Below are 70,944 nucleotides of genomic sequence, written 5' to 3'. Positions count from 1 at the left end.
TCAAGTGTAAACACACCCTTACAAAAACCTTCATTCAGAGGTGCTCAGAATTTGCACAAAAAAAACATTGTAAAGATTTCGGACCTAGACTTTTGAACTCTGAACCTTGTAAAAATAGGTGTTAACTATACATATGTGAGTTTGGCATTCAGAAAGTGTGTGTGATTTCACTACTACATATGTATAATTTCAGAGTGACCTGTCCTTCTGGAAACTAGTGTCTCTACAAAATGCATATTGATGAGTTAGATGTTAACTCACCTGGGACACCTCGGTCAAAGACAATAGCCATTACGTAATGGCCCTGGAATGTCTTTGTGGCCCTAAACCCCACACAGGTTTTCTTGCCAGATCATGACCCAATAGCTATCACTGAATTACCATCAATTATCATATGAATAGCTGTAATTTGCTAATGGGCGGGTTGTTAGGAGCTGAAACCTCACTCAGATACTGAAATGTGCAAGAGATCAGTTCTATTCTCCTTACAAAGTGCTTATTTATATTTTAGTTTTGAACTGAATATATTTGAAAAGTAAAGGGTTCAAGGTCTAGGACGAAACCTTGCGGAGCTTTAAAAGCATATTGACAACAAGAAAACATTCCCCACCGGTGGGAAAAGGTCCTAAGGGTTAAATATAAAACAGGTGACCTAAGAAACTTTTTTATTGTTTGAAGTACACAGAGGGCATTATCATTTGCACCAGAATCCAAGACATTTAACCCAGTTCACTCTGAATACTTTTTATTTGTTCATGTTTTGACTGGAGGTGGCAATGGAGTGCTCAGCTGAAGTAGAATTTAGTGTTCTTTTCATCGTGTACCTTACTTTAATTTTAGATGCCATTATCAACTCCCATTCTTCAGGTCAGGCCAGGAAACACATTGCAACAGACGCATATCTGCCAGTGCCACAACACCACAACTCTCAACTTGCAAACAGCCGGTACCCAGGTTAGTGCCCAAGATGACGATCTGAATGGGAAGTTCATCTTAGTTAAATACGAAGGTCGGCCATTGGTGGGGCAGGTTCTTCAGGTGATAGGTGATGAGATTGAGGTGAGCTGCATGCAACAATTGGGAAGAAAGAATGTGTTCACTTGGCCCCATATAGCTGATATCATTATTTATTATTCAAAGGATGTGCAGACTGGGACTGCTTTAGTTGCCACAACTTTTAGATGCCATTATAAAGTAAGGAAAAAACTGCACGATACAGGGAGCACACTTAAAATGATTCGGCTGCAGGAGGGGCATATTTTGCAAAAAGAAAAGAAAGGTATGATAAACTGCAATGCAAGTCTGTATTTTGTAGTTGATACTTTTATACAGTTTTATACACACCTTTTATACAGGGGTACATTTTGAATTTCAATGGATACAACTCCCATAGAAGTTCCAGCAGAGCTTCAACTTAACCCTCCTTACATTGATAGAGGGAATATTGTCAATTTAGGTTAACCCAGAGCATCCTCAACACCACAGAGAGTAGCAAACAGTAATGTGAAATGGCTAAGAGAGAATGCAAAATTGCCCTGTAAAATGCACAACATGAAAAGGAAATGGAAGTTGCCAAAAAAGAATCTGAAAAATTGAGAAAGCGCATAGAAAGATTAAAGGCAAAAGAATCTTAGAAGAAAAAGGCAAAATGTAATACTGAGGGGAACCGATCAGGGATTGCAAAGAAACTGGCCATCCAGAGAAAAGAGAAAATCGCTGACTTCCTCTGTCGAGATGAGAACAGTAATTTACTGCCAGGGAGAATGGACACAGTCACAAAAAAATAAATCAAACAGCAGCTGCGTGTCTTAATTAAACCCTTAACTAAACTCCATCTGCAGTATAACTCAAGTCACACTGGCTCTCTCACAGACAGTTGGTTCGATATTGTCCTCTATTTGTCACATCGCCAAAAGTGTCAGACAGGAATACTTGTGCATGCTTGGACCATGAGAAGGTCAAACTCCTGACTGACAAACTGCAGCAGAAAGGTCTTCTGAAAACTGTTAGCATTTCTCAGCTGTTGACCTCAATTGTATGCAGTCCAGACAATAAGCCATGAATGTATCCAGTCTGTGCAAAATGCTGCTACAATGAGGTGGAAATGGCCAGACCTCAGACAGAAGAGAATGTCACCTGGAGTCAATGGAAGTGAAAACCTGTGTCAGAGGGGCATAAAACATATATGTGTAGGCACCTCCTGAATTCATGTTTCAAATTGGAGTAAATGCCTTTGTTTTGGGTTGAGATAGCATATTGCTGTTAAAATTATGTTTTCAGTGTGAGAAGAATGCCTTTGAATATGTTCATTTTTGTGTGTGGGTTTCTGCCAATTAGAGAGGTGGCGCTGGCAGCAAATGGGATGATTTTGATTTTGTTTTAAAAAGATGGGTAGAGAAAAAAAAAAAGAGAGACGTTGGAGACCTTTAGGACTGGACGCATGTTGAATTAGCTGTTAAAAGAAAGTTTTAGTATTTGAAGTTAATAGTAGTATTAGACATTTGCATTGGACTGATTCACGTTTCCCAACGGGACTTCATCTTCATGCGCAACACGAACCTCGCAAAAGGCTTCTGTTGCAGAAAAGTTGCTGGGAAGTTGTTAGCAGACTAGGCGCTAATCCTGAGCTAAACTAGCCACTGACTGCATTCGTTCAAGAAGAGGAGGAAGATCGCGGGAGAAGAGGACAACGGATTTCCACTGGACAATACGGGTAGTCGTGAGTGGATTACTTTTGGTTTCACCTCAAAATGTATGGTTATGAGCTCCAACGGAATGTGCACCAACTTTAAATTATACTGGCCAGTAGAACATTTTGGTATTTTGTGCTATGTCTGCGGTGTTTAACTGTTTGCTTGTTAATATGTTGTGTAAATAAATATGTAATTGATTTGTTCTAAACTGCGAACTTAAAACTGTGTGAAATTAGCATCCCACCATCGTAGTTACATGTTCCCTAGACAAAATGAAATGAGCCATATCATTGGTGGGAGGGCTACATATGAATTTAGTTAAAGAAGCCCAAACTGGAAAATGTACTTAAAGTTGGTTATCTAACCTGTTAGTATTGTTTGCCTACTAACGTAATGAAAAAGGGGGACTGTGATTACTGCAATGATAGTGTTTGGATAAAACCGAAATATGTTTGTGGCAGTTTAATTGAAGTTTCAGCGTGATGTGTGACTGAGTAACATCTGTTTATTAACAAAGCAAGTTTGGTTACATGTAAGTTACATGCGCACCTTTACCGCGACTATCACTTAAACAACATTCAAACAGCATATTTAAACTATACTATACTACTGTGTAGATCTGCCCTATTTTTTAACTTGGAACCCGTAGGCCTACTGTCAGTATTTACTTTAAGAACGTCTTCTCTTTGACAGTTCAGAAAGTGGACCCTTGATTCATTAAAAATACTGTGGATGTTGTAAATCTGTTTTCTGTGGTGTTGTGCACTTTAAATGTAGGTCTGTGGGCTGAATTTTCATAATGACAAGCAGATGTCTTTAAAAAAAACAATGAGCAGAGGGCAGGTTTAATTCTTAAAACTTGATTTTCCTCATTTTCTTTTCTAAGGTTACATTGTGCTTTTGAGAGGTGACAGGTGTGCGTGATTAGTACTCGGGTGATTGTGAACGAGATGGAGTTGCGTGAGTTGAAGTTGAAGGGGGCGTGGCAGGAGCAGAGTTCAGCGCTGGCGTGACATATATGCTCATGTGCGCAGATGGCTCTGGTGACGGGGGGGGTCATAGTGACCCCGATCCGTCCCCACCACTCTCCCTACGTAAGGCGACAAGCAGGTGCGGTTTTGGGCACGGGCGAACCGGGCAGCCGCGGTAATGGACCGCGGGGTCCTAAGAGGAGCTGGTTGCTGTGTCTGTGCCTGTAATGGTAACCATAGTGATCATATACAACTGTCTAATAACTGGGCTGGTGATTTTTCTGCAACATGAAGCCAGAGAAGAAAGAAAAATAATCAGAGCGTTTTTTTCAAGAACCAAAAGATGTAAATATCCTATGCCTGTTGACTTTCCCAGATGTGGCAAATATACTGTATATATTTTTTTTATGTTGAGTAGCTAGTCTGACAATAATAAGAAGGCATTTGGACTTATCTGAAGTAGGCTAAATGTAAAATAACAGCATTCTAGGCTGTAGAGGAATATATTTAATTATTATTATTCTATGTATAATGTTATTTTAGTAAGCAGCAACTGTTAACTGAAATTATAAGATTTAAAATGTTTACGTTTTCCTCCTGGCCTGCAGGCAATCCCTGGTGGGGTCATAAGAGGAGCTAGTCTAGCTGGTTTGTGCCTGTAGCAATAATGAAGAAACAAAAAACAATCACAGCATTTTTTTAAATACAGTTTAAGTTTCTGTGCTGAGATTCTTCATCCTGCTGAGATCAGCATGTTTAAATAAAACATTTGCAGAGGGCATGAAGCTTTGGTGCGTGATTGACATACTAACGTTTATTGCAGCTTCAGTATATAATAATAATAATAATAATTCATTTTATTTGTAATGCACTCTTCATTTAGAAGAATCTCAGAGTGCCAACATATTAGAAACTAACTATAATAATACAATAAAATAAAAATGAATTAACACAAGCATAATAGAAAACTTTTTAACATTTTAACATAAGATTTAACACAAGGCCAGAAATGACTTCCTGAATAAAAATGTTTTTAGTCCAGCTTTAAAGGAGTCCAGCGTCTGCGTTGCCCTTAGGTGGTCAGAGAGGCTGTTCCATAAGCCTGGCACTGCCGAGCAAAAGGCCTGGTCGCCCATGGTGCGGAGCTTGGTTTTGGGGACGCAGAGGAGCGAGCTGTTTGAAGACCTGAGGGTGCAGGTGGAGGTTTGGGGAGTAATTCTTTCTTGCAGGTAGGGAGGTGCATGCCCATTTATGCATGTATGGGTGAGTAAAAGGACTTTGTAGTCAATCCGGAAAGAGACAGGGAGCCAGTGTAGTGAGTGCAATATTGGTGTTATGTGCTCATATTCCCGGACCTTCATCAGGATCCTGGCAGCGCTGTTTTGGATGTATTGCAGCTTCTGGATGTTCTTGCCAGTGATCCCATAGAAAAGCGAATTACAATAGTCCAGTCTTGAGGAGATAAAGGCGTGGACAAGCTTCTCTGCATCTGATAGGGTTAAAGTGGGGCGGCGTTTGGAGATGTTTCTTAGATGATAAAAGGAGGTTTTGCACAGGTGTTTTATATGGTCATTAAAGGTCAGGTGAGGGCCAAACCTAACTCCGAGATTAGTGACTGTGGAGGAGAGGGGGATGACCTGGCTGTCGAAGGTGAGATGAGTTAAGGAGGATGACTGAACCTGGTGTGGAGTGCCAACAAGAAGGGCTTCGGTTTTGCTACTGTTTAGCTGGAGAAAGTTGTTGCTCATCCATGCCTATATACATATATATTACACAAAATCACTAATTGAGTTGGAATCATTTGCTGACAGCTTGGTCCCCCCCAGTTAAAAAATCCCATCTGCACCCCAAGGGTTATAATTTTGTCCAGTCCATTTTTTGAGTTTAGCGTGAAATCATGTCAGATTTGGCCTTTTTTCTTTGCTTTTTTGTGTTGTTCCAATGCAAACAATAGAAATAAACATGTGAATACCAAAGCATTTGTAATTGCAACAATTATCTGTGAGAAGTGCAGGGGTGCCAATATTTTTGTCCATCACTGTAAGTAGGATATAACATAAATGATTTCGCTTTGCTTTGCTTTCTAGACAGGCTCCATTCATTTGACAGGATGAGCGTTGTTTTTGATTGGTTCTCTTGTTTGAATTTGCACCGCCTCTCTTCTGTCAATCAAAAAAATGATCAAATTAAATAAGCTACACTAGCCTACTTTGATGAAGTGGGCTAATTGAAATAGTTACATTGCTTATTACATTTTAACAGGGTAAGATACTAGTAGGCTAATCTGTAACCTATTACATTTATTTCAAAAGTAACATTCCTAACCCTGAATATACAGTAGGCCTATCTTAATGTGTAATCTTGGATGAGACACTATTTGAAACAATTTAATTCTACTGTAGAGAGTTAGAGTAATATCACCAAAAGTGCACGCATTACACACTTATCAGGCATAGTGTTAGTTTAGGCAGGTTCCCAGCAGCCTTACATACCCAACATGTGACCATTGTGCTTACTCTGGCATGCTTGGCACACACTCACAGTGTGAGGGGTCACGTTTTAACGATGTACACGTCCATATTTTCAAATCTACTGAACAAAAAACACAAATAAGACACGTCTCATGAACTGAAATAAAAGATCCTTTGATTTCTCCGTTATCACAAGTGCTTATTTCTCACAATTCTGTGCAAAAATTCAAATCTGTTGCCATACTCGTGCAGTATTCATAGATTCATAGATCATATTTTCTATAGGAACTGGGACTGTAACCACAACTGAGTGCTTCACATGTGCTTACGTTTTTGTTCTGTGTAAAAGTTCAGAATTTTTAGGAATGGAAAGCATGGCTTCATCAGTCTCTTCTCAGCTCAGTCTCAGCTTGACCTATGACCTGGATGTCAGGAATGTTGCCCTGCCCCCTGCATAGGGCCCCGTCACACCATGACGTTCTGGTCAACGTTCTATGATGTTAGAGGAAACGTTGGTAATCGTCCATGGTCGCTGGAATTGCGCCAGAAGAGCTTTGTGTGAAAGCTGGTGAACGCTGTAATCGTCAGTAATCGTCGGTGATCGGAGGAGAACGCTGGTCCAAAAAAAAAGTTTTGAACATGCACAAAAGTTCTCATGGAGATCAGCGTTCTTCAACGTTTCATTTAAACGCTGGAGAACTTTCGTGGAACGTTTTATTAACTTTGCACGCGTTTGGCTATCATAGTCAGTCGTTGGGTAGGGTAGACTGAGTACAGTTGATGCACCCGAAATAACTTATGTGCGCAGCAATCCTGAGACGTGATTTTTAGTTTGGACATGCCTACTAACGTCCTCTTTGATCCAGGGAAATTTGAGCACCTAACCCATCTCTCGTAGGAAGATATCGGCGAAAGTTTTTTCACCAAGGGAAGATCCTGATTTTATCATGTCCCTTCTACAATTAATATGTTATTAACCATACGTGATCAACAAACGCAACTTACATCATTGCAAACGTTATTCTGTGCACTATAAATCTACATATTCCATGCTATCATGTCATGCAAGGTCATTGCATAATCTAGCGAAAAGCGGAGTGGAGGGTATATATGCTTGCTTGAGCCCAGCATGAAGTAGATGTACTGAACTTGAACATAGCTGAGCACTGTTATAGCTGGTGCTGTTCCATGGCAGATGGATATGATATGAAGACTCTTGTGACATGGGACAATGTGTGTGGATGTGTTGATGTTTTCTAATAATAAACATTGAGAAACACAAATTCAGTGTCAAATTTAAATCATTTATTTTAATAACATAAAACCCAAGGAATAACGCCCGTTATTGCGTAAATCACAGTAATAATAACAGTAAATCTTCGTCCGAAGACATTGCTAGTGAAAGAGGCTTTGTATTCTTCTTACTTTCAGCAGGATTTATCATCTTCTTACTTGCAGCAGCGCTAGTAGCAGACACGTCAGCACACGTTTGTCGCGCACAAGTGACACGTCACAAGTCGCGGTTACATGCTCCTCATGCGTGAGTCCCACGTTAGTAGTCATGCGTCAGTCCTACGCTATTCTTTCGTTAAGTCACACGCCAGATGTGTCCACATCGCCCTAGAATGCTCGAAATTGAACGATTAGAAAGTTCAGAGAACGTTGACCAGAACGTCATGGTGTGACTATAGGGTTCACCAATCAGCGCCCAGTGGAGAGTGCTTCAGGTGCTGCTCAGGCAGTGATGTTCATTGAAGAGGCATGTTTGTGTGAGTTTGGTGATTGGTGAAAGACTGGTCCAGTCACTCGTCAATTCAGCCCAGTTCATCACGCAGTACTGATGGAAGCACACTCAAGTCAAAATTAATAACGTTAATTAGTGGTGCATGATTCTAATCAAATACACTTCTTGTCAAATTCATCAACTCTCCTCTGTTGTAGGTACTGTTACGTCATTGTAGGATTGTAAGCATATGTTTAGGGGCACTTAACCGGTGGAGCATGGTTGTCACAACACCAAGGTCATCGGTTGATTGATGGAGTGAAATGTGTATCTATATTATTTTCGGTTGCTTTGGACAAAAGCAGCTGCAAAAAAAAAAAAAAAAAAAAACAAGGCAGGCTTTCTTAGGCCAAACGAAGACCATAAATAAGGAACTCTAAGTTGAACACATTACCTACATATGATAGAAAAGAGAAGTTTCAAGTCTAAATGGCCCGGGCCATACTTCCTTATCTAGTTCATCTATCTTATCATTTGTTCCAATTTCCGATGACATGAAGATTTATCTGCGTTGACCAGTTAGTGTTTCAGGTATATCAAGTATTATATTAATTATATTTTTGCTATTGTGAAGTTTTTCGGTTCATCTTAAGTGGTTTAGTGTGGAACTCTGGAAAAGTAATCAAAGTGAGAAGTCTTACTAAATCATTTCTCTTCTCATCTTCTTTCTTTTCATTCTTCATCAATTCTTTTGTGTGATTTAAACTTCACAGATAAAAGTCACAGGTCACCATTGTTCAATGTTTTATTCAGGCAGAGAATACCCACATAGAATAGTCAATGGATAGAACCACAACAAAACATGCAAGGTGGCGTGAATTATGAAAATGTTATATGTAATCTGACATTCATCTTTATTATGTTTTGATTGCATTGTTTTTATACGATTTTTCCACTTTAAAACTTACATCTAAACATGTTTATATACAACATTCTGTACTGTAACAAGTACTGTGAATCTGTAGAAAACATTGAAAATAGAGGCCTGGATAACAGACAGAGACACAGGCACACACACGCTGCTTACGAACTGGTTAACTGATATTCTAACTAATGCTTTTCATTATGAAAATATTCAAACGTATACAGCAGTTTGCGTAAAGAATAATGTACAGAGATATCATTTCATTTAATGAGTTATCATGTCCTGTCATCTCCCTCAGTTCAAGCAAGACACCCCTGGTTGGGTTTGTTCCTTAAAGCCATACATACATCCAATACTGAGAATGTGTAAAAAGAGTATAATGCTACAAACCCTAACAGTAACCATCTTTGTAGACTGTGATGAAAGTAACAGTAAATGTTGAAGAGGGACTGGGAACCTGTGGACATCTGTGGATACATTCTCATCTGATAATTCATAAAAAACTACAATTCAACAAGAACTAGCAGTAATCAGTCTAGACTATGAGTAAAGTAACCGTAAGAGTTGAAGAGGGTATAGGGAATAGGAAACGTGTTGACATTTAGATATCCATCCACGGACAATCTAGGCCAGATTCTCTTCTGTTCCTGAGAAGGTGACCTAAAAGGTTCTTGAAATGGCTATCATGACACCATGTAGCCCTGTAAGAGCTGAAGAGAGAGAATGGAACCTGTGGATGTTTAGATATGAGTGGAAGCCCTCCCGTCCATTGAGCTGTTGCGAGACAAGTAGCGGCTGGTGGTGCGAACATCCTCTCCCATCGCATTCTCAATTTTGGACAGCAGCGAGCTTCTGAACTTCTTCCTGAAGTCGTTGCCCATGAACGCGTACAGCACGGGGTTGAGGCAGCTGTTGGCGAGCGCGAGCAGCGTGCCAAACTGCAGTCCGTGCATCATGGACCTCTTGTCGTAGAAGCCATGGTTCAGCTCCAGGAGGATGAAGACGTGGTAGGGCAGCCAGCAGATGAAGAAGGTGGCGATGAGGGCCGTCATGATCTTCAGAGGCTTGGAGGACCTCTTGATCTGACTGCTCATCAGTCTGAGGGTGATCACAGAGTAGCACACGATGATAATGATGAAAGGGACAATGAAGCCGAAGACAAAGCGACTGACGGCGATGGCGGTGTGGCTATACGGGTCTGATGTGTAGCTGTTGAAGCAGTTAGTTCTGCCCATATGGGTTTGCACGTCTCTGAATACGATGGAGGGGATGCTTAGAACCACAGAGAAGATCCACGCCACAGTGACCACGAAGGACGCGGTTCTGGTGGTCCGGTGGTTCTGAGCCCACACAGGTAACACCACAGCAATGCACCTGTCCACACTGATGAAGACCAGCAGGAAGATGCTGCTGAACATATTCACGAACATCATGAAGGAGGTGAACTTGCACAGGAAGGGGCCAAAGACCCAGTTCTCCATGGCCACAAAGGCTATGTTAAACGGGTGAATCGCACAGACTAGGAAATCCGACACAGCCAGGCTGAGGTACCAGGTGGTGTTGACTGTCTTCTTCATCTTGAAGCCAGCGATCCAAATCACAATTCCATTTCCAAGGACACCCAAGAGGAAAATGACAGTGTTGATCACCACAAGGGTGATGCAGGTGGAGTCTGTGAAACATGTTGATTGGGTTGTTTTGGAAAATTCTTCTTCAGCTGTTGAATTGTCAGTAGAGTAATTGCTGTAGTCATACTCATTCAAATCCATACTGTAATCCATACTGAAATCCGGATCCATTTCAATCTATTTGGGCATAACCTCTAAAGATTATTTTGGGGTACAGTTGGGAAAAAACAACAAACATCATTGCAAATAATTGTGACCATTATTTAATTGTGTCATGCTGTAACACCGCAAGTACCCTATCAGTGGTGGAATGTAACGGAGTATTTGTACTTACGTTACTGTACTTAAGCAAATTTGTACGTATCTGTACTAATAGTGCATAATTTTGACTTTTACTCCGGTACATTTTGGAGCTATTATCTATACTTTTTACTCCGCTACATTTCTACAATATATGTCGTTACCCGTTACATTTTATGAACACAGTTTCGCCAAAATGTTGCCTACACAAAAATATGGATTGCGTTGCTGTTTTGGAAGTTTACACCAATCAGGTGGCTCTATCAGCTCCAATGATAGCAGAGTGCGCGTTTGGCAGCAGCCGTAGACTTGCCATTTGCCTAAACATTCAACAGACAGCTTAACAAACTGGCTAATCATTCAACATGGATCCAGAGTTAGCTTCGACTGAGCCCTCTGATATGAGCTACACTTGGCCCTATTTAAAAGACACGTTTAAGTTCAGAGGCCCCAAGAATGACTCGTGGAGGGTTCAGTGCGTTTCCTGTCAGCCTAAAAAAAAGGAGTTGCTAGCCTTCAAGAATTTGCCTTCAAATTTGAAGAAACAGGTCAAGTTAAGCAGAGTTCTTGCTATGCTAAGTTAATGTCCCTGACTTTTGCATATTATATTTAATTCGGTTACTGACATGATTTTATACTGTTATCTAGCAAAATACATGTTGACATACAGCAAAAGCATCAAAATAACACGATTGTACCTTCATTATTTATTTAACGGTGGTGAGATGAAGCTTTTAGGTTAGCTATGTCAAGCTAGCGTGAAGATCTGCCTTTTTTTATTGACTGGTTAGCCTGGCATGCAAACTTAATGCCTAGTCTTGGGTTACACATTATTATGTTTGTTGCTTTTCTGCAATCAATAGAGCATAAAACTCTGCATTGACCAGTTTTACAATTAATTTCTTTTTTTCATGTTACATGTTTCCATTTTTTACACGTTTACAATTAAATAAAAGATTTAAAGATATAACAGGTTGTCTTTATTGGTTTGGCTTAATGGTATTAACTTCTCAGATACTCCCTGGTAGATAACCGCATAATTGTAAATTCGAGTGTGAACAGTATTAGGGTAAGAACAATAAGTACACCAACCTTTCCAATAAACAAATGTTGTTGCTTATAATTATTACTAGTAGAGACATCTGTAGAGGCATAAGTATTACCAGTAGCTATATCTGCATTCTTTATCAAAATGGCACTGCCTAGACATTCAGAGACATCCCATTGTGTGAGTACTTTTACTTTTAATACTTAAAGTACATTTAAAAGTCAGTACTTTTTACTTTTACTTAAGTAGGATTGTTGATGTAGTACTTCTACTTTTACTTAAGTATATATTTTGCTGGGTAATTGTACTTTTACTCAAGTACTAAACTTCAGTACTTCTTCCACTACTGTACCCTATAAAGATGTAGCACTGTATGAAAAATGGCATTGATATCTCATTTATACTTAGTCGAGATGAATTTCTTCAGATTTGTTTAAATTATTATTATGTTATATGATGTAAATGTAAATAGTGAATCAGTGAATAGAATTACTTGAAAACTGAACCCTTACCTCAGCCTCAGACCTCTTTGGTGTCCAACAGAGTGCAAAGTGTGGTGTGTATATTTGGACATCCTGTTAGTTTATAGCAACCCATGAAATACTTATTAGTTTCACATTCTCACTCTCCATGCCTATACTTCCCCTTCATATGAAGTGCTTTTAACGCTGAACTTTTTTTTCTAAGTTGTTACTTCTTTGCACCAAACACAAAGTTCAGTCAGAGTCTTAGTACAATGAATGATAAAGAAAGTAAAATGTGCTTTTGGAATCTTTTAAAACTCTGAAAGCAAAACCCTTTTCTAAAAATGAAACCATTACTCTTCTAATTCTTCCCCTTTTCTCCCCTGAAAGAATATTTCCTTCCCTGTTTTTTTGCACTGATGCGTATCCTGCCCTTTTCCAAACCTGAAGAATGATCTGATCTCAAGAGGCAGATGATTTCTCAAAGCTCTTTGATCTCACTTGTTGTGTTACATCCTTGTTCCATTTTAAGTATAGCAAGCAATAGTGTAAATTATGCTGTGCAGTGAAGTAGCAACAAGTCAGGTGTCAGTGCTGTCTCCACATTAGACAGAATATCTATGGCAGATACAATCCATAATGAATAGTTAGCAGCTAGCCAGTAACTTTTAAAGCTTCAAAGTCCCCAAAAATTGAAGTGTTGCTGCAGCAATTCACATGAATCACAAAATTGGTGTGTCCAACAGCAGTCACAGACTAGTTTCCAGACAGCCAAAAAATTCAAACGGTAAAAAAAAATGCTTTCCCTGGCTGGAAATATCGACACTATTTTGTCCTCGAAGCTGAAAGTGGGAAGAACATAACAGTGCAGTGCACCTTATGGGTCCCCGCGGTGAAAATACTGTCGTTGTCCAAGGACTCATGAAGCATTTACAGGCAAGACCAACACTGCTAACGTCTACAGACATCCAGTTAGCTAAGGTTAAAGTTGGTTAGCTAACCTGTTAGTATTACTTGCCTACAAATGTAATGAAAAGGGGGGACTGTGATAACTGTCACTGTGTTGAAATAAAACACAAACCCCTGACCGAAATATGTTCGTGGCAGTTTAATTGAAGTTTCTGCGTGATCTTTGACAGTTCAGAAAGTGGACTTGATTCATTAAAAATGCTGTGCTGATGTTATTTTTTATTAGCCTATGCTTTGTAAACTGTGTAGAGGGCAGGTTTAATTCTTAAAACTTGGTTTCCTCATTTTCTTTTCTAAGGTTACATTGTGCTGTTGACTTACAGAATACGCTTAGGTGAAAGCTCAAACTCATTTTCACCCTGGCAACATCAGCAATATGGTTGCCCTCAAAGGGCCGGTTGTAACTGGAAGACCAGAGGTGTCAAACTCATTTTCACACTGGGCCACATCCGCATTATGGTTGCGCTCAAAGGGCCGGTTGTAACTCTATAGCGTCAAAAGCAGAACCAAAGTCTAGAACAGGGGTGTCAAACTCAAATACACAGAGGGCCCATATTTAAAACTGCGTCCAAGTTGAGGGCCGGTCTTATTCAATATTTATTGAAAAAAAAAATAAAGATATATTATATTTTTTCATATGTAAACATGAACTTAGGTTTAACATAGACTTATTGAATCTGGGACAAGCAGCCTAAAGCTTAGGCCTATTAATGTTTGCCTAGAATAAACATCAATGGCATTCATTTCGTTAGCCTCTCTTTTCTGCATATCGCAGGCCCACAAATCCCACAAGTTTCTCTCAAGGCAGCCCCTTTTCATTTACACATTTGGATACCTCTTCAAAGAGATCTTTCCCCGTAGTTGTGCCATGCAACGATTTAAATCCCAAAAGTTCCTCTATAACGCACAGAGTTGAGTCCACTCCACGGATGAAGATTGACAGCTGGGCAGTATCAGATGTGTCAATTTTTAACAGGTAATCAGTAATTGTATCGGAATACATTTTTTAAGTAATCCTTCCCACCCTGCTGACAACATGGTCACACACAAGGAAGAGTAACCATAGCAACTGTACAGTCTATTCAAAGAAACATTAGGGAATCAATTGAAATGAAACTTGAGATAAGAGCCCCCTTGCTTTGCTCTGTGTCACAGCCTGCGTGCTTCATACCTCACTTGTTCTTTTCCACCTGAGGTTTGTGTGGGTTTCCTTGCACCACTGACCACATCCTGTTTGTAACACGTTCAGTGACCACTGAACCAGAGCCCCTGCAAGCTCCTCTGTGTGCACTTGTGCAGTGAAAGCTGCAGTTGTGATGACTTTCATTCGTCATCATGTGCACATGTAGTATTATAACGGCAAATCACAGAATGCTCCAGATGTGTAGCAATGAGGAATGAAAATCTATGTTCGAGTTTATAACATAATTAACATAACGCCTGGGGACATTGTCAGAACATGGGTACTTCACAAGTTTGACAAGCCCAGGGAAACGGAAAAAGTGTGAGAAATGAAAATGTCTCCAGTTTAACATAATCATCACAACCCCGGTAGTGGGTCATAAAATGGGTAGTTCAAAGTTCAAAGAGCTTAGGGCACCAGAAAAATGTCTCTAAACTTCAGCATGGATTGATTCTCATGAATCTAAGAAACGGTGCATGTTAACGATGCATATGGTAGTCCATCTCGCATGTTCTTAAGGTTTAATTTTGATCCAAACATGTAGTGCACTTAGTAATGTCTGATCAACTTTGGATTCTGTATACCTCCCTCTAGTGGCCAAACAGAGTCAAAAGTAGCATTTCTGTGACGGTGCTGTGGTAGAAACATTCAGGCAACACAGGTGTGAGAATGCAGCTTCATTCATGGCACCAGGGAAAGTTACAAGCAACACAAGGTTCAAGTAACAAATCCAAAGCTCTGTGGGGCTAGATCCCTTTTTATTGCAAGATCAAATGGGGGCGACAGTGGTACAGTGGTAGAGAAGTCGTTTAGTAATCAGAAGGTTGCTAGTTCGATTCCCTGTCGAAGCGTCCTTGAGCAAGGCACTGAACCCCTAATTGCTCCTGATGTGCAGTGTGCCATCAGTGTAAATGTAAAAATGTAAAATGTGTATACATTGTAAGTTGCACATATGTAAGTCGCTTTGGATAAAAGCGTCTGCTAAATGACTAAATGTAAATCAAAACACGTATCACATATACAGTCCCATTGTTTCAGTGAAACACACATGGATAACAGACATATGACCAAACTAGTTTTGGCTGATTTCTATCAAGACTAGTAAAAATGTATGACTTGAGTGGGGCTTCAGTACACAATGTCCAATGCACCCTTCAATCTTCCTGTTATTGTCATCTCATGCTCCATCCCATGGTGTCAATTAGGTGTGTCAGCAACCTTTCCTACTGCTGTTAAGGCAATGTATGTCACATTGTGGCACATACCTGCCTAAACGAAGTCCCTATAGTCCTGAGAATATATTCCTTGTCTTACTATTTAGAAAGAATTCATGTCAGCACCAAAAAGGTATGTTGAATGCAGTTGACCTATAATTTTCAAAATTCCTCTACTACAAAACTTTTAACATGTTTCCAAAACTAGACCATGCTGGATAATTTGAATTACTTAGGATTCTATGCTTACCTCTATGATGTAGAATGAAGTCTTTCTCTTTTGGTGAACACATAGCCATGTTAATCATAGTATAGTATGGGCTCAAGGCCACAGGAAAAGATGCATACTCTTCATCACAAACTGTCATGCACACACACATAAGGAATTGCTGTTTCTTCATGCTGTACCAAGATCTGTCCATACCTGAAGGTCTGGTATTGAGCAGATGCTTTGATACCAAAGTGACTTACCAAGGCATCCTGCAGTGGCCGAAAATCAATTCCAGGTCAACCATTTGCAAGGCGGCGGCACTAACCACTGTACCACCATACCTAGCAATGATATGAGCCTGTTGAATATTTTTTGTCTCTGAAATGCTTTGTCAAAAGCTAAATCTGATGACAAACTGATGACCCTGTCAGATTAGATTGCCTCTGCCAACATATGTGACATTTATGTCCTCATGAACATGTACTCCTCTACTTCTGGCACTAGGGGGAGTAGTGGGACGTGCAAAGTTTTAGAATTGACTATTTGTAACTGCACAGAATAGATGTTGCATTTTGCCATTCAACTGAATCTTTTACTAAATCTGCGCCTCCTCTGGGTCTTTGCACATCTCATCATTTGTCCTAATTGTGATTCTTGTGTAAAACATCTTACTGGGCCCAGGGTGTGAACAGTTCAAATGTAAGGAGGAAGAGATATAATTCGAGGTGTAACTATTTAATTAATTTATGTGTATATAGAATATATTATTCATTTTCATTTGCAAGGAAAAACTCCACTATGCATTCGGTAATAACCTCACAGTGTGCTCGGTAATGTTATTATAAAGTTCATATATGTCAAAAGGGTATATGGGAGACTGACTGAACTAATTCAGCTTTTTATGTAAACTTCCTTTCTCTCACATTTCTTCTTCTCTCTCTTTCTCTCTTCAACAGTAATGTACCAATTGTCCACTACTCTAGGTCCTTTTCAGCACATCATTACAGATAGGCATACATAATGCATTGTGATAATTGCATGTAGTCTGACTAGGACCTGTCCACTCTTTTCCATTACTCCAACATCTGCTTCCTGTTACCTCTCTCGCTCTCTCTGTCTATCTATCTTTCTCATTTTCACTCGCTTCTTTCTCTCTGTTTTATTCTAACTCTCACTTATTGTCTCTGTCTGTCACTAACTCTATTCTCTCTTTTTCTCTTTCTTATCTCCTCTCTCTCAGCTTCTCACTCTCTCTTTCACTCTGCCAATCTGCACTCCTCTGTGCTACTCTCTCTTCTTCTGCTGCTCCATCTGTGTCATGAGCTCTGTCTCTTCTCTCTCTCCCTGTCTCTCTGGCAAACACACACACACACACACACACACACACACACACACACACACACACACACACACACACACACACACACACACACACACACACACACACACACACACACACCTTTACATTGGTGCACCTGCAGTAATTGCAGGGAGATGACAACAGACAAAGAAAGGCTCTGCTGCCGCCAGGCCCCTGAAAACTACGTCAGCAGCATGGCACATATGCAGTTTTATGTTCTTGACCTGGGCGTTTTACGGCTGGCACGGGCTGCATGGAACGATGTGTTTGCTGTTGATGACGAACAGGAACCAGGGGTGGAGCAGCGACAGTACAGACATGCGGCATAGCGCCAATGTGTACTGTGGCAGCATGGCCGCTTGGGTGAAGGCAATAGAGTTATTATTCCAAGCTGCTGCGTTTGGAAGATAAGAACTGCATTTCCTGACCCCTTGGGTCAATATGTTGGCTTCAGGGTGCGCCGTTTGGTGTAAATATGTAAATAGTTTTGTTATTTATGTTCAATGTCAAAAAACATGTACAGTTTGATGTTCGATGTTCATTGTTTTTTATTTACATATAAATGAAAATATTTCTTTTTACGACTCTTGAATTATTAGCAAATTATTTACATACACAGCTATGAAAGAATGGAATAGTTTAGAATTCACTTTGGGCACCACCCTCTCCCCGTGAAACCTGAGCCGCGACAAGTTCAGATGTGGATGGAGGCTGCGTTGCGGCAAGCAAACCCAAGCGCCTGGGATCATCAGGCCTTAGACCCTGTATTCTGGGAAGGCCCATTCCACTTCCCAGCCTCTCAGCAAGGATGGCCTTCTGCAGGTCTGGAATGTAATGGTAGCCTTTGCTCTTCATCAACACATATACACTCCAGCGCTTGGACTTATTGTTGAAGTACCGTCTGTACCTAGTAAAGTAAAGTAATTGCACAATTCCACAACTGTTTAGGTAAGAACTAATGAATTATTTTTGGTAGTACACTACTGTTATAGCAAAGCTTACCTTCGGTGTCCATCCTTGCCACGTGCAGGAATGCGGTGGTTGTGATAGTTGTAATCGATTGCTGCAAGCAATGTCTGGGTTTTGTAAACAGGGGGGCTGTAGGCAAACCGCTTTCCTACATACATGAGTATGTGGTTTTGGAAATTCTCCAAATCTGAAGTTGTCCTGAAAAACACATACATAACCCGAAAGGCCCAGTCAGTGACACACTTCTCACCACTAGATGCCACTCCAGGAAAAGTATCAGATGAGGCTTCATTTCAATTCTAATGTGCTTAGCAGTCAGGCCTAAGCAGCTGATTTTGCACACAAAACAAACATGGAAAATCAGCCAGAGTTATACAATTATTGTATTTGTAATGGTTCTACAAGACAGACAAAAAAGTTTATAAGTGCTTGTTTAATTTATGACAAATACTAGCATTTGCACAACTATAGGGGCATACCTGAAACTTTTTGTTGTTCTGGAGTTTCTTGTATGTCCTCACCTGGAGGATTTGGTGTTGCCACATCAAGCACGGCTTCATCCATGCTTATATCCAGGAGTTGGTTGATGTTGGCAGTCATAGCTGGGGCACTGCAAAGCAGCAAGATATGTACATAGAATCAATTTGAAGATCAAAAAGGAACAACTGCATCATGTTCTCCTAAAACGTTGTCTTCTCCTGAAAGACCAAAATATTTGTGATTGTAACCACCCTTCAACATAGCAGTAGTTCAACCTGAAATGCAACTAGAAACTGAAACATACCGTAGATGAAGAAAAGGACTATAGTCTTCATCAGAGCTGTCCCGATCTTCTTCCAAGCCCTTTTGATTAGGATCCTCCCAGCAATCATTCATGTCAATACTGTGAATAAAAATAATTTACAAAATACACACACACCATAAACTTGAAGTACAAAAGAACACGAACTAAGATGGTTTCATGTGCAAGACTTACATGCTATTCCTCATATAATTCGCCTCCTCCTCATCCAGGGAGTCATGCTGCTCCTCTTCAGCAATGCTCAAGGAGTGCATGCTGTGAATATAAAACGAATCTAAATAAATATATTCATCAACAAAACAATGCATTACGGTCGCATTTGTAAGACGAACTCACGTAGATCCTAGCACAGCAACCGCTTCGGTTTCTTTGCCCAACGGTTGAACACCTTGCATAGCGAATTCTTTGTCCCTGATTCAAAAGATAAATAAGTCAGTCACAACTTACAATGTCCTGCATGGCTGGTTTAGAAACACAGTTCTAAGATACATACCCATCTCGGTCGGACTCTTCTGAAATACTAGATACAGGCGGCGGTGGTGGTTGTGCATGTCCCTTGCTGGGAGTAGACGTTACCTGCCGCTTTTGATAGAAAGAACCAATTCAGTATGTTTGCCGCTACATCTTTATATATGTTTTCACAAAACACGGCATTCAAGTCAGGTAACACACAAGTAGCATACTAAGCTAACGAAACATGAACCACAGACCAACTGGCTGTAAGGGAATGCTAACAGACAAAGTCAACTATCGCTAAATTCCTTGGAAATATCTGGAATATCCTGAGACTAGTGGAGCTTGGGTGGCAAGTTAGCCAGATAGCGATCACAATAACATTACAAAGAAGTGTATACGACGTTATTACTAGCTACTCGATTATTACTAGCCTCAATGTCCAAGCGTGTTATAACAAGATGTCTGATATCGCTAACGAGATGTCTTGATAGCAGCTAAGGCAGGGTGACCAGACGTCCTCTTTTACCCGGACACGTCCTCTTTTACCCGGACAAAAAAGAGGACGTAAACCTAGCATTAATGTCCAAGCGTGTTATAATAGGGTTACCAGATTTGAGTTTGTGAAAGAGGACACTTCGTCGCGGGGGAGGAGGCAGGGTAGGCTAGTGTATAGCATGCTGGACCCCGCACCCTCCCCCCGCGATGAAGTGTCCTCTTTTTCACAAACTCAAATCTGGTCACCCTAATTAGCCTAGCAAAACCTATTGAAATGTGCTTTCCTAGAGTATGACAAACTAGCGAGTCAACAACTTTGATAACACAGTCAAACATCAAGCAAGAGACAGTACAAACTACTTACTAATCCAGCAGAAAGATGGCTAGCTGTGAATCGAACTTGTATCCAAATGTGTCTTTCAGCTCTCGCCAACGAGTAAAAGCTGTTCCGATTGTGACCCTAGTCCGATCTCTTGCTCTGTCGGCCTCTCTTTTTCTCTTCTTTGCTTTATCAGACATCGTCTTCTTCTGTTTCTTTGGTGCGTTCTCCATGATGAATACTGATGAGACTTCGGCAATGGCGGAGGCGCAAATCGCCATATTAAAAGTCATTGTAGCGGCACAATTTTTTTCAAGCTGTTATTTTAAGGTACAATTGTTGCATAATGTTACTTTAAGGAAATTATTTTGTGAAATATAGTGGAGAGGTAAGTAAAGAGAATTATGAGGATGGGTAGCCTAATTTCTAATCGGGAAAAAACCCATCAGTAGCCTAATCATCAGTGATTCATGTAAACACCTTGTAAGGGGCCGGACGGTCACCCCACGTTTTTGGATGTGGCGACTGGACTGGGTGGTGTAGTTAGGAAGAAGGGTGCAGGAGATGGTGGCTTTCCATACAAAAATATTACCTTTTATTTACACGGGGACCCTCAGGTATTGACAAAGGTGCCCACAAAATAAACAACCAAATCAAAACACAACCGGTACTCACAAACACTAGGCAAAACTAGGCACGATCTAGGCATATGCTTGACTATTCTAGGCACAGATTCATTAGTCACATAATCAGGCACACAGCAGGTTAGTTCATTGGAGCCAGACCACTGAGTATACAAAAACAGGTTTATTTCAATAAAACAAAAATTGGGGATGAAATAGTAAATGCAAAGCACAGAAAAAAGAAACAGAGTGTGCACCAGCACCAAACGCAGGGTGAGAGTGCAAGGCCACCTTCTGAAGGCCAACAGCTTACTTTTACTTTTCATGACATCACATATGTTACTGTACAGTATATTGCAAATATATGTATCTAATTTGTGTTTTACTATATTTAATTAATGTGTAGCAAAAGCATTTGAGTAATTGTGTATCTGTTTGTCAGACTATCTATACAGCCTACCTAAGAACACAAAACAACAACAATAATAATATTATTATTATTGCTCATTTCAGCTATACCATAATGTTATTGAAATGCATGATGCATTGTCAATCAATATGCATGAATTTGGGGAATTGTTTTATTGAGTTTAATAAAAGTAGACCCGATATAGATCCAGGTATGTTGTGAGCGTAAAACTAATTTCTAACATCATACTAACTTCAGCATGGCCGTCAGTCCATCACACACTTGATATCAAACGAATGGGACATGAAGCAGTGGCAGTGGTTGAGACTGACTGTGCAGAACCTTATACCACCATTAGGAGGCCAGAAGAAGCAGAAATAATTTCCAGGTTTAACATCAAGGTGTAACTTCTGTGCAATTAGAAATGCAGTATCAATAAAGGTTGCAGCATTTGGGAAAAATGCAGTAAATTGCTGATTTTGCGGAGTCATACGAAACTGGAACTGATGTGTGACCTAATGGACAGTGATATCTGAGCTAGATCTGAATCCCTTCCGATGTGTAGTAAATTTATACGGCTATTCCCCGTGATGGATTCTCTGGTGTCTCTTGAGATTACACATTTGAGTAAAAGTCTTTCCACACTGAGAACACTGATGTGGCTTCTCCCCACTATGGATCATCTGGTGTGTCTTGAGAGAACACATCTGACTAAATGTCTTTCTACACTGAGAACACGGATATGGCTTTTCACCTGTATGGATTATCTGGTGTCTCTTGAGAGAACACATCTGACTAAAAGTCTTTCCACACTGAGAACACTGATGTGGCTTCTCCCCACTATGGATCCTCTGGTGTGTCTTGAGATTACTTATTCGAGTAAAGGACTTTCCACACTGAGAACACTGATATGGCTTTTCTCCAGTATGGATCCTCTGATGTTCCTTGAGATTTCCAATTTCAGTAAAGGCCTTTCCACACTGAGAACACTGATGTGGCTTCTCCCCACTATGGACCCTATGGTGTGCCTTGAGAGAACATATCTGACTAAAAGTCTTTCCACACTGAGAACACTGATATGGCTTTTCTCCAGTATGGATCCTCTGATGTGCCTTGAGATTCCCCATCAGACTAAAAGTCTTTCCACACTGAGAACACTGATGTGACTTCTCCCCACTATGGATCCTCTGGTGTGCCTTGAGAGGACCTATTTGGCTAAAGGCCTTTCCACACTGAGAACACTGATGTGGCTTTTCCCCAGTGTGGATCCTCTGGTGTGTCTTCAAATGACACATCTGACTAAAAGTCTTTCCACACTGAGAACACAGATATGGCTTTTCTCCAGTATGGATCCTCTGATGTATCTTGAGGGGTCCAATTTCAGTAAAGGCCTTTCCACACTGAGAACATTCATGGGGCCTTTCTCCTGTGTGTATTTGTTGATGAATTGCAAGAGTAGAAGGTCCAGCAAAGAATTTGAAATACTGGGAGCATTCATGTTGTTTCTTCCTTGTGTCCAAATGTTGAAGTAATTTCTGATATGAAGTCGTCCTGCACTGAGAGTGATTGTGACATCTTTCTTTGTTTATTTTCTCCTCACTGTTACTTCCTCTGTTAGAAAGGATCCTTTGAACATCTCCTGTAATATTAGAAGCAAAACGTTAATTGATTTTAAACAAAGAACTATTACTTCTCCTCTATCTACAATCAAAATCTAACAACACACACTAACAACACACTTTTTTGTTTGCTTGGTTATTTGCTAGAATCCATTGAATGTTTAGTATGATATTGGGGAAATAATTTTTAAACAATATTCTAAAATTAACTGATAAAAATGTTGATTTAAGATGGTGATGAAAAAGAATGTGGAATGAAAAACATAAGTTAAGAGATTTGACAAATGTTCTCTTTCTTCTATTCTGTTAAGTCCTACAACACTGAAGAATTTCTTTTCATGTTTTTTTTATTTGTTGGCTATTTGCTAGAAATATACCTTACATGGAAGTCATTTAGGACCACATTGTCCAATAGGATAAGTGTCTACCTAGAGACTAAATGTAAATGTAAACAGAGTTACAGACACATGAGTTACAGAACTGGAGAAAAACTGATGGCAGACACTTGTTCAAATGTAACAATAATAGTATCCCATGATTAAGGTAGTATGCTATTATGTTTACTCTCTGTACAGATCTCACATTTTATTGAAATAAAGCACAAGTTAAAGCCATTCACTAATATCCAGGTGTTGTAAATATAAAGAACACATTGCAATTAATGGTGTGTATTTTTTTTTGTTTCTCATGATACAAAATGATCTGCAACTTACTTGTAGGAGAAGAGTCATCACGACCATATTCTCTTAAATCAGATTCATCTTCCTCTTTAATTCCCATCAGTGAAGACTTTTCTTCTTTGCAGGCCAAGGTTGGTGATCTTTCTGTTTCAGTCTTACAGTCATGTTCCAGTCCAGGCTTTTCTTCCACTGTCTGATTTGCAAACAGATACTCTTGCAGGAAATCATCAAACTCTTCATCTTCTTTTATCTCCTTCTTTACTGACATCAGCAGTTGTGATGGTTCATTAAATCCTGACATTTTAGTTATGTTTTGCAAAAACAATCCTTTGTCAGGGCCGGCTTTGGGAATCAGCCTTGGCCGATGGTTATCTGGTCCAGTAACTTACTCAATGAGCCAGAGAGGAGGAGGTAGTACCCAAATGCACGATGTGGGCAAATTGTTGTCTCAATTACTTCTCAAAACAGGGAAAATCCAAAAACAAAATAGGAATAATCAAAACGCTCAGAAGATAATCAAAACAGAGAGCCAAAACAGATACATTTATTCTGACAAAACACTAAGCTAAGAAGTACCAGAGACTTCCACCACACACGGACTAAAACTAGACTAGGAAACTGGAACTAGCAAACTTGAGAAACGAAAGCTAGAAAACCAGAGTACTAACCAGAACACAATTGGAGAACACAATACACAATGTCACTGCAAAGAACACATAAAACACCCAGGTATAAATACTCCACTTAATTGGTCATGTGACCACAATTACCAAACAGGTGGAAATAATGAAGAGAAAATGGAGACAGGACGTAAACAAAAGCACATGTACACTACACACACACGCCAAGAGTCTTGTGTGGCGGCATCTAGAGGCCAGGAGGTCCCAAGTCATGACATTCTTGAACTTTCCTTCAATACAAGACTCATACTGTGAACTTGTGAAAACAAAGAACTACAGTATAGTTGTACTGTCTGTGAGTTACACACACAGAGTATACTTCCAGACCATCCCAGTGCCTGCCTTAAAAAGGTGGTTTATCCAATCAGCTGCAGGAACTTTTGGAATGCAAACTACAATGCCGTTTACACGTCTGATAGTCTTCAGTTGGGCATGGTCATAGCTCAGCCTGCAGAATCTCCACACAGGAGGGTGGGTGGGGGTGGGGTGGAGGTGTGTACTGAAAGGTGATTGGGTAGGAGACGGTAGGCCGGTAAACTGTAGAAAGCCTGTGTGTTTGTATTTTAATACTGATATAAGGGTAATATCAGACCTACATACCAGTTTCAAGCTTCACTTAAAATAAAACACACAACTGAGTTAAACAGAAAACAGGTGGCCTAAGAAACGTATCTATTGTTTTATTCATGTTTTGACTGTGGGTGGCAATGGAGTGCTCAGCTGTAGTAGAATTGTAGGGTTTTTTCATTGTGTACCATACTTTAATTTTAGATGCCATTATCAAGTAAGGAAAGACGACCTTAGGGAACTACTGTGTCGTTGTTATGTTGGAGACTTACACTTCTACAGTACGCTTCCAGAGATTTACACACATACTCCTTCAGAGCATCCCAGTGCCAGTTCAATTCTGTTTTGTAAAGGAAATCCAGTCTAACATTCATTCAATGTAAGGATGACATAGTTAAACAAGGAACCACAGTTTATTTGTACTGTTGTTAAATTACACACATACAGCATCCACCCAGAGCATCCCAGTGTCTGAGCATCTTCAGGTGGGCGTGGTCAGGGTTCAACCCGCAGAGACAACACAAAGGAGGGTAGATGGGCCATTCCTGGATGTGTGAACTGAAAGGTGATTGGGTAGGGAAGGGTAGGTGGAGGTGGGTTGGAGGTGTGAACTAAAAGGTGATGGGGTAGATGGGTTGGGCTGGTAAACTGAAGAAACCCTACATTGTTCCTCAAAGCTTTTCATACTGTATGTTAGTGTGTCTATTTATGTAGGCATATGTGTATGTGTGTGTGAATGTTTGAATGTATGTATGTTAACAAATAGAATCTAACTTGATATTAGGATAGAAGATAAATATCATATTACACCTGCATACCAGTGTGAAAACCTTTCTTTAAGAAAACATCACAGTTAAACAAAAATCAAATAATAAAACTTTCTTAGGTTGTGAGAAATTACACAGAGGGTCAGGCACGTGCACAGACATTTTGGGGGGCAGGTGCTCAAACCAAAAAGGGCACCCATCGCCAAAATGATTAATGAAATTAAAAATAATAATAATAAAAAACACAGTAGGATATTCTCAACTTAAATATTTATTTTTGTTAACAAACTAACTCAAATTATCTCCTGAACATAACTCAGTCCCACACTCTGTCTGTCCTTCCTCATCCATGATGGGCTCCTCTGAACCAGGTAGGGTTACTGATTCTCCCTTATTTGTTTTACTAGTTGATGGCCTGATCTAAGATAAAAGAGAGCTGTTACCCTGAGCTGTTGGCTGCAGTTCCCTGTCCTGCTTTTTGAGTCTCTCTTTTCTTGGCATTATGCTGCACATTTTGTAAATGAGATAAATCAATGTTGTGCATAATGATCAAGAGTGACTTACTCTGTAAAGCTGACAACACAGTACACACACATTTTTTTTTTACTGTTTTCTGACTGAGTTGAAGCATAAGCAGTGTTCTGCCCATAATATGTTTTGTGTGTTTTGGTGATTGAAGTTGAATTGTTTGTATAGGACTTTTATTTTGAATAGGACTTTTATTTTGACGCCCACGAGATCGGGAAGCAATGGAAATTTGGAACACACAAACATCGTTCACATAGCAACACTGTCAACTGTCACAGCAAACTCAACTTTAACGTATTTTTAACTTTGAATCTCATAGAAAGCAATGACTGTAAGTTTTACATGATCATAATATGTATGTTATTTAATTACAATGAGTTGTGATAACTTTGATGATAAATAGTATATAATATGATTAAATAGTAAAATAAATCGCTGCAACTGCACGACACTACTGTTGTTTACGTTAGCATGATAGCTAATTAATGTCCGTTATGTTGTATTTTATAATTCAGCACTTTTTCCACTTTCTGTTTTTATTCATAGTTTCACTCCATTCAATGTGGTCAATAAAGGAGCAAGAAGGCTCATTTTCCTGGCTCTTGAAAAAGGAGTTTGCCTCGCTGCTTAATCTGTATTAACGCTGGGAAGCATAAACATATAGACAGAGCAGTACAAGCAGCATTACATTAATAATATACCACACTATACCTCACCAGACTGTCATGTAGCTCAACTTAAGACCTACCTTTCATTTCAATAATTACATGAAACAAAACTAGTGAACCTGTCTAATTTGTAGAACCGTAAAACTGCCTTTAAATTATCTGCCTGCCTGCCTGCCTGTTTGCCTGCCTGCCTGTATCTCTCTCCCTCTCTCTCTTCATTAAACATGACAAACGTCAGTAAACAGCTGGACAAGGCTTTGGAATCAGGGATTTCGTGAGTTTTGTGTTTGTTTATTTTTTTAGGAAACGTCGGACCAGTTGCGACGTAATGTTTTCAGCGGCGCTAATGTTGTGATTAATTTATCACCAAACAACGTCGGGGGATTGCACGAACACCGTTTGTCTGATGCTGCGGGTCAGAGAAAAAGTAGGCTGCAGCCGTTTGGCCGGGCGCTCAGCACTGTGTGGAGGAGGAGGAGGGAGGGGCGCGTGGGGCTTGTGAGCGCCTCGGAGCATGTCGGGGCGAAATTCTCACAAGAACTCAAATAAATGCCCCGTCATATATCAAAACACATTTGGGGGGAATTGATGACAGAGAGAGTAATTTTTATTCTTAAATATTGATGAATGAAGAAAAAATGTGGCTCCAGCAGAAGGGGCACTTTTCTCATCCAGGGCAAAAGGGCAGGTGCCTGAGCACCACTAGGGGTCTATCTGTGCACGTGCCTGTTCAGGGTCCTTGAATTTGCCCGAAATTTTTTTAGCAGCGTTTTCTGAAGAGCCATTTTCAAATTGCTATTACTAGAAAAGTATTTAAGCTAGCTCCTTCAAACTTTCTAGGCTTAAAATATGATACCATTACTTGAATATTATGGACTTCCAAGGGTGTGGCTTGGCTATATCATAGTATTCGGGGTGCTTGAATTTGCGCGGACATTTTACTTTACGCTTTGTTGCAGCATCTTTGAAGGACTGTGGAAAGCTCAATGTTAAAGCTGGAGACTTGATATTATGCACAGATCTAATTTAACTTAGGCAGGGATTCCTGTGCTACTTGAGACTATTTTATTTCTAACTCAAAATAAGTTCACTACATCGGTTGATAGGTGTGAATTTGACAATCTCAAAATCAAAAAAATATATATTTTTGGTTTTTGGGGGGGGGCTCAGGAAACTTTTGGGAGGTGTCCAGCCCTCCCCCCCCCCAAAAAAATAGGGCTAGATACAACACTGGTAGGGAGTGGAACAGGTGTGGGTGATTGTGTGATTGGGAGACGTGAATGCAGTGCAGCTGGAGCGGTGAACGAGACTGATGACATGCAGCTGGAAGTGTGAGCCCTGAATTGCTGAAGGGGGCGTGGCCGGAGCAGAGCTCAGCAGAGACGTGACACTCCGACACCTGTCTCAGAATGGTATAAAAAGCAGACCAAACGCTTTGCTCATCACTGCATTAGTTTACTTTACCTGAACAGGTGTGCCTGATACTCATCTACAACAGGTAAGAATCCTGCTTCTCTCTCGTCATGCACTCTGAAAAACCTTCAATGATCTACTAAGTGTGACCATTTTTTTTTTATCCTTAGATTCCCCAGAGGAAGAAGAATTTACACAAATCAACATGAAGGTTCTCATACTGGCCGCTCTTCTCTGTATGCACTCTGCTGTGACCCATGCTGCGACCCGTGCTGCACCTGGTAAGTATACTCTTTAATCAGACTCTACCTCCCGTCTCTTAAAACAGCAACATTCAGCTTTAGGCATTCTTAACATCTTGCTTTTGCGTCATAGACATGTATCAGTCTCATCTTCTGAATGAACCTATATGTTACCGTCTGGATATTCTCCTTTTTGATGTTTCTAATGTGGCAAAAACCTGTGATTGTCATTGTGGTGTCATTTAGTGTTTTTGTGCTTATCTCTGCAGCAGATGTCGTGAAGACTCTGTTCACAGTTTGACATCTGTTCTAAATGTCTATGTTCAGCATCTCAAAGAAAGAACTCCTGTCATGGGGAAATGTTCCTAATGATAGACTGATGGTTCTGTTTCTTCTTTCTCAGTCTCTAACTCGACAGCCTCCTCTATGGTGGAGGGCCCTCTGCCAGCAGGTATGAAAGTGATCTGCAGAATGATATTAGCTGGTGGTGATGAAAAAGAAAGACAGATGTTTTGCGATATAAATGCAACATGTTTCGTTTTCTCCCAGTTGAGACTGGACTTCCAGTGTATCCCAGTCAGTGTCCTTCTGGCTGGTTCACACAAGGTTCCCGCTGCTTTTTGATGGTGACCTCCATGAAGAACTGGAGAGATGCTGCGGTAAGGCACAACGACCGCATTTAAAGGGGGAGAGAAGGTGCTTCACTATTGGATTAACGCAATGCAGTAACCCCTAAATATGAGGGGTGATATAAAAAAAACCTTGCCTGTTTGTTTGGAAAATGAAAATAATGAAGCTGCTCTTTTACATACTCTTTCTCCTATGAACCATTACTCTTTCTCTTTCCCCCTTCTCTCTCCAGAGGCATTGTGTGGGGCAGCAAGGCAGTCTGGCCTCTGTGCAGTCTTCTGAGGAATACAACTTCTTGCAGACTATGGTTACAATTTCAGGTCACTCAAGCGCTTGGATCGGAGGTTTCTATTTCCAGGTCAGGAATAGTGTCTTGATTTGACCTTACTGAGACACGGCATCATAGCTATTACTGTTAAAACAGTCTCTGTCCCAAACTCGAATTTCTTCACAAATGAATTTGAACATACAATGGGGTACCACAGCTGTTATGATCACACCGCCAAGTGCTGTGATGTGTTTCTGTATTTTAGGGTGCCTGGCTGTGGATTGACAGCGCTGGCTTCTATTACACTAACTGGCAGACACTGAACAGTGTGTCTTCTCCTTGCTTGCAGCTGAATTCCAATGGTAAGTTTCTTCTTCTGAAAGCTATGTACATACAGCTGGTCACTGCTTCTGGGAGGCTTATGTTTTGCCTTTGTATGGTTCGTAGGTGGCTGGTCAAACCAAAACTGTTGGTATTCCCGCGTATTCTACTGTGCCAGGAGCCTACCATCTTGCTGATGAGACACCTGCAGTGTAACATTTTCTTTACATGAAATGACATGTCACTGACTTCCGTGTTATGTAGAGGAATAATCAGCCTTGGAAATCTCTGTATTGTGGTTTAAATGTTTGAAATGCAATAAATATGGGCTGAAATGTATTTGACCTTTGTGGACAATGTTATTTACAATGATGTTTACATCACTGTATAATGTTAAAGAAATGCAAAAGTGCTCAATGCCAAAGTCATGGTTTGGGAATGGAAGAGCTGATTTTCATTGACCTTGGGAGAACACATTTATTCCACTAAGCAGTTTTCATTTACCCTGTATTTGTTTCTCATTGCTGACTTCCTAACCGCACAGCTTGATCATCTTCAACCTTGATTAATAGTCATGCACAACCACGTGTGTTTCACTGTGGTATTACAGAAAATGAGAGGGAGGAAAAAGAGAAAGTGACAGCGTTGCAGAAAGAGCGAGAGGACCACAGATGTGACGATGCAAATGAAGAGCTAAGGGCTGCCTGCCTCCTGAAAGATGTGCGGGAGGGGGAGCCTGGTTGGGGGCACGAAAAATAGTTGGAAGTAGAACTCAGGATATAACCAATAATAATTAGCGATGTAATGGCAGCAGATCCAATATCTGTCATCTTTTGAAGCACTCGGGGAAAGTATTGAACGCGTGCAAAAGCTTAAAAGTTTAAATGTCTTTATCTTCTTAAAGATTCAGGTATCCATGTACATACATAAATAAGTGATTCTTGTATATCTGTCTTCACAATTAAGCTAGCACGTGGTTAAAAAACTGTGAACCTCCGTGCTTCTCCGTTACTTCTAACTAAGCGTGCTCTCTTCACATGGTCAAAAACCATGTGTCAAAATAAGAGTCTCTACTTTACAGAGATATTCATTCATAATAACAAGGTAATACAAAATAATATTATTCCAGAAATAATACACATCTTATGTATGGCTCTAACAAGCGACACAGATGCTTTTACAATGTCTATTAGACTTTCCTCTCTCTTTTACAAGGAGTTCTTCAAGGGTTCTTTGCTATGCTCAAACAATCTGAACTCAACATTGTTTTCAATCTTATTTGAAAAATATAAAACTGGGGGCTCCTACATCTTCAGTGTTGATACATTTCCCTTGTATATGTAACTGAGTTGAAAATGTATGACTGAGTTTTGCCATAATTGAGCAGGTTTAGTTTGTGTTTTAGATCCACCTTTGGAGATGTGGTGTATTGCAGGTTGTGTTCATGTAGTGTTGCCATACCCAGACAGAAGCGGTATGCTTAATGTGGAAAATGCCCTTTCCCAGCCTGTTCATTTCCCCGTTCTGTTTCACTCAGCTCCAATTAGCCCTGATCACTTGCCTATTAGGCCACACCCTGCCACCAACCTTATAAGCCACACCTGTGCTCACAGCCCCTTCCTTTCACTCAGACACACTGAGAAAGCTGAATGCTGCTGCATGTGCTCCTCCTGTGTGTGTTATTTGAGCCATGGAAGTGAACTGTTGCTTGTGCTTCAATGGACTGATCCTGATTTAGTTTAGACATGAAAATGAACTGAAATGTGCCTTCGAATTGTTTGTTACCTTAACCTTGTTGCCTTAACTGTGAATGCTCCTACGTTTATATGCTCATGTATTGCCTGTGTAGGCTGAGACCTTATGTTGTGCTTAATGATGTACAGTTACAGTTATGTGGCATGTGGAATGATTTATTCACTCATGTAGTGTAACTTGAGTGCATTTTGCTGTGGCATCGTTTGTATTATGGCATTTTTTGGCGCTGATTGTATTTCATTTCTCCTTTCTTCCCAGAAAACACACACACACACACACACACACACACATCCATACATTCCTACTCATATCCTCGCTGGAAACGTCAATAAATGACTCTTGTGAACTGTGAATCTTGACTGGACAGTGTGTTCTCACCGACACCCCCATTTGGTCTCAAGCCAGCCATCTTAAACTCTAAAACTCCTCCACCCCTCACGATTCATAAACTTTCACATTAGAAAATGGAATGTTTGTTGAAAACTTTGATGTACTGCATGTACTTTGTATTTTAGGATGTATTGTGATGGTTTAGGTTTATTTATCATTTTCACCTGCCCTCGAGGTTCTAAATATCGACACTGATTAGCTGTAAAGTTCGCTCGGAACTTTTCATGCATCAAATGTGGTGTTTAGTTTGACACCCATTGAATGCCCTAATTATTTTAACTTTCATTATGAATATCTTTATATAGAGTGCTGAGGTGTAGCCTAATGTAACCACTTTTACCAACAGGAACATTTTAGATTTTCATCTTATCTGTTTCGGAACGCTAATGGGCTTAGTCGTTCTATGCACACATTCTACATAAACATTCCATTCCCCATGTTCCTCTGGCTAGCTAGCTAACAGTATGGCCTTATTGAAACCGGTTATTTATTTGATCTATGCAGATCCTGCGTGCATCAACACTTTTCTGGTGACATGTTTGTATTTGTCTGTCATTCAAGTATGTTGCTCCAAAACTAAAATCTGTAGGTTAGTGGGTATTGTTATTGAGATTATTTGTGCACTGGTTGATGTGATGCTGTGATTTACTAAATGACTGTTATTGAGAAATGGAAGAAAATGACTTTTTTTCTCAGATTCCTGGTAATTAATGGTTGTATTTTGTACAGTGTGTTATCAGACAGTGTGTGTTCATTAACAGAATGTCAATGATAAACAGGACCTCGATGATTCAAAGAAGTTTAAAGAATAATAACATAATGTTGCCTATCACAACAAGGACACACAAGTCAGATACATAGACTATCGTATATAAGGAAGCATGACATTTGATAATGGAGCTTACAGATTACAAGTCTGCAGGTATTCTTGACAACTATGTGCAATGTTTCAATACTTATTTAGTTGCCAAAATGCAAATTACCATGGAACACTTGAAGTCCATTGAATTATTATTTCAACAGTAAAGATCAGTGTCCATCAGCATCTAAACAGATGGATCTTATATTTTGGGTGTAATGTACTCAGTTTTCACCTGAATGGCCCTAAAAGCCCAAACATTATATTCACTAGGCCGCGTGCCATGCGGGCACATTGACAACACCAAGTTACACCAAATTACCGTATGCAGTCATTTGGGTCAGTGAAAACATTTGCCACACAAACACCATCTGGGAATGGTTTTGTGGGCTCAGAAATGTTTAATACAATTAGTTCCATCTATTCCTTTCTTCACTGCAATACAGAGGTTCTTTTTTGAATGCCGGTGAAAAGTTTATAATCATCAGTCTCATGATCAGGGGCGAATTTAGGTTCCCACTTTTTGGGGGGGGGGGGGGGGGCTAAGCTGGGGGTGTTTGGGGGCATGGTCCCCCATAAGACATTTTTGAAAATATCCTTTTAAATAGTGTTCTCTAGTGGTTTTAGGAAGAACAATTTACAAATTAAGATTTAGAAATATGGCACAACAATAAAACATATTGAAGACATCTGCTGAGATAGGTGCTAATTATACTGTTGCACAATTATTTCCAATGGTAGGGATTTGCAGCTAGAGTGAGTAGGTTAACGTTGTAGGAGTTCAATAGCTAGTTATAGCTGGCTGAGCAACTGAGTAGGCTAGCATACCCACGAGATCAATGAACTGCCATGAAAAAAGAGAGCCACGACATCTATAATTAACTTGTGATTGATGATTTAAACATTTAGTTTCTTTTACTATTTTAAACTTCATGTGCTATACCTTTATATCCAGCAGCTGATTGTGGCAGCTTTCACCAGCTTGGGTCGACCAGTCACTCCCAGTCTATTTACTAGACGTTACGAACGACCCCCCTGCTAGCAGCAGTGCAGCAGTTCAGCTGGTATCAGCACCGCTGCCCTCAGTGGTATGTCAGCATTCTATTATTATTACTTTTCTCACAATTTCTACGGTAAGAAATGTTCCTGCTGAGAGTCAAACAAGACTTCGTTCATTGTGTACACACCCGTCACTTCTGAAATATGTAAAGTTGATTAATTAAACACTATTTATATCGATAACTAACATATTTGTTAATGGCAATCATAGCCTAACTATCGAGATTCTAAGTAACATGGAGACAAAACTTTGTTCGGTACACACATCACGTAGATCATAAACCCTTGAATATAAAAACGACTCAATGAAATCGGTTGAGAAATGTAAACGCCATAGTGCTTTTTATCCAGAAAAAACGCAGCTCCACCGTTCACTTGCGTTTGTTTACAGTCTTCACCTCCCCAAGATGGCGGCGACACGCGATCCAAAGGCCAAGTCGTCTATGTATATATGTCTATACCTTACGCCACTGATTGAGCATTTGGAATGGTTGAGATTTTATGATGCTGATGCATGTTGTGATGTCATAATCAAGAACAAGATATCTGTGATCGTGACCATGACAACCTCAAAGACAACACTTTCAGTTTACAGCAAAGTCAGCAAGAACAGGTGAGTTAATTCACTGTGGAAGTTTAAATTTCAGAAATATTTGTAAAAATGTGATTCATTTTAATTTTAAATGTATTTCGGAAAGGGCACTTCCTCCAAAAATATTACATACTAGGCTTTTAAAAAATATACTGATTAGTCAGTGATATGTTGTTTTTGATAAAGTCAGGAATTGTTTTTGGACTCTTATTATCACTATTGCTTATTATTATGGTAATAATTGATTGTTTAACTTTAATATGATACTTTCCTTTAATATCATATTTAAATCTTTTTATTATGCTTACAGCTTATCATTTTCATTGTTAATTTTACCCTATTTTTATCTGTTTTGTAAGTCACTTTGGACAAAAGGGTTGGCTAAATTGACTATATGGAGGACAAAACTGTATTTTCTAACTCTATCTTTCCCTTAGATTCCAAAAAGATGTTTCATCACACTTTTGTGTGATGAAAGGATTTTGTTGTCATAGAAACTAGACATCAAGTTGAAATTGTTTGGACTCTTATCATGTTTCTACTTGTTCCTAATAAGGACATTTTTGTAAAAGTAATTTAGTTGTATGTTGCCTTTTACTTTAACAAATCATGACAGGATTTTGTTGTCATAGAAACAAGACATCATAATGAAATTGCTTGCTCAGAACAAGGGGGCTATTAATAAAAGTTATTTAATAATTTTTCTGTCTCATTGTTTCAACTGTGGATTTGTTAGGGTTACATGCATTACTAATAGGGGTTAAAGGTCAAGCCCATCAAGCTCTGTGATTGGAGAATTGTCCCTGCAAGTATCATGATGTCACAATAGAAACATTTACGTAAGTAAAAAATAATACATTCTAATCTCTCCCTCTCTCATAGAACAGAATTACAGATTAAGAAGACTTATTTTAACAAAGCAGCGGAGGAGATAAGGAGGGGGAGTAGTTTGGAGGTTATGGAGACAGAGGGAAAGGATGCTGGGCATCAGGATGTCTACGAAAGCTTCGAAAGGCCTCAGGATGGTGTCCCACTGGACTCAATGCCCGTCACACAACAGGCGGGCGCCCACAAAAAGACTAAGCCCAAGGAACAGGAGATGAGAGAGACCCACGAAAACCTCGTAAGGTATGTATGTCATACACTCACTGATATGGTGGGCTTGGGGACCATCCATGGTATCCCACTGATAGAATCAGATTGTGCCCAATCGGCTCTATTGTTCTATTGTTTGTGGTTGTTCATAGGTTTAAACATGAATATCTCTTTTCCCCTCAGGGCTTTCATGGCTCACTTCGAGGCCCATAACAGGCGTCGTGAGGTCACCACCCAGGACACACGGTGAGTAACCCATGAAGGTCATAGACTGTCTCAGATTACCAGGTCTAGGAAACAGATATTGTTATTACATTTATACAAAGGTAAATGTGATAGAAATATAGTGAGCTTTGCTAAACTTTGCCTTTTGGCATCTTTGGTCTTTCCCAAACCAAAAGATCCACTTTGGATCAACAAATGGGTGGAAACGTCTAGAAGGGGAAACATCTGGTTATGGAGTTTTTTAATGGCAAGAGCTTGCAAGGGTACTGTTTGAGAAATACGAAACTCTGACTTTATGTATCAAGTATGTATGTATGTTAATCATATGCCTTTCTTAGCTGAAACATGAATTTTCTCTTTCTGTATATCTTTTATTCTCAAGTGCTGATGTTTCTAGCTCTGTGTATGTGCTTAAAAGTGTACCTTCTGTGTTTACGGAAAGGCTGATAAGAAGAATGAGCAGTCCTTTGCATTACGTTGCAAAAAGCATAGCAAGATGACCTCAGATGTGGGAGACCCACCATGTGGTTATCTCTAGTGCTTTGGCATCATAGAACGCTAACTTCATTCTATATAAACCGTGTGTGATGTGTTTAGATTTGCTTTTCTCTTGTCTACTGCAGTCTAAGAGTGAGCCCAGGCTCTCTCTCTTTTCCTCTAAGATGAGAGTGGGCCCGAGCCTCTCTCTTGTCTGCCAGGACATGAGTCAGCACAAACATTGTTGTTGAGTGAATATACTTATAGTCCTGAGGTAACTTGAGTGAATTTTCACCAAACAGGTATGCCAGAGCGAAGGTGAGGATGGAGATGAACAGGGGGCTAACAGGGATAGAGAGAAAGAGTGAGATGGAGAGAAGAAGGATGGAGCTGGAGAGAACAAGGAAGGAGGTGGGGAGACTGGAGAAGGAAGTGAAGCTAATAAAAGATGAGATTCTAAGAAAAGAGGAAGTGGTGAGGAGAGCAGAGATGGAGAGGAAGGGAAAGGAGATTGAGAAAGTGAGGATGGAGGAAAAGCAAAAAAGACAGGAACAGGAAAGAAGGATAGAGATGGAGAAAGCTGAAGCAGAGATGGTGAGAAAGAGAGAGGAGATGGAGCAAAAGTGGAGAAACAAGGAAGTGGAGAGAAGGAGATCAGAGATGGAAAGATACAAAGAAATGGAGAGGGAGAAACAGGCGATAGAAAAAAGAAGACAGGATATTGAGAAAGTGAGAGTGGAGACAGAGCAAAAAAGAGAGGAACAGGAAAGAAGGATAGACATGGAGAGAGCTAAAGCAGATATAGTGAGAAAGAGAGAGGAGATTGAGAAAGTGAGAGTGGAGATGGAGCGAAAAAAAGAGGTAAAAATTGAAATACACAAAGAAATGGAGAGGGAGGGACATGAGGACCAGAGGCAAAAAGGAAAGGAGAGACAAGAGGGGAGTGAGAAAATACAGGAGGAGACCTCCCAGCCATTGAAGTCCATGGGACTATCCTTTGAAGACACTGAGGATAGATCAGAAGAAGACTGGAAGGAAACTGAGAAGGAGATGAACAGGAGGGGGGAGGCTCTCTCAGGAGACAGCGATGACAGCGACGGGGAGACTGACTCTGATGACTTGTGGATGGATGAGGCGGAGAAACAGGCGAAGGAGGTGGAGCAAATGAGAGAGGAGATTCTAAGAAACGAGGAAGTGGAGAGAAGGAGAACAGAGATGGAAAGATACAAAAAAATGGAAAGAGAGAAACAGGCGATAGAGAAAAGAAGACAGAATATTGAGAAAGTGAGAGTGGAGATGGAGCGAATAAGAGAGGAACAGGAAAGAAGGATAGACATGGAGAGAGCTAAAGCAGAGATGGTGAGAAAGAGAGAGGAGATTGAGAAAGTGAGAGTGGAGGCAGAGCAAAAAAGAGAGGAAAGAAGGAAGGAGGAGATGGAGCGAAAAAGAAAGGAAGCAGAAATTGAAATAAACAAAGAAATGGAGAAGGAGAGACATGAGGCTGGTGAGAATTCAGGAAAAGAAGAGAAGGAGAAGATGGAGAAGAAGGAGGATGAGAAAGTGAAAGAGCCACAAACGAGAGACAAGAGGAACACAGATATGATGTGGAAAATAGAGGAGACCTCCCAGCTGTGGAAGTCCATGGGACTATCCTTTGAAGACACTGAGGATGGATCAGAAGAAGACTGGAATGAAAGTGAGGAGGCCAGTGTAGACCCAGACTTGCTCTTCCTGAAGGACAATGTAAAGACCGACATAGATAGAGGAAAAGAAAGGAGATTGGAAGAGGACAACAAATCAAGGCAGCTAGAAGTGGAGAGACAGAGAGAATTGAAAACTGTGAGACTGAAAGAAGAGGAGAGCAAGAGGAAAGCCATGATGGAAAAACTGAAAGAGGACGAAAGGAGGAAGAGATGGATGGAAGCAGAAATGGAGAGAAAGGAACAGGAGGAGAGGCTGAGAGAAAAGGAAAGGGCCAAACTAAGAGAAGAGGAGAGAAAGAAAAAAGAGATGCAAGAGAAGACAAGGAGAGAGCTGGAGCAGATAACACAAAGAGAGAGGGAGGAGAAGGGGAAGAAAGCCAAAGTGGCCAAGAAATTAATCCAGGCATGTGACAGCGATGACATTGACGTAGAGAGCTTGAGTGATGAAGATATGTGGAAGGATAAGGAGCTCCCAATGGACCAAGAGAAAAGGCAGACAAAAGACGAAAAGGAACATGCATGGCTACAGGAAAAACACAACAAAGAGAAGGAAAATGAGAATCCAAGTGACTCCAAGACTGTGACTAATTCAAATAGTTTGTGGATGCATAAGGCCAAGAGCCCAAAGCTGTCAGTCAGCAATGTATGGACGATCCAGCAATATGATAATACAGAGACTGATCATGTCATACAAGGTCATTCTGAGGTAGGAGAAACACTTGTGATGACACTCAGTAATGATGATATGAATACATGGACCCAGCTAAAGGCAAAAACAGATGAAGAGGATGCAGAGAGAGAGAAACAGAGGCAGATGGAGGAAAAGAGGATGAGAGATGTGGACAACGGAGGAAAGAAAAAAGAGAGAAAAAAGGGGGAGATGGTAGCACAGAAAGAAAACAAGACACTCAGGATGAGCAGAGACTTAGAAATAGTCCAAATGATAGAGGATGAAAGAAAGAAAAAAGAGATGGAGGAAGCAGCACAGAAGGAGCAAAAAGAGCACGAGAGGAGAAAGAAAGAGATTGAGGAGAAGAAAGAAGTGAGAGAAAGGAAGGAGATGAGAAAGACTGTAGAGGTGATGAACAGGAGGGGGGAGGCTCTGTCAGGAGACAGCAATGAAAGCGACGGGGCGACTGACTCCGATGACTTGTGGGAGGATGAGTTGGAGAGACAGGAAACAGAGAGAAAGAGAGAGGAGATTGAGAAATTGAGAGTGGAGACAGAGCAAAAAAGAGAGGAGCAGCAAAGAAGGATGGAGGAGATGGAGCGAAAAAGAGAGGAAGCAGAAATTGAAATAAACAAAGAAAGGGAGAGGGAGAAACATGAAGACCAGAGGCAAAAAGGAAAGGAGAGACAAGAGGGAAGTGAGCATTCAGGAAAAGAAGAGAAGGAGAAGATGGAGAAGGAGGAGGATGAGAAAGTGAAAGAGCCACAGACAAGAGACGAAAGGAACACAGATATGATGCAAGAAATAGAGGAGGAGACCTCCCAGCTGTGGAAGTCCATGGGACTATCCTTTGAAGACACTGAGGATGGATCAGAAGAAGACTGGAATGAAAGTGAGGAAGCCAGTGTAGACCTAGACTTGCTCTTCCTGAAGGACAATGGAAATACCGAAATAGATAGAGGAAAAGAAAGGAGATTGGAAGAGGAGAACAAATCAAGACAGCTAAAAGTGGAGACACAGCGAGAAATGAAAACTGTGAGACTGAAAGAAGAGGAGAGCAAGAGGAAAGCCATGATGGAAAAACTGAAAGAGGACGAAAGGATGAAGAGAGGGATGGAAGCAGAAATGGAGAGAAAGGAACAGGAGGAGAGGCTAAGAGAAAAGGAAAGGGCCAAACTAAGAGAAGAGGAGAGAAAGAAAAAAGAGATGCAAGAGAAGACAAGGAGAGAGCTGGAGCAGATAACACAAAGAGAGAGGGAGGAGAAGGGGAAGAAAGCCAAAGTGGCCAAGAAATTAATTCAGGCACGTGACAGCGATGACATTGACGTAGAGAGCTTGAGTGATGAAGATATGTGGAAGGATAAGGAGCTCCCAATGGACCAAAAGAAAAGGCAGACAAAAGACGAAAAGGAACATGCATGGCTACAGGAAAAACACAACAAAGAGAAGGAGGATGAGAATCCAAGTGACTCCAAGACTGTGACTAATTCAAATAGTTTGTGGATGCATGAGGCCAAGAGCCCAAAGCTGTCAGTCAGCAATGTATGGAAGATCCAGCAATTTGATAATACAGAGACTGATCATGTCAAACAAGATCATTCTGAGGTAGGACACACACTTCTGATGACACTCAGTAATGATGATATGAATACATGGACCCAGCTAAAGGCAAAAACAGATGAAGAGGATGCAGAGAGAGAGAAACAGAGGCAGATGGACGAAAAGAGGATGAGAGATGTGGACAACGGAGGAAAGAAAAAAGAGAGAAAAAAGGGGGAGATGGTAGCACAGAAAGAAAACAAGACACTCAGGATGAGCGGAGACTTAGAAATAGTCCAAAAGATAGAGGATGAAAGAAAGAAAAAAGAGATGGAGAAAGCAGCACAGAAGGAGCAAAAAGAGGACGAGAGGAAAAAGAAAGAGATTGAGGAGAAGAAAGAAGTGAGAGAAAGGGAGGAGATGAGAAAGACTAAAGAGGTGATGAACAGGAGGGGGGAGGCTCTGTCAGGAGACAGCGATGACAGCGACTGGGCGACTGACTCCGATGACTTGTGGATGGATGAGTTGGAGAGACGGGAAACAGAGAGAAAGAGAGAGGAGATTGAGAAAGTGAGAGTTGAGACAGAGCAAAAAAGAGAAGAACAGGAGAAAAGGATGGAGGAGATGATGATAGCAGAGATGGTGAGAAAGAAAGAGGAGATGGAGAAAGCAGCACAGAAGGAGCAAAAAGAGGACGAGAGGAGAAAGATAGAGATTGAGGAGGAGAAAGCAAGAGAGGAGGCAAGAAAAGTGAGAGAAAAGGAGGAGATGAGAAAGACTGAAGAGGTGATGAACAGGAGGGGGGAGACTCTTTCAGGAGACAGCGATGACAGCGACCGGGCGACTGACTCCGATGACTTGTGGATGGATGAGTTGGAGAGACGGGAAACAGAGAGAAACAGAGAGGAGATTGAGAAAGTGAGAGTTGAGACAGAGCTGAATAGACAGAGACAGGAAAGAGGGATAGAGATTGAGAGAGCTAAAGCAGAGATGGTGAGAAAGAGAGAGGAGATTGAGAAAGTGAGAGTGGTGATGGAGCGAAAAAGAGATGAAGTAGAAATTCAAATACACAAAGAAATGGAGAGGGAGAGACATGAAGACCCGAGGCAAAAAGGAGAGGAGAGACAAGAGGGAAGTGAGAAAATACAGGAGGAGACCTGCAAGCCATGGAAGTCCATGGGACTATCCTTTGAAGACACTGAGGATAGATCAGAAGAAGACTGGAAGGAAACTGAGGAGGAGATGAACAGGAGGGGGGAGGCTCTCTCAGGAGACAGCGATGACAGCGACGGGGAGACTGACTCTGATGACGTGTGGATGGATGAGGTGGAGAAACAGGCGAAGGAGGTGGAGCAAATGAGAGAGGAGATTCTAAGAAACGAGGAAGTGGAGAGAAGGAGAACAGAGATGGAAAGATACAAAGAAATGGAAAGAGAGAAACAGGCGATAGAGAAAAGAAGACAGAATATTGAGAAAGTGAGAGTGGAGACAGAGCGAAAAAGAGAGGAACAGGAAAGAAGGATAGACATGGAGAGAGCTAAAGCAAAGATAGTGAGAAAGAGAGAGGAGATTGAGAAAGTGACAGTAGAGACCCAGCAAAAAAGTGAGGAGGTAAAAATGGAAATACACAAAGACATGGAGAAGGAGAGAGATAAAGACCAGAGACAAAAAGGAAAGGATAGACAAGAGGGAAGTGATAATTCAGGAAAAGAAAAGAAGGAGAAGATGGAGAAGAAGGAGGATGAGAAAGTGAATGAGCCCCAAACGAGAGACAAGAGGAACTCAGATATGATGTGGAAAATTGAGGAGGAGACCTCCCAGCTGTGGAAGTCCATGGGACTATCCTTTGAAGACACTGAGGATGGATCAGAAGAAGACTGGAAGGAAACTGAGGAGGCCAGTGTAGACCTAGACTTGCTCTTCCTGAAGGACAATGAAAAGACTGAAATAGATAGAGGAAAAGAAAGGAGATTGGAAGAGGAGAACAAATCAAGGCAGCTAGAAGTGGAGACACAGCGAGAAATGAAAACTGTGAGACTGAAAGAAGAGGAGAGCAAGAGGAAAGCCATGATGGAACAACTGAAAGAGGACGAAAGGAGGAAGAGAGGGATGGAAGCAGAAATGGAGAGAAAGGAACAGGAGGAGAGGCTGAGAGAAAAGGAAAGGGACAAACTAAGAGAAGAGGAGAGAAAGAAAAAAGAGATGCAAGAGAAGACAAGGAGAGAGCTGGAGCAGATAACACAAAGAGAGAGGGAGGAGAAGGGGAAGAAAGCCAAAGTGGCCAAGAAATTAATCCAGGCATGTGACAGCGATGACATTGACGTAGAGAGCTTGAGTGATGAAGATATGTGGAAGGATAAGGAGCTCCCAATGGACCAAAAGAAAAGGCAGACAAAAGACGAAAAGGAACATGCATGGCTACAGGAAAAACACAACAAAGAGAAGGAAAATGAGAATCCAAGTGACTCCAAGACTGTGACTAATTCAAATAGTTTGTGGATGCATGAGGCCAAGAGCCCAAAGCTGTCAGTCAGCAATGTATGGAAGATCCAGCAATTTGATAATACAGAGACTGATCATGTCAAACAAGATCATTCTGAGGTAGGACACACACTTCTGATGACACTCAGTAATGATGATATGAATACATGGACCCAGCTAAAGGCAAAAACAGATGAAGAGGATGCAGAGAGAGAGAAACAGAGGCAGATGGAGGAAAAGAGGATGAGAGAGGTGGACTATGTTGGAAAGAAAGAAGAGAGAACACAGAGAGAGATGGTAGCACAGACAGCAAACAAGACACCCAGGATGAACAGAGACTTAGAAATCATCCAAAAGATAGAGGAGGAAAGAAAGAAAAAAGAGATGGAGAAAGCAGCACAGAAGGAGCAAAAAGAGGACGAGAGGAGAAAGATAGAGATTAAGGAGGAGAAAGCACGAGAGGAGGAGAGAAAAGTGAGAGAAAATGAGGAGATGAGAAAGACTGAAGAGGTGATGAACAGGAAGGGGAAGGCTCTGTCAGGGGACAGCAATGACAGCGACTGGGCGACTGACTCCGATGACTTGTGGATGGATGAGTTGGAGAGACGGGAAACAGAGAGAAAGAGAGAGGAGATTGAGAAAGTGAGAGTTGAGACAGAGCGAAAAAGAGAAGAACAGGAAAAAAGGACGGAGGAGATGATGATAGCAGAGATGGTGATAAAGAAAGAGGAGATGGAGAAAGCAGCACAGAAGGAGCAAAAAGAGGACGAGAGGAGAAAGACAGAGATTGAGGAGGAGAAAGCAAGAGAGGAGGCAAGAAAAGTGAGAGAAAAGGAGGAGATGAGAAAGACTGAAGAGGTGATGAACAGGAGGGGGGAGACTCTTTCAGGAGACAGCGATGACAGCGACCGGGCGACTGACTCCGATGACTTGTGGATGGATGAGTTGGAGAGACGGGAAACAGAGAGAAACAGAGAGGAGATTGAGAAAGTGAGAGTGGAGACAGAGCTGAATAGACAGAAACAGGAAAGAGGGATAGAGATGGAGAGAGCTAAAGCAGAGATGGTGAGAAAGAGAGAGGAGATGGAGAGAGCTAAAGCAGAGATGGTGAGAAAGAGAGAGGAGATGGAGAGAGCTAAAGCAGAGATGGTGAGAAAGAGAGAGGAGATGGAGAGAGCTAAAGCAGAGATGGTGAGAAAGAGAGAGGAGATGGAGAGAGCTAAAGCAGAGATGGTGAGAAAGAGAGAGGAGATGGAGAGAGCTAAAGCAGAGATGGTGAGAAAGAGAGAGGAGATTGAGAAAGTGAGAGTGGTGATGGAGCGAAAAAGAGATGAAGTAGAAATTCAAACACACAAAGAAATGGAGAGGGAGAGACATGAAGACCAGAGGCAAAATGGAAAGGAGAGACAAGAGGGAAGTGAGAAAATAGAGGAGGAGACCTCCCAGCCATGGACGTCCATGGGACTATCCTTTGAAGACACTGAGGATGGATCAGAAGAAGACTGGAAGGAAACTGAGAAGGAGATGAAAAGGAGGTGGGAGACTCTGTCAGGAGACAGTGATGACAGCGACGGGGAGACTGACTCTGATGACTCTGATGACTTGTGGATGGATGAGGTGGAGAAACAGGCGAAGGAGGTGGATCTAATCAGAGAGGAAGAGGAAAGAAAGGTAAAGATGGAGAGAATTAGAGCAGTGATGGAGAGAACTAAAGCAGAGATGAAGATGATGATAGCAGAGATGGTGAGAAAAAGAGAGGAGATGGAGCGAAAAAGAGAGGAACAGGAAAGAAGGATGGAGGAGATGGAGCGAACAAGAGAGGAAGCAGAAATTGAAATAAACAAAGAAAGGGAGAGGGAGAAACATGAAGACCAGAGGCAAAAAGGAAAGGAGAGACAAGAGGGAAGTGAGAATTCAGGAAAAGAAGAGATGGAGAAGACGGAGGATGAGAAAGTGAAAGAGCCACAGACGAGAGACGAGAGGAACGCGGATATGATGTGGAAAATAGAGGAGGAGACCTCACAGCTGTGGAAGTCCATGGGACTATCCTTTGAAGACACTGAGGATGGATCAGAAGAAGACTGGAAGGAAAGTGAGGAGGCCAGTGTAGACCTAGACTTGCTCTTCCTGAAGGACAATGGAACGACCAAAATAGATAGAGAAAAAGAAAGGAGATTGGAAGAGGAGAACAAATCAAGACAGCTAAAAGTGGAGACACAGCGAGAAATGAAAACTGTGAGACTGAAAGAAGAGGAGAGCAAGAGGAAAGCCATGATGGAACAACTGAAAGAGGACGAAAGGAGGAAGAGAGGGATGGAAGCAGAAATGGAGAGAAAGGAACAGGAGGAGAGGCTGAGAGAAAAGGAAAGGGCCAAACTAAGAGAAGAGGAGAGAAAGAAAAAAGAGATGCAAGAGAAGACAAGGAGAGAGCTGGAGCAGATAACACAAAGAGAGAGGGAGGAGAAGGGGAAGAAAGCCAAAGTGGCCAATAAATTAATCCAGGCACGTGACAGCGATGACATTGACGTAGAGAGCTTGAGTGATGAAGATATGTGGAAGGATAAGGAGCTCCCAATGGACCAAAAGAAAAGGCAGACAAAAGACGAAAAGGAACACGCATGGCTACAGGAAAAACACAACAAAGAGAAGGAGGATGAGAATGTGACTAATTCAAATAGTTTGTGGATGCATGAGGCCAAGAGCCGAAAGCTGTCAGTCAGCAATGCATGGATGATCGAGCAATATGATAATACAGAGACTGATCATGTCAAACAAGGTATTTCTGAGGTATACGTGGACACATGGACCCAGCTAAAGGCAAAAACAGATGAAGAGGACGCAGAGAGAGAGAAACAGAGCCAGATGGAGGAAAAGAGGATGAGAGAGGTGGACAATGGAGGAAAGAAAAAAGAGAGAAAACAGGGAGAGATGGTAGCACAGACAGCAAACAAGCCACCCAAGATCAGCAGAGACTTAGAAATCGTCCAAAAGATAGAGGAGGAAAGAAAGAAAGAAGAGATGGAGAAAGCAGCACAGAAGGAGCAAAAAGAGGCAGAGAGGAGAAAGATAGAGATTGAGGAGGAGAGAAAAGTGAGAGAAAGAGAGGAGATGAGAAAGATTGTAGAGGTGATGAACAGGAGGTGGGAGGCTCTGCCAGGAGACAGCGATGACCGCAACGGGGCGACTGACTCCGATGACTTGTGGATGGATGAGGTGGAGAAGAGGCGGCAAGTGGAGGTCATAAACCCCCAAAACAAACCTCAGGAAGAGGGGGAAAGAGGACACACCCTGCCTGGAAGTGCCCAAGTAAACGTAGAGCAGAAAAAGAAAGGACGATCTGTGTTGAAGTGGCTGAAGAAGAGACTGAGTTTTGGGACCACAAAAGTGAAACAGGTTAGTGTGATAGACCCATTCTCACACACATGAATTATTCCATTTGTCTATTATCTGTTGGATGCCTGCTTATGAATTTATCTGTGTGTGTGTCTATGTTTGACCAAATGCGTTTAGTAATTATACTTGTGTGTATGTCTACTCTGTTACAGTGATATGGACACACAAAGACACATATGGACAATGAAAGGGAAAGAAAGGAATCACAGATTCTCCATAAATTTGTCACATCCTACATATCATCTTCCCAATAATAGAATTAATCTCAAAATCTCAGTGGACAAATACAACGTTTTGGAGAAACACACAATTGCATGGAAAAAAAGCCAAAACTATTTTCTGTATTTTCTTAAATACAAATAAAAAATATATTGCATTGAGTACTGTTCTTTATCTGGGCCAAATATTACGCTGTATTAAAGTTTGATTATCAGGTGTACTGTATATGCTAGCCTTTTGAATATGTAAAAAAAAGACTATCATTATTGATGATTAAAGATTATCATATATCAATATATATTCCTCCTTTTTATTTAAATTTTGATCGCTGAATTGATATATACGTATATATATTTATATATATATGAGTTCAGTTCATCTGCACGATGTTGAATTCACCAACATCACCTGTGTTGTCACTTCACACCCCGTTTGCAAATATTGATTACCTGCCATTTATTGATCATGGATTGATATACTCGATATATTCTTAATACACCATAAGGGGTGTTGTGTGGTCTCACGGGAATTCACAAGGTCAACTACATGAACGCTGTTGGAGCCGTTTTTTAATTTAAGTTTCCACATTCATTTGGAATGATTAACATTGATAAAATGCCAATGCAATGATATTTAAGTGCATGAAAAATTTTAATTTTGGTTTAAAGTTATGCAAATGTGAACACTGTGATTGCCATGTTCCGTCTGGCCATGTAATTGACTGATTGATTGACGTCTAATTGACATATGATATAGGGCCGGGCCACGTCTAGCCTGCTAGAGCGGAAGTGGCAAACAATCGACATCGTGAATGCGATGGAGATTCTTTGTTTTAATTAATCTAAGACAAATAAACCACTAAATATTCTAAAACGTGCGTTGTCCGGATTATTCCGCTCTCAGCTGAAAAGCTGCCTCTACAAACGCTGTTACACCATGCAACCAGCGTCTGGTATGAGAGTGGTTATAAACCAAATGATGCCAAAATCACAACATTTATACCTAACCAGAAGCTGAAAACACTGACTGGTCTTGTTCAGCATGCAGAAAATACCGTACCATGAATTAGACTAATAACCTACAAAACAGAACGCCCGGATCACACTCCTGTCAGGCATTGATTCGTAATGGTCTCCTCCTTTCAAAATTAAGTTGTATTTCAGCCAGTAAGATGTACAAATTGAATGCTTACAGCTGTTAAGTGAAAGTTTACAAGCTAAGCTAAGAAGTGAATTGTCGTAGTGCAGGTCACAATTAGCAGGTCATAGTGATTTGAGGTACAGTTGTCGTTTGCTGTCTGGTTACCATCGATCAGTGTCTCTATGTCATAATAGAGAGTGCAAATAATTTCGTTTATATGTTGAATTCTAGCTTTTAATGCAGACTGTCACCGCGTAACTTTCGTGGAAAGTCTGTGCAACTGATGTCGTGCTGTCATGGACAGATGTATCGATGCCGATTAAGAAAACACGCAGTCAATTTGATATAGGCCTATCTATATCTCAACGATGGTGAACCTTTCAAGGTTATACATTCTATTCAGGGTTAGGGTTAGGATAAGCAGTTTTACCTTAAAATAACAGCTTAAAAAAAATTGGGGCGCTACAATGACTTTTAATATGGAGAATCGCTTTCGTGCCATTGCCATACCAGGGTCCGTAGGCATATTACCTCGTTATGTAGGTTTGCCTGAAGCCGCCCGGTTTCTACTGTCTGCCGAACTAGTAAGTAGCTTATTTGCCGTCTTGCTTTGTCTTGTGTTGCACTTGCTTGATGTTTGACTGTGTTAGGACAGTTGTTGACTAACTAGTTTGTCATCAGAGTAAGCACATTTCAAGAGGTTTCGCTAGTTTTAGCCGCTAGCATCTCGTTAGCGATTAGCAATTATTCCGTTATGCTGCTTTACAACTGGATTCCATAGATTTCAGACTTTGTCTTTGAACTAATGTCCTTGAAGACGCTTAAGTCGTTTTTCTTGATTCAAAACCAGGTGTTCTCAATCCCTACTACCCACCCCCCTCCCATGCACTCCCATAAATCTCCTGTCTATCCTTGCTCTATGCCCACCTAACCAACAGTGCCAATCAGATATGTAGAGTTTGGACAGATGGGGGAAAGCAGAGAAGCAGGATTGACAACCCTGTACTGTGTCAATAACAATAATAATCTAATTCTGATTACTGAATTCTGAGTGTGATTCTAATTCACATTACAGAACTGAATTTAGATGTGATTCAGTAAAGAGTTGATATTTTCCCCTACATCTGTGCCTTCAACATCTAGAGACTGTTTATATTTTGCAGGACTGGCTTCACAAATCTGGATTTTCTTTTTTTTTAAGACTACTTATCACAACTTTAATCTTGAAAACAAACAGACTCAAACTCACAAATCCATTTTATGCTGTAAGGACTGTAGTTTTAGACCACCTTACAGGCCGTTTCATCCCTATGAAAAACATCTTTTATCTTCACTGTCATTTTTATGAGAATGTGCACTCACATGTCCAGGTACATTATTAATCTTCTCTAGTGCATGATGCATTTAAGAGACATTAGCGTAACTCCCTTAAGAGAGATCTTTATATGTACTTACTAAAGAGGGATCTCATTGACTATTGAAGGAATCGAGAATTTAAGGTTCAGAGATAATAATGAGTTAATAATGGTATACCTTAGTCAACAATTCAATGCATCTTATCTCTAGTTGTAATTGTGCTTTTATTTGGACTTAGAATGTTAGGTTAGAATGTTAACATTTCTGGTTGAATATTCTGTTAGAGAGACAGATTGTCCTGAGGGAGGTGTTAAAGGTTTCTCCAAGGCCTCGTGAATACAGGGTGATACCCCTTACACTCAGAGGGCATTTACCTGAAATGTTTCAATGGCTTATCGGAAGATTCTTATATTGAGCTCTGTATGAGTGAACTTTGGGCTGTCTCCCTTGGTTGCGCACCATTGTACTCTTCAGCTCTTCAGAGACTCTTCAGAGAGCACTTCCCGTCCTAACTGGCACTTCGACTAGTGCGTAACTTGCAATTACAGCAGTTACATTTCTGCACTTCTTTCTTTCTTTTTTATTTCATTTTGTTATATTTCTTATGTAAAGTAGTATTTATTTATTGTTACACCAGGTTCTATTGCTCGTAGCTTGAATATTCTCTCCCTTGTACGTCGCTTTGGACAAAAGCATCTGCTAAATGACTAAATGACTAAATGTAAATGTAAATGTAAATGTAACAAGATTGAACCTGCTTCCTGAACTGATCATCATTCAGACTAAGTCTCCTATATAATACTATCACTCTGTGGCGGCTCCTGAAAATATTCTCAGGGGGGGGCAATATATTTGTCCACTGAGATTTTGAGATTAATTCTATTATTGGGAAGATGATATGTAGGATGTGACAAATTTATGGAGAATCTGTGATTCCTTTCTTTCCCTTTCATTGTCCATATGTGTCTTTGTGTGTCCATATCACTGTAACAGAGTAGACATACACACAGGTATAATTACAATATGATATGATAATGATTAAGGCGACCCATTCAGTAGGTACATTAAGCAAGACAATTGTATTCATTTGTTGTAACCTGATTAACTCATACAGCAATATATTTTATTCCACTAGATGGCAGCACACAACAGAAATATTTCTCCTCTAGCAACAAGGAGTAGCTAGTTACTGGCGGAAAGCTATGGAAGAAAGTTGCATCCAGGAGCCTTCATAAGCAAAAATTATGTGACTCCACAATAAATGATCCCACTTTTTCATTATTCACATGTTGTATGATGTAACATAGCTTAACAGGACACATGATATGTCCAGTATTAACATAAAGAAGGGGGCAACATATAAGTCAAACATATTTATTGATTGATCTTGAAAGTATTGGCTTACAAAAGCTGAATAAGTCATCACATAGAAAATGTAGAAACCTGTTGAATGGATACATATGGTCTAGGAAGTCCTAATTGTTTTGTTGTCAATTTATCTTCATTAGTACGCCGACTAAAAGGAGTTTATTTCAAAGAGCAAATCGAGTTGTTGCACTGAACGTTAGCCATCTTGACAGATTATGCCTTGACCGAAGCCGTATGACGTGCGTATACGCTTATACGTCCTATTACGTATTACGTGGGGCGAGCCCTCCCGGAAGCCATAGAAATGCATTGAGGAATGGATTTGAAAATGGATTTAACATGAGAGTCAATGAGAGAGGTCTGTCGTGATTTCCATTTCCATTGGGGCGGGACCACTTTAGGCTGAGTGGACAATGACATTCAGAGGCAGATCAGACAGTCTAGGTGTAGAATGGGACAGAAAAAAAATATCTCCTTCTCCCGTTTGGCAGTGTGTCGATTTTGTAACCTTGACTATGTAATGAGGTATACTACAAATATAAGTCTGATAATTACTGCCCTATAAAAAAAATTACTTAAGTAATATTATCTAAAACACAGTCAATTCACTGAGCTATTTAATTAAAACCATTCTGTCAGCTTTTCATGCTTGCCTGTGTGTGTGTGTGCGTGTGTGTGTGCGTGCATGCGTGTGTGTGTGTGTGTGTGTGTGTGTACGTGTGTGCGTGTGTGTGTGTCTAAGCCTGAAGGAAATGCTACCCAGTCAGTCAGAGCTAGACACTAGAAAACTATGAAACTATGAAACTTTAAAGAGGCTGTGGGAGGGAGGTTTACCACTAGACAGCTCCATTATGAAGATGAATAGGGATGGTAACTGGCTTCATAGCTGTTCACACTGACAATGTGTAAAAAATGTATATGCAATTTTTATTTATACCCCATTGCACGCTCTGCAGATCTCTGCAAAAATGTGTAGAGCATCAGTTTAGCCAATGGCACAGTAGACTGTTTTTTCCCAGTCGCTTTGGTACATTTTCAGATCAGAATTAAAAGACCACTACGCCAAGTGGATTTGCCAGGCAAGCATGAGGGAAAATCCAATCAAACAGTGTGACACTATATCAGACACAGTATGTTCAGTCATATTTTCACCATTGGGCTTTAAACAAAACCTTATAGAACACAGAACACAAATCTTACCTCCCTTAAAATTCAGAACTGCAATGACTTTTGTAGAAAAAAACAGTTAACAGTAGCTTTTATTTTGAAATGAACAAAACTGAGTCTTCGCAGTTCTCATGCCGCTTGCCATCCTGGAGGCCCAGAACAGGTGACGGGACACTCCAGGACCCTTGGCTGTGCTGCTGGAATCACTGGCTTAATGACTGTGTTAACTGTGTGCCCAGTTAGTGCAATAACACATACAGCATCATGGTCCCTTCATGACCGCTAGATCTGGAATCTGCTAATTTTGTCAATAATTCCAGTTGATGTTGAGATGTGTGTGAAGGGTGAAGAAAAGCTTTATTGTTAAAAAGGGCTGTCTCACCAGCTGCATCCAGCTGTGCACCCCCACTGTGCCGGCCACTCACGGGACCTGGGGTCCATGAAAGGTCAGCCTATCAGTTGATCCCAGAGTTCCGTGGGGCTCGTGCACAGTGGAATTTCACTGACCATTTGGCCACTTCAACAGTTTCTAAACGGTTTCAAGGCTCCCCTTCATCTACACTATATAAGGCCGACCCTCCTCCGGCCAAGTTGTGGGTCAAGTCGAGCGGTGTTGGAGAAGTCATCATCAAGGAGCACATCGGACAATATCACGATCAGAGACATTCACTTTCATTCTTGCCGTGCGTCATTGAAAATGTGAGTGTTTGTGATATGTGTCATCTGTATAATTTGTATTTCACTTGTTACCGTCACTTCAATCAGTAACTGTTATTACGGGATAAATGGAATGTTCACCATTACGCGGCACGGTGTGAAAGGAACATATCCGTAGTTAATCATAGCCGTAATATTCATAGTGTATATACTGTTTCATTCTTGTCGTATTTGATTGTTAATATTTGTATATATTTGTTATATATTATTTTCATAGAAACCACGGATTCTATCAGTCAATCAACTCAATCACGGTTCAATCACGGTCAATCAAGAATTCATGTGTAAATACGAGTCCTTTATGCGGATAATCGTATTCACCGTTCATCTTCAATCATTCATGTTCATCCTGCCATTCAAGGCTTGAGTGTGTGGAAATAAATCAATCATCATTGGAACATTGGCATCCGTTCTTGTTCTAACCGGACAGACCTGTGGCGATTGTCACCTATTTCAAGTACACCAGCATACAGTCCTCTTTGGGTTTCATTCAATTCACATATCACCCTATTTTATATGGTCCTTCGAGCCGGAGATTACAATTACCACAGTTAAGGATGTCAATGCCAAGAGACAACACTCGTGCTCGCCGTGTTGGTCATCAGCCCCACTGCTTGGATGACTACTCGGTGAAGCTCTGGAGGCCTCATCCACTTCAGACACACGCACTCCCAGACCAAGCCGTTGGTGGAGCCATCAGTCCCAGCCATGTGGACGCTCTAGCACCACCTGCTGGACAGAAGCAGTCAAGCCCACTCCCAGAGGCATTCCTCTCAGCTCTCAGGGAGATGAAGGAGGACAATCAGCAATTAAGGCTTGATATGCAGCAAATTGTCCAAGCCCTCTCACCACGTGCATCAGATGCACCACCAGCTCCAACCACCAGCTTCGCTGCCGCATCCAGAGGACGACCCCACGTCGCAGACAGTGGGGTATCCTATTCAAGGCTTTCTTTCCCGGACTTCTCGTCCACGCCACTGACAACCAGGCAGCCCTTCCTTCCGCCAGCGGATGACCTGCAAGGTGTGCCGTGGACTACGTCTCATCATTCTCAGCTGGTGGTCCAACCAGATGATGACACGTCTCCGTGGCAGGTGCCACGCCCACATCATCCACCTCAACAGTTTGTGGCTGAGCTGACTGACCACATGCGGAGTACGCATAACGGTCCAGGGCACAGCCCGACTGCTCACGCACCGCCATCTCAGGTACCAACACCGCAGGATGAGGTGCCATTCATCCACTCCAGAGCACCGCTGGAAGAGCCACCTGACCGCCAGGGAGGCGTCAGGGCGAATCAGAGCCCAGCCGTGCATTCCACCACTGTCCTGCTTGGGTGTGACTCCCCTGTCAAGGCAGTCGAGCCCACCAAGACAGCACAGCCCTCACCACGGAAGCCAGAGCAGCCACCGAAGTACTGTCCGTTCTGCAACAGCAGCCAGCACTACTTCAACCAGTGCACAGCCTTCAGAGTGCTGTCAAAGGATCAGAAGGTCAGCTGGATCCAGACAGGGAAACGGTGCTGGAGGTGTGGGAGAGATCATCCAACAGTGCAGTGCTACCTCAAGGCCAGATGTCAGACATGCAATCTGACGCATCTGGAAGTGCTGCACGAGGTGAACGCCAGACCAGGGAAGCCAGCCCCCGCCATTCATCAGCCAGTGACGGACTACCTTGATCCTACCAGGAGGGGTAGTAGTGTGCTGCTGAAGCTGGTGAAGGTGTGCCTGTACAATGGCAACAGGAAGATGGAGACGTACGCCATCTTGGACAACGGTTCCGAGCGCACAATGCTGCTACACAGTGCTGCTCAGGAACTGGGTCTTCAAGGACGGAAGGAGGATCTGGCACTCCGGACTATCCGTCAGGACGGCAAGTCTGTGCCAGGGAGGTCAGTTTCCTTTTCCGTGGCATCAGCCAGTCAACCTCAGAAGCGGTTCAGGATAGAGCAAGCTTTCACCGCATCGGAGCTTGGCCTCTCTACCCACTCATACCCGCTCAAAGCCCTGCAGAAGGCCTATCATCACCTCAGAGGTCTGCCCCTGCAGTCATTCAGTCAGGCCCAACCACAGCTCCTCATCGGGTCTGACTACCCTCATCTCATCACCCCAGTTGAGCGAGTGCACCTAGGCCCACCAGGTGGACCGGCTGCACTGAACACACGCCTGGGTTGGACACTGCAAGGCCCGTTCAAGGTACCCCTGCATCAGTCCTACACCCCTCAGTGTCTACTCACTGGGACTCATCCTCCAACAGTTGAGCTGCCTCATCACATGGCTCAGCCCTGGCAGATGGATGTCTTGCCCTCCCCGAATGTGAAGCTCATCACACGGTCAAAGCAGGACACAGCCACTGTCAGGTCACAGGAGGAGAAGACAGTCAGAGTGAAGGTGGATCGCCTGCCTCATCAAGCACTCCAACAGTCCGTCCTTGGTCCCCGGTGTGGCACTGGGAAACGGCTGCGTCAGGAGTCCATCCGTGCAGAGGCACGGAGCAGCAAAGGCACAAGGAAGAAGCCTTCCCCGTCAGCAGGAAGAGACGGGTCAGCATTCTACGAGCCTGCTAACCTGCGGAAGTCAATCTTCTGTGGTAACGTCTCTGTGACCTCTGCTCAGTCTCTTCCAGATCCCGGTTTCAGCAGCTACCAAGAGCTGCTGGAGGCCTCTATCAGAGCATGTCATGGGGCGGCCACGCCCACAGACCCCGCAGCAGAGGACGTCAGGCAAGCTGAGCTTGCTCTCCTCCGGACAGTTCAGAGAGACTGCTTCCCGGAGGAATTCATTCTTCTTTCCACAGGGAAACCTGTCCCTGCAGCCAGCAGACTGCTCAGGTTGGCTCCTGAGTTTGACGCAAAGGTCCAACTGATCCGCGTGGGGGGGCGGCTCCGCAGGTGTGAGTCCCTGGAGGAGGACGCATTGCACCCCATAGTGCTGGATCCTCATCACCCCATCACCAAGCTCATCATCCAGGACGGTGACAGCCGGCTCATGCATCCAGGCCCGGACAGGGTGGTTTCTGAGCTACGGCGACGGTTCTGGATCTTGAGGGGGAGACAGGCCGTCAGGAAGCACCAGCACGGCTGTGCTGAGTGCCGAAGATGGCGCAGCAACTCAGTCATTTCCAGAATGGCTGACTTTTCACCCATCAGCTTGCGGCTTTCCAGGCCGCATTATATTTCAACAGGTGTGGTTGCTTCAAACTACACCTCATCAGCATACGGACAGCGCAGATCCAGGTCGAGGACCGGACCTACACGTGGCCCGTTGCCATCAGACTCCCATCATTCCTGCAGGATGCAACTGGCTCATTGCAGGAAAACACCTTTGCTACGCAAAGTTGAGGGCGGCTGTTAAAAAGGGCTGTCTCACCAGCTGCATCCAGCTGTGCACCCCCACTGTGCCGGCCACTCACGGGACCTGGGGTCCATGAAATGTCAGCCTATCAGTTGATCCCAGAGTTCCGTGGGGCTCGTGCACAGTGGAATTTCACTGACCATTTGGCCACTTCAACAGTTTCTAAACGGTTTCAAGGCTCCCCTTCATCTACACTATATAAGGCCGACCCTCCTCCGGCCAAGTTGTGGGTCAAGTCGAGCGGTGTTGGAGAAGTCATCATCAAGGAGCACATCGGACAATATCACGATCAGAGACATTCACTTTCATTCTTGCCGTGCGTCATTGAAAATGTGAGTGTTTGTGATATGTGTCATCTGTATAATTTGTATTTCACTTGTTACCGTCACTTCAATCAGTAACTGTTATTACGGGATAAATGGAATGTTCACCGTTACGCGGCACGGTGTGAAAGGAACATATCCGTAGTTAATCATAGCCGTAATATTCATAGTGTATATACTGTTTCATTCTTGTCGTATTTGATTGTTAATATTTGTATATATTTGTTATATATTATTTTCATAGAAACCACGGATTCTATCAGTCAATCAACTCAATCACGGTTCAATCACGGTCAATCAAGAATTCATGTGTAAATACGAGTCCTTTACGCGGATAATCGTATTCACCGTTCATCTTCAATCATTCATGTTCATCCTGCCATTCAAGGCTTGAGTGTGTGGAAATAAATCAATCATCATTGGAACATTGGCATCCGTTCTTGTTCTAACCGGACAGACCTGTGGCGATTGTCACCTATTTCAAGTACACCAGCATACAGTCCTCTTTGGGTTTCATTCAATTCACATATCACCCTATTTTATATTTATCTTAATACAATACTTAAGTAGGCTACTATAGAATATGTTGTCAGTAGTCTTCAGACCAAGCCAATCTATCTACTAAAACAAACAAGGCCTCTACGACACAATTATGTACAAACAGCACACATGAAAGTATTTATTATTCTTTTTCAAATTCAAAAAACTTTGTATTTGTGCTAATTATGTTTTTGGAATTATCATTTATTGAGGTGGGGCCTTTGCATTGGAGCTTATATCACTGAAGGATGTAACACTGAGCCCATACAGCAAAAAAGTAGCCCACTGCGTAGGCTAAATCACACAGAAAGCACCACCATCTCTGAAAACTAATGTCCACAACGCTACGCAATAATAAGCATAATGCGTCATCGGGGCTGACCACTACAAATTCAGAAAAAATAGTCTTTCGCGCAATGATAATGACGGTTAACTTGTTTTTTTATTTCTGAATAATAAACTGTAAAATAGCCTTACAATAAGTGAAGATATGGGTGACTCTTGCAAAAACGGGCAAAAAGCAACAGGTAAAACGTGCCCGCAGCAAAGAGCTCGATCACTGGCTTACGAAGAACCGTCCAAGGAAGTCCAAAATGGAATGGCTGCGTCGAAGCAGCGGGTGTGTGCTCGGCTGGCCGCGATTCAAATTAGAGAAGGCCCCGCCAAACACGCACATGAGACGGTGAGGGAGCGGGGAGACACCGTTACCTGCCAGCTGAAAGCAGCGAAAGCACTGAACAGACTGCGTTTGTCGAAACTCCGCCAGCAGCAAGTTAAGGTAGGCTCCCACATTTTGTAAAGTTTTTACTGTATCGACACTTCAGCTGTTTACCCTGTTCATTTTTTTTTTACACGTTTTTAAAATCTGACCTCTTACACAGGCTAAAGAAATCAACCTGTTAGTCTGCTACCAGCCCACTGCATGCAGAGCCATCCGCTTGGAGAAGCTCCTACCTCTGAGAGAGGGCCCAACAAGCTTCAGTAATGCCCTCAAGATAACTCAGGTCGGGCCCGTTGATCACAACTGCGTTTTGAACAGATTGTTTTTTGATTTCTTTAACGTGTTGCCTTGTTAGTAATATACTGCTTGTTTGGATGCTTAACGTATCTAGCCTGCGTTAGGAATAGCGATAAGCCTTACAACACAATTTGATAGACAACACACATTCACGTGATGGTTAACACTACCATGTTGCAAATTCATTTTTCTCGCCTTAGCCCTGTGATATTTATTCTTATATTTCAGAGACATAGGGTGGAGGAACTTTTAGACGATAACATGTGGGACACATTGCAAAGGTTCTAATGGAGAGCTGAGGCTACACTGAGCTATTCAATAAAAACAGACCAAACGAACTAACCTCACTCGTTCCAGTTCATTTGTGGACAAAATCGCCCCTCAAGGATCTATGAGATGTAGACGTACTCTCGCTTCAGCACCTTGGACAGCACCAGCATGTCACTTGCTTGTCTGTAGTGACGTACATGAGGATGTGTGTGTGTGTGTGTGTGTGTGTGTGGCTGGACAGCCCTGCCCTTTCTACCTCAATTATTTGTAAATGACTGGTCAGAGCATAGGTAGATTCAAATAAAGTCAAATGCTTTTTCCGTTTGTATAGTGAGTTAAATGTTTCGTGGGTAATCAGCCTACCTAAACAAACAAACCATTTTCCTTTAACCATTTATGATCTAGTAGTGCATTCATGTGCACTTCACTTCAGCATCCAGTGGGTGGAGGCAGTGGCATGCCAGATATGCCAGACAAGTGCGAGAATCCAGTGTGCTTTAATTCAGTTCACTTCTGTTGTATTTCTGTATTTAACGGCAATAGCAGTGAACTTTGTCTTAAGGTTCTGCACAGAATCCAATGCCAAGCCCAATGGCAACAGCGATAAAGATAAACTCCCTTTAAATTACAATTAAGCAGAGCCCAGCTTGAATATCTTGTTGTTTATAACTTCTGCATTAAGGCAGTGCTGAAGTCCACATAGATTCTGAGATCCATTGTACTCCTTCATAAGAATTCAAGCTCACATTTGTGCTTGACTAATGTGGTAGCAGGACAAGGTGCCTGTCACAAGATGCCTGACAAGATGACTGTCAAAATTAACTTTAGTAAACAAGAGATGACTGTTGATGATTGTTACTGAAGGTTGTAACTCTGAATTCCATATCATGTATATGTATGGAAGCGTCCTTTTCAAGTAGTTCATTTTTGAACCAAGCTTAAACCAGGGCAAATACCATGGAACAAGCTCTGATGTGATGAAATGGGGAAAGGCCACCTCTTGTAACGGTTTAAATGATTAAAAAAAACTGATATGAATTCAGCCTGTGATGAAACATTCTGCCTGCCACTCCAATGCCTTGACAGACACCCAGTATGCATAGCTCAATGAAAACAGTATGCCCCATCATTTGTAAGTATGAATAGCTCAATGAAAACAGTATGCCCCATCATTTGTAAGTATGAATAGCTCAATGAAAACAGTATGCCCCATAATTTGTAACATAAAATGTTCATGTTCCTGAGATATGATCAGAATATGCCTGGTATATTGTGTCATTCAAGCTAAAAATAAATATGACAAAGGGATGTCTCCTTTAAAACAAAACCACTGATGTAGATATTTATTTGAAATCCTCATCCCATTCTTCAACCAATCCCTCTCCATTGACAGTGCTTAGAATTGACCAGTGGTTTTTGATGTCTTCTTCAGGACATTACAGGCATATGTGCAGGGTGCAGAGGAGGAGGTATTTATATATTTTGAGGAGGTATTTTCATATAAAAGGAAGTAACACATTACTCCAGGGTATCAGTGGTCATGAAGTCATAAAAATAAGAAAAATGCTTTGTGAAATGTATTAGACATTGAATGGTTAACAGCACAGAAGACATTCAGTCTCAATGCCTATAGAGTACCTGGTCATTCCTTAAAAGTAGTTCAGCATAGTGTGCACCAAAAAGTGGCTTCTTCGCCTGAGAATTCGGTCTGTGAAGTCGTCCTAGCTTGATGTTCAAGCCAGGAGAGATCACCATATCTGCATAGTGCCAGAGTGGCCACAGGTCTGCTCTCAACCAAGCAGCTAGTGATGAAAGCCCACCTCAGGTACACCGTATTGAAGCCAAGAATCGCTTAAGGGATAATTACATTATTGCTTCCGATGTTTTAAAGAGGACCTATTATGCTTTTCCACCCTTTCCCTTTGTTATATGGCTTTTTGTGCACGTCTGCAAAGTTACAAAGCCCAAAGTACACGCCACAGGGAGTAACTCTCTCCCACAGAAGACCCACAAGCTGCCTGAAACGCCTCATTGCAATTCCAGTCCCTTTCCCTTGTTACAAGATGACACAATCTCGTAGCACAAATCTTATTGCCCACCTAATAATGCCTGACCAATGAGAGCACACTGGGCTCATCAGGAGTGTGTGGGGGGAGGGGCTTAAAGACACAGGAGCTTGAATAGAGATGTACTGTATGAGAATAATAATTAGTTTGAATAATAATACAAAAATAATTTGAAGCATGTAAATCTATTATAGATATACCCCCAAAATAAAATGATGAACATTGAAAATGAGCATTATATTAGAGCATTATAGGTCATCTTTAATATAATGATTAAGGTGAGTCCAGTCAGAGCTTGTCTTGTGGGGCCAGATGTGACTTTGACACTTACGTGAGAGTTCACAGCCAGGAGACAACGTGTTGAAACTGCCAACTTGAAACGCATCGAAAGACAATGCTAACAGTCGGACACATACAGGCTTCTCCTGTGAAACTCACCTCTAACTTCTACAGTTTCCTGCACTTTCAATCTTCTTTCAATCAACACCATTTTGAAGTGTGGTTGTCATAGTTACTTACGTTATCTTTGTATCTGTGGTTGCCATCTCCATTTAGTCCACATTTCACCAGTGTTGGCTCCAAACCATGCAGTACATCTGGCTACACAAGACTAAGTCATAACAGGAAAAAAAGCCTTTTTTTGTCACGCTGCGCCTTATTTTACAGTGTACTGAGTCCATAGCACAACTGTTGAGTGTCAAGGTTGCCCAGAGATTGAATCAGCAGGTTTATTGCCAGTGATATTCATCAGTTTGTCAGTTTCCATGGTTCAAAGGAGTCTTGAAAAGGGAGTCTCAAATTGAAACCCAGTTGAAACCCAGTCAGTATTATTGTCATGCGGTTCATCCAGAGGCATGAAAATCCTCATGACGGAGCACTTTATACGTGAACCAGTAGAGCACGTTGAAGAGCAAGAAGCTGAGTGGAAAGACGGCTCTGGAGATTGTGTCGATGCGTTTGGCCCGCTCGATGAAACGCCTGCGGATTTCGAAGAGTGCGTGTCCAGGGGGCAGGTCTACATACATGGCCGCCGTCTCTGACAGGGGCCCATCACCACCAATCGTGCACGGCTCCTCGCCAAAGGCGTTGAGGTAGAAGGGCTGGTTCTCCTGACCCAGCTGCTCCTCCTGTTGACACAGAGAAAAAGCCCAAACTTCAGTTCTAAACTCTTTTCAGAATGTTTTACACACCTGAAAAAACTCTTTTATACTTGTTGCAATTGTGTTGCTCTATTGTGTTCACTGGCACTGCACTGCTTTTTAAATCTACTACATTCATAAAATTCTTATTGAACTCATTTCATGAATTCTTTGGCTAATTTCACTGTCAAGTATAGAGAAGTTCATGTTTTACCTGTGCGCAGGCACTGCAGCGCTTCTTGCACCCCTTGTTGGAGGGGTTGTTTCCTTGCACGCCGTTGTTGCTCTTTGCTTTGGAGATAGCTGCCTGTACGGAGAAAGGAGAGAACAACTTTGTATCCCCATCTCCAGATTTACAGTATATGGGTTGTCATTCAACTTTGTAGCAGACAACGCGACGCAGATATATCATCCTGTCACACAACTCACATAAAAGACAGAAGAAGAAATGTTGTCATCCTCAGGATAATGGGCGGAAACAAAAACCCCATAAGCAAGCAACATGTTTTACTCTCCAGAATTAGAAGCAGCATGAACAAGGTGTGAATGAGTGTGGAGAGGAGAGGAGAGGTGGTGCAGTCAACAGGGTGGGCAGGGGTTAGGGGTCAGGGGTCAGGGGTCAGGGAGGCTTTAGAGTTGAGAAGCTGAACAACCTTGAGGACAAAGGTTGCCCTTCTCCTCGGTGTCCTACAGCCTGGGCTGGGGGAAGTGGTGTCCTGAGGGGTCCTGCCAGCTAACCTTAGCATCTGCTGCTCACGTAGGTTGCAAAGGGCTCTGACAGGAAGTCCAATCATTTAGGAGCAGACTTTGAGTGCGCTCTGCAGGCGCTTTCTGTTTTTGGAGGCTGATGGAATGGAAACCAACAGGTGAAGGAGAATGTCATGACGCTCTCAGTGAGGGAGTAGTAAAATGCTATGAGGCTGCCCTTCCTGACCCCAAAGGAGTTGAGCTTCCTCTGGGGATATTGCCGCTGCTGGCATTTCCTGATGATCTCTGTATTAGAGCTAAATTTCAACAGGTTATCGAAGATTGTTCCCAGACTCTTCAACAATCTCTAAGGGCTTCCTATGAATGGTGGTGATGACTGCCGCAGCCAGTTGCCTCTGCTTGTTGGAGAAGGTCACTACCATCTTCTTGGTCTTGCTCACATTACTCCACAAAGTGGTGAAGAGCTGGGCCGTGGTGCTGTGAGAGGCCTGAGAGCAGGGATAGAAGGACTGTGTCGTCAGCAAACTTGACCAAGTGACAGTTTGGCGGGGTGCACCTGCAGTCGTCAGTGTAGTGAACGAGGGTGAAAGAACACAGACCTGCGGAGAACCAGTTACACACAAGTGTGCAACTACAAGTGCGTAGGATGTTGGAGAAGGTGTTATTGACTAGCGCTCTCTGTGACCTGATGGTAAAAAAAAGTCCATTATCCACAGGGTTAGTCGACCATCTAGCTGGAAACGAGTGATGAGTTTCTTAGCAATAACGTGTGGCTGCAGTGTGTTAAATGCAGAGAAAAAGTCTGCAAACAGAATTCTCTCTGCAGTGTTGGAGCATTCCATAATGAATACTTTCGCATTATCAACCTCTCTGCCTGCCTGATATGTAAACTAGAGTGGGTCCATTTGTGAGACTATTACCTTGGTGATATGGTTTTTGATCATGCAGGGCCTTGATGGTCCCCTTCTTTGGAATGGGAATAACTGTGGAGTGTTCCCACAGCTGGGGAACTATGCCACTGGTCACGGAGCGCTGGAGCTCTCACCACATCCTCTGTGTCTACGGTGAGGGCAGAGTCACATCCCCTGTGTCTATGGTGAGGGCAGAGTCACATCCTCTGTGTCTATGGTGAGGGCTCTCACCACATCCCCTGTGTCTATGGTGAGGGCAGAGTCACATCCTCTGTGTCTATAGTGAGGGCAGAGTCACTGGGCTTGAGTGTGGTTGCATCTATGCCACTGGCCATGGAGCTCTGGAGCAGGAACTCAACCACGTTTCAGTGAACGCAAGAACAGGACAGTCCTGAAGTCATACGTGTCATTTACATTGGCTCGTAGTTCTTCTATTTTACTGCGGAGAAAGCCGCATTAGCCAGGATGACTGAGGGGAGCGGCTGATTTTGACGTTTCTCCCGCTTGAGTCTGGCTGTTTCAACCCTTTTGTTGCTTTTTTTGAGTCTTCCTTTCTAAGGGAGACACACTAAAACAATCAGCAAGCGTCTAAAGCATCTAACTGAGCAATTAGTAACCCGTCACAAGCATGTGTGCTATCTCCAGCGCAGCAGTGAAGTGATGTCAATGCTTCCGCACAGTGCTTCTGCACTAGGCAAGGAGAACATGTCACATTTTCTGCACAGTGAGCACAACCATTTGGCAAAAAATGTCTATCAGGTTATGCTTTTAAGTTCTTTGCACTTGAGACCCACTTTTTCGCACTTTTTCGCTTTTGCTCTCTCTCTCTTTCCCATTTTCACACTGCCATTATGCATGAATATGTTTGTTATGCAGGAACATTTCTTTGACATTATGCATGAAAAAGTTGGCCATTATGCATGAACATTTTTGTGTTGGCTCTGTTCCTATTGCATCACAGATGGGTCATTTAACTGTTATTAGTAGGCTATGTACTTTGCATGGGCATGAGAGAGAGAGAGAGAGAGAGAGAGAGAGAGAGAGAGATTCAGATAGACAGAAAGAGAGAGAGAGAGAGAGAGAGAGAGAGAGATTCAGATAGACAGAAAGAGAGAGAGAAATAATGCAAAGAAAGTGAACAGGATGCTAGCATAGTGATGGTGGTGACCTCTTTAAATAAACAGCCAAGGACTATAGAAGCGAGAGAGAGAGAGAGAGAGAGAGAGAGAGAGAAAGAGATTCAGATAGACAGAAAGAGAGAGAGAGAGAGAAATAATGCAAAGAATGTGAACAGGATGCTAGCATAGTGATGGTGGTGACCTCTTTAAATAAACAGCCAAGGACTATAGAAGCGAGAGAGAGAGAGAGAGAGAGAGAGAGAGAGAGAGAGAGAGAGAGAGAGAGAAGAGGCAGATTCTTCTCAGGTCACTGCTCCTCCTCAGCACCAGTTTATGAGACCAGACAGACTGCACCGCCATGCTCCACTTGCCTAACTGGTGTCACGTAAAACAGGCGACGCACAACGACAGAGAAGAGAGGAGAGCAGGAGAGTTGGGAGTTCTTTTCTTTTCTTTTCTTTTCTAAAAAAAGGTACTCACCTCTCTGAGACGCTGCTCCTCTCTAAGCTTCTTGAGCTTCCTGAGTCGGAAGAACTCCTTGTGTTGCCGGGAGACGAAGTTGACGGCAGCGTACTCCAGCAGAGCAGCGAACACGAAGAGTAGGCAGACTGCCATCCAGATGTCTATGGCCTTCACATAGGAAACCTGCCAGGACAAGTGTCAACAGACAGATAGATGTGAACAACTTGTAAAGCTACCGGACCTAAGAGACTGCAGTCATGTAGACAATAAAAAAACAGGAAAAAATGAATCATTTTCCTTCATGCAGTCATGACCAAAGGATGGATGAAAACTCCGACATCATGTAGATTTAACTATGCACCAACATGATTACTTATTTAAATTATCATTCTATTTTTGGATTGGGCTGCATCAAATATTTGTGGATACCTTTTCCCTGGTGACAGTGGACATGGAAGTGGACATGGTTTATGTTGAGCTGATTATACATTCAATACATTTTGCAAATCTATGATAGAATGAAAAGGCTTATGAGCTATAAAATGGACTAAAAATGATTAAAATCCTTTTTATAGAATGCCAGTTACAGGTCCAGTTAAAGATGTTATAATATATTCTTTACATTTATGATATATTAAAAGGCGGTACTAATGGCAAAAAGTCAAATATTTTTTTACATCTGACCATTTTTATGAGAAGAACTTTGAACCATGGGTACACAGATGTAACCCCAAATGCTGTGAAAAAAAAAGAGGGGTGTGCGCATGCCCGGGGTATTCCCAGCACACTCACAAATGGGACAGCCTTCTAGGACACAGCAGCCAACACCGGGGGCCTTCATGAGCTACAGCCAGCATTGATGGACACAGCCCAAAGTGCTGAACTTAAAGGCACAGTGTGTACGATTTATTGGCATCTAGTGTTGAGGTTGCTGAACTGACCAACTGAATACCCCATCCCTTGCCAAGGATGTATGAAAACCTATACAGTGGCCTTTAAAAATGCCATAAATTGCAAAAGGCCCTCTCTAGAGCCAGAATTGGTTGATCTGTTCTGGGCTACTGTAGAAACATGGCAGCACAACATGGCGGACTCCATGAAAAAAGGACCCACCCCCGCTGGATATGATATGAAGGGCTCATTCTAACCTAACAAAAACACAACAAATCGTAGGCTAGTTACATGAAAACATAATTAAGAATACTATATTCCATATCCGCTAAGAGATAGATCACCCGTATTCTCCACACTGCACCTGTAAAGGACACTTTAGAGACTGAAGTTGAGTGTTGTAACGCCGGTTACGTGGCTTGGCAAGAAAGCACCTTGGTACACTGACAAATAAATGAATCAATAAGACTAAAGCCCTCTCTCCCACCTTGGGTAGTGATGCCCTGGAGCCAGAACTTTGCGTTGTCATGGTGAGCACTGTGGTGATGCCCAGACCCACTCTGGCGGGAGCGGCGTCCATGTTGATCCAGAAGGAGACCCAGGAGAGGATGACGGTGAGCAGGCTGGGGATGTACATCTGGATTAGGTAGTACCCCATCTGACGCTCCAGGTGAAACTTTACCTCAATGCAAGTGAATTTACCTGAAATCACAGACGGGGAAGGAGGGGATATCAACAACAACCTCTTACTCTGCAGTTCACATGGCATTGAGACGTTCAGCTGATACCTTAAATACATGTAAAGTGCACTGTATAGGCCTACTGTATAGAGACACAGTAAAAGTGCCTAAAGAGGGAATGCCTTTAATAACCGAAGCTGTGAGTCTGTGAGTCTGTAGTTGGGGGAAAAGTGTTTGGGTGATGGCTGATGTCTTATGTTGATGTTGGCTGTAGTTGGGTGAAATGTGTGTGGGTGATGGCTGATGTCTTGTGTTGATACTGGCTGTAGTTGGGCGAAATGTGTTTGGGTGATGGCTGATGTCTTATGTTGATGTTGGCTGTAGTTGGGCGAAATGTGTTTGGGTGATGGCTGATGTCTTGTGTTGATACTGGCTGTAGTTGGGTGAAATGTGTTTGGGTGATGGCTGATGTCTTGTGTTGATACTGGCTGTAGTTGGGTGAAATGTGTTTGGGTGATGGCTGATGTCTTGTGTTGATACTGGCTGTAGTTGGGTGAAATGTGTTTGGGTGATGGCTGATGTCTTGTGTTGATACTGGCTGCCTGCTCTCACCAGTGTTATAGTGCTTGGTGCAGTATCCCAAGTCATTCTCCTCTTTCAGCACAAACTGGGGCAGCATCAGGTCATCTGCCACTTGCACTGGGCCCTCATCCAGCCACTGGAATATCAGATCATGCATAGTGTAGCCAACTACAGTAGGAAGAAAGAGAGAGAGAGAGAGAGAGAGAGAGAGAGAGATTCAGATAGACAGAGAAAGAGAGCGGGAGAGAGAGAGAGAGAGAGATTCAGATACAGAGAAAGAGAGGGAGAGAGAGAGAGAAATTCAGAAAGACAGAGAAAGAGAGAGGGTGAGCGAGAGAGAGAGAGAGAGAGAGAGAGAGAAATTCAGAGAGGGAGAGAGAGAGAGAAATTCAGAGAGACAGAGGGAGAGAGAGAGAGAGAGAGAGAGAGAGAAAAATTCAGAGAGACAGAGGGAGAGGAAGAAAATACTAAATTGCACACACCCATAAATCCCTCTTTAGCCTGCATGTCATAAAAGTAATCCACATTTTCATACTGGGTGCACAAACAAGCAATATAAGAATGTCTGACATTCAGTACAGGCCTAATGTCATAGCCCTAATGTTAATTCATTCCGTTGTTTGGTTTAAGACACCCTGAAAATAGCCATTCGTTCGTTATATTGATTTTGAATGCATGGGACTACATCTGTCATTTCAGTCAGGATAATCATTGGATTCGGTTTGAACCAATAGCCAAGAGGATACAGCATGTATCATATTGTTCAAACTGAAATAGATGATGTTATGCTCAACATAAAAGTACGTGTAGGCCTATCGTGTGAGGTTTGCTCCATCAATAATACTAATCTATAAATATATATAAGCCTTTTGATATCACCTCAGGGATCATGAATCATCTGTCCTTAATTATATTTGTCCTTCACTATATCAGAAAACTGTTTTATAGTTTTTATTTATGCAAGAGTAATTTGAAATAATGCACGTGTGATGGTGCCTTTGATGAGTACTGGAACAGATTGTGTAGCTTGGGCCAAGATTTAGGATCCCTCTTTATGTAAAAAGTCTAAGAAAATAAATAGAATTACAGATATGTAATGTAAATGTTAAAACTAAAATAAACATGTGAAAACTGTTGGAGAACACTAGATGTAAGAAAAACTGACCTTGTTGATGACAATTATTGATGATTGACCTTATAGTCTTGGCTATGGACGATAAGGGTATAATGAGAAGGGATAATTCAGGGACCAAATCTATCTAATGTAGGCCGATTGCAAAGACAGACTTTAAAAGGTGAATCTATCTAATGTAGGCTGATTGCAAAGACAGACTGTAAAAGGTGAATCTATCTAATGTAGGCCGATTGCAAAGACAGACTTTAAAAGGTGAATCTATCTAATGTAGGCTGATTGCAACGGCAGACTGGAAAAGGTGAAGCTTACAGCTCTCAAGTTGCATGGTGCACGTCTGGATGTCCATGGGGAAGTTCTTTAGATCCATCGGACAGGACAGGATTAGAGTTAGCCTAACACAGTTAGGGAAAATAACAAAAAAATGACAAAAAGAGACAACCAGAACATTTCTGTTAGGAAATACATACAAACAAACTAAAGAGTGGAAAGAGAAAACAGACAAAGAGAGACCTAGACAGCCAGCAGTATTTCTGTACGAGAACAACTAGAGAAAATAAAGTCCACAGGGAGATAGGGGGCGGGGGGGAGAGAGAGAAAGAGAAGAAGAAATGAAAGCTATAGCTAAAGGGGAAAAGAAAAGAAAGAGAAACACACACAAGACGTGGGCGGCAGACGCACGCCAGGGCAGGCAGTCTGGCCAGCCGGGTGTGGGGGTGAAACTGGAGGAACTGGAGGCAGCAGGCAGAATCTGTCACGCAGCAATGTGGGGCTAGTTTGAGCCGCGGTGCCAGGGGTCTGGCAACAAATCGAATCAAAAGGAACAGACAACCCCAAAACAGACCCAATTTCTTTGGACATGTGACGAGAGGAACAAGACCACAGCATTGCATTGCATATCTCATTGTACAAAACAAATGTATCAGATCCTAAAATAAAACTGACTTAATAGGATGAACTTGAGTCAGATTTAAACGGTGGAAAACACAAGGCAGCCTTGTTGGACACTGAGAAGGAAACTGTAAGGTGTTGTAGTGGGAAAATAAATGAAATGTTAGAAAGCACTGAGAAAAGCCACAATGTCATTGCTATTCGTGGCACAAAACTAGGTTAAGTATTCTCACGTAGCTCGGTACAAATGCTATTCATGAGTGTTCCTGCACTGAGTGCTTCTAGTTTGAGCTTACCAGATGTCATGGCACCAAACAAACTCTACAATGGTTTAGCCGAGAAGCCTGGAATTTAGAGCAATCTGGAGAGAGTGTATGGCAGGGTTGAACATGGTGAAGAGTGTAGCTGGGGAGGCAGGCGTACTAGAGGAGTGGAGATGGCCCCAATCTCAGATGCATTCTGTTCAGAACTGATCAAACTGGGTCTGGGTTGGGTACCGTTCTGGGTAGAAAGCCACCAAGAGTATTGTGGGGTCAGTCATTCAACACCTCTAACCTGTTATATATCTTTCATAGGTATACAGAATGGGGCGGCAGTGGTACAGGAGGTAAAGAAGTCGTTTAGTAATCAGAAGGTTGCTAGTTGCTAGTTGCTAGTTCGATTCCCTGTCGAAGTGTCCTTGAGCAAGGCACTGAACCCCTAATTGCTCCTGATGTGCAGTGTGCCATCAGTGTAAATGTAAAATGTGTATACATTGTAAGTCGCACATATGTAAGTCGCTTTGGATGAAGGCGTCTGCTAAATGACTAAATGTAAATGTAATGCTCCTCCTAGACTTTTAATGAATCCTGCACTCAAACCTGTTTACAGACACTTTGCAAGAAACCATGTGGAACAATGTGCCAAGTTTGTAAGTTGAAGTTTCGAAAGAGTTATCTGTCTTTGTGACTCATTTAGACGATTGTTGTGTTGCTCCAAGATGAGATTAGTCTATGAGTCTGCGCTCACCTAATGCTGTAGAGAACATTGCCGTTGTGAAATATGCGCAGGAGTTTGTTGTCAGTGGTGACCTCGTGGAAGTTGGCCCCCTTCTCGTTGGCAAAGAAGAGATCGGGCTTCCAGATGGAGTCCAACATGGAAGGGTCCAGGTCTAGGGAGTCGTCCGGATATTCCTTGTAGGCCAGCCGTGGGTCGTTCCACTGTTGCCGCAGAAACACATTTAAGCGATAGTCCTGCAGAGAACAGAATGTGTTCATGAATTAGTAAGTATCCATGGCCATTGTTGCTGGCATTGTTTACATTTAGGTGATGTTCTGAAAATGGTAGAAACAGGTAGCTTGTAGTTTCCCTGGCTAGACGTTCATGATATTATTGGCATGTGAGTGTCAAGTTAATCAAAAAGAAATTTGAAAGGGCACATTGGCATTTCCACATAGTTACTGTAACTAGGCCAAATAAATAATGATGTAATTTCCACCTAGTTAACCAAGCCAAATGAATAACGATGACTTGCCTGCCTTGGAGCTTATTTGCTTTAGCATGTTTTTTTGTTGTTGTTGAGAGTTTGGTCAAAAGACTTCTTCTACACAGCTCAGAATCACTCATCTCTATTTCCCTTAGATCAAGACACAGTGAATCCTTTTCCCCGCTCCCCACTAGTTGAAGTGATCAAAGCCTTACCATTGTGGTTTCCGTGATGGACCCAAAGCTGTTTATGAAGATGTTGCAAGTGACATTAACAGGAGGACCTGAGAAAAGGGTTGATGACACAAACTGAAGCATCAACACTGTTACAATGCAGTCAGAATGAGTCAAATAGGAAGGATGGGTCTCTGCCTGTGAGCAGAACGACGACTCAGTATGTACATGAATACATAATGCAGTGAAAGTAGGTCTATTTAAAAATGGAGGTTACTCTAATTATCCCTTTATTTTCAGCATGTTCGTCGTCAGTCTTGAGTATGCAGGCTTGTCTTACACAACGTGCGACTTGCAATTTACACCAATCCCACAGAACCTGTGGCATGCACAATCTAGCAAGTCATGTTAGCTGTCAGCAACCAAAACAATGCAAGAAGCAGAAACTGCTGGCAGCTATTTGAAAGACTCATTTAAATCAACCCCCCCCCCCCCCCCCGCCAGCTAGACATGTTGACTTTTCCAATATGCTGCAATTAGTGCACAGGATCCCCGGTAAACAACAGAGAGTTGTAAATGTTTCATCGCGTGTCCCTCAAGAGAGAGTATGATTTATTGATCGCGTGTTAGCGCCATTAACCATATTTATGGAAAAATCGCTCGGGATTGGCCTGGTCACGTGACGCCATGGCTTGGCAAATGTGGAACAGGGTTAAAATATGCATGAAACAAGAGAGACGCTCAACGAGAACTGAACAGGATGTGTGTCACTATGAATCTGCTGACTGGATTGGCCGAGAGGGTGGGGGGAGCGAGAGAGAGTGAGAGAGTAGTGTAATGTGTGTGAGAGCGAGAGAGCGGGAAGAGGGGAGGAGGGAGGAGAGAGGGGGGGAAGAGGAGGGAGGAGAGAGAGAAGGGGGGAGAGAGAGAGAGAGAGAGAGAGAGAGAGAGAGAGAACGAGAGCACCAGTAGTATTCAGGTCTGTGGGTTAACATGCATCAGAACTGACAGCAGAGTCAACTCCTCCAGCTGCTTGCTTGTTTACACTGATTTTAAAGGCCAGAATTCAAAAGGGACATCACATCCTCTACAGTGAGATCCCCTCTTTATTTGATTGACAGTTAGTCTGTTAGTACTGGTTGGCTCCACTCTCTTTCTCTTAAGGGGGTTTGTCAAGAGGGAAAACAGAGGGCTGTCTGACTGCTACGTGAGTGGATAAAAGAAAACACTTATAGGTTTTAAAGTACATTTATATAAAACAGCAGTATTGTTATAAAAACATTTAAAACTATACTTCAAATGTGTTTACCGTGTGTGCATTGTGTCCTTTAGATATGTAAAATACATGAAAAAGTATACTGACATAAAAAAACACTCGAGTTTGAATCTTTTCTCTCAACA

At 42.0% G+C, this 70,944-nt stretch overlaps 6 protein-coding genes across 7 annotated transcripts; 3 read left to right on the top strand and 3 right to left on the bottom strand.

The window, feature by feature from the left end:
- Positions 1-8,767: 8,767 nt before the first annotated feature.
- Positions 8,768-10,582, bottom strand: LOC105901491 (chemokine-like receptor 1). The gene has a single exon (XM_031572621.2). The coding sequence runs from the start codon at positions 10,580-10,582 to the stop codon at positions 9,524-9,526; it is 1,059 nt and encodes a 352-aa protein (XP_031428481.1). The 3' UTR covers positions 8,768-9,523.
- Positions 10,583-21,460: 10,878 nt separating this feature from the next.
- On the bottom strand, positions 21,461-24,230 carry LOC105910141 (zinc finger protein OZF-like). The gene is made up of 2 exons (XM_012838828.2): positions 23,566-24,230; positions 21,461-22,872 (listed from the first exon to the last, which is right to left on the bottom strand). Exons 1-2 carry the CDS (start codon positions 23,831-23,833, stop codon positions 21,812-21,814), a joined length of 1,329 nt encoding a protein of 442 aa, XP_012694282.2. The 5' UTR covers positions 23,834-24,230; the 3' UTR covers positions 21,461-21,811.
- Positions 24,231-28,126: 3,896 nt separating this feature from the next.
- Positions 28,127-29,955, top strand: LOC116221379 (ladderlectin-like). Of its 2 annotated transcripts, none has more exons than XM_031571252.1 (7): positions 28,127-28,240; positions 28,326-28,436; positions 28,801-28,848; positions 28,947-29,056; positions 29,260-29,385; positions 29,561-29,657; positions 29,743-29,955. In XM_031571252.1, exons 2-7 carry the CDS (start codon positions 28,361-28,363, stop codon positions 29,811-29,813), a joined length of 528 nt encoding a protein of 175 aa, XP_031427112.1. In that variant the 5' UTR covers positions 28,127-28,240; positions 28,326-28,360; the 3' UTR covers positions 29,814-29,955. The 2 variants fall into 2 exon arrangements, with proteins under 2 accessions (XP_031427112.1, XP_031427113.1); XM_031571253.1 differs by having other exon boundaries at positions 28,134-28,240; positions 28,335-28,436.
- Positions 29,956-38,299: 8,344 nt separating this feature from the next.
- On the top strand, positions 38,300-41,886 carry LOC122133104 (trichohyalin-like). Its single transcript, XM_042708517.1, has 3 exons — positions 38,300-39,050; positions 39,093-40,652; positions 41,833-41,886. The coding sequence occupies exons 1-3, from the start codon at positions 38,376-38,378 to the stop codon at positions 41,884-41,886; spliced, it is 2,289 nt and encodes a 762-aa protein (XP_042564451.1). The 5' UTR covers positions 38,300-38,375.
- A 2,567-nt stretch (positions 41,887-44,453) lies between these two features.
- LOC122133103 (golgin subfamily A member 6-like protein 22) lies at positions 44,454-46,250 on the top strand. Its single transcript, XM_042708516.1, has 2 exons — positions 44,454-45,854; positions 46,007-46,250. The coding sequence occupies exons 1-2, from the start codon at positions 44,454-44,456 to the stop codon at positions 46,007-46,009; spliced, it is 1,404 nt and encodes a 467-aa protein (XP_042564450.1). The 3' UTR covers positions 46,010-46,250.
- Positions 46,251-60,233: 13,983 nt separating this feature from the next.
- glra4b (glycine receptor, alpha 4b) lies at positions 60,234-69,687 on the bottom strand. Its single transcript, XM_042708515.1, has 9 exons — positions 69,586-69,687; positions 68,914-69,137; positions 67,327-67,409; positions 65,913-66,050; positions 65,108-65,322; positions 63,748-63,912; positions 61,580-61,726; positions 60,745-60,837; positions 60,234-60,518 (listed from the first exon to the last, which is right to left on the bottom strand). The coding sequence occupies exons 1-9, from the start codon at positions 69,685-69,687 to the stop codon at positions 60,234-60,236; spliced, it is 1,452 nt and encodes a 483-aa protein (XP_042564449.1).
- Positions 69,688-70,944: the final 1,257 nt, after the last annotated feature.

This window comes from Clupea harengus, chromosome 8 (genome assembly GCF_900700415.2).
Source record: "Clupea harengus chromosome 8, Ch_v2.0.2, whole genome shotgun sequence".
NCBI lineage: Eukaryota > Metazoa > Chordata > Actinopteri > Clupeiformes > Clupeidae > Clupea > Clupea harengus.
This window is presented reverse-complemented; position numbering and strand designations above follow the sequence as displayed.

Bases quoted from the DNA above. Each gene is read 5' to 3' on its own strand.
- LOC105901491 (XM_031572621.2), bottom strand. From the start codon at position 10,582: ATGGATCCGGATTTCAGTATGGATTACAGTATGGATTTGAATGAGTAT.
- LOC105910141 (XM_012838828.2), bottom strand. From the start codon at position 23,833: ATGTCAGGATTTAATGAACCATCACAACTGCTGATGTCAGTAAAGAAG. The intron at 22,873-23,565 runs GTAAGTTGCAGA...CTAATATTACAG, and splicing joins TGATGACTCTTCTCCTACAA to GAGATGTTCAAAGGATCCTT.
- LOC116221379 (XM_031571252.1), top strand. From the start codon at position 28,361: ATGAAGGTTCTCATACTGGCCGCTCTTCTCTGTATGCACTCTGCTGTG. The intron at 29,057-29,259 runs GTAAGGCACAAC...TTCTCTCTCCAG, and splicing joins AGAACTGGAGAGATGCTGCG to AGGCATTGTGTGGGGCAGCA. The intron at 29,658-29,742 runs GTAAGTTTCTTC...TATGGTTCGTAG, and splicing joins CTTGCAGCTGAATTCCAATG to GTGGCTGGTCAAACCAAAAC.
- LOC122133104 (XM_042708517.1), top strand. From the start codon at position 38,376: ATGCATAAGGCCAAGAGCCCAAAGCTGTCAGTCAGCAATGTATGGACG. The intron at 39,051-39,092 runs GAGGAAGCAGAA...AGGGAGAGGGAG, and splicing joins AGGAGATGGAGCGAAAAAGA to AAACATGAAGACCAGAGGCA. The intron at 40,653-41,832 runs GCACAGAAGGAG...TATCCTTTGAAG, and splicing joins AAGAGGAGATGGAGAAAGCA to ACACTGAGGATGGATCAGAA.
- LOC122133103 (XM_042708516.1), top strand. From the start codon at position 44,454: ATGATGTGGAAAATAGAGGAGGAGACCTCACAGCTGTGGAAGTCCATG.
- glra4b (XM_042708515.1), bottom strand. From the start codon at position 69,687: ATGCTTCAGTTTGTGTCATCAACCCTTTTCTCAGGTCCTCCTGTTAAT. The intron at 69,138-69,585 runs GTAAGGCTTTGA...TGTTCTCTGCAG, and splicing joins CCATCACGGAAACCACAATG to GACTATCGCTTAAATGTGTT. The intron at 61,727-63,747 runs GTGAGTACCTTT...CCCTGCTCTCAG, and splicing joins AGGAGCAGCGTCTCAGAGAG to GCCTCTCACAGCACCACGGC.